General features: G+C 39.1%; 1 protein-coding gene across 3 annotated transcripts; it reads left to right on the plus strand.

Annotated features, from left to right (window-relative positions):
* Positions 1-13,200: 13,200 nt before the first annotated feature.
* On the plus strand, positions 13,201-35,538 carry CSTF2 (cleavage stimulation factor subunit 2). 3 transcript variants are annotated; one of them, XM_037060180.1, is made up of 16 exons: positions 13,201-13,343; positions 14,423-14,501; positions 15,254-15,423; positions 16,109-16,245; positions 16,927-17,046; positions 17,162-17,299; positions 19,570-19,693; positions 23,579-23,641; positions 26,280-26,339; positions 26,513-26,614; positions 26,978-27,119; positions 27,879-28,054; positions 28,339-28,646; positions 32,295-32,405; positions 33,146-33,271; positions 35,318-35,538. In XM_037060180.1, exons 1-15 carry the CDS (start codon positions 13,286-13,288, stop codon positions 33,266-33,268), a joined length of 1,911 nt encoding a protein of 636 aa, XP_036916075.1. In that variant the 5' UTR covers positions 13,201-13,285; the 3' UTR covers positions 33,269-33,271; positions 35,318-35,538. The 3 variants fall into 3 exon arrangements, with proteins under 3 accessions (XP_036916075.1, XP_036916077.1, XP_036916078.1); XM_037060182.1 differs by lacking the exon at positions 26,513-26,614; XM_037060183.1 differs by lacking the exons at positions 26,280-26,339; positions 26,513-26,614 and having other exon boundaries at positions 13,202-13,343.
* The last annotated feature ends 25,229 nt before the right edge of the window (positions 35,539-60,767 follow it).

Genomic DNA, 60,767 nt, shown 5'->3' on the forward strand with positions numbered 1-60,767 from the left:
GTAAGATGTGCGGAGTCTGGCTACTGGGGTGAAGAGGACTCACAGCAAAGAGGTGGCTGGTGGACCCCAGATGCACAGGGTGGTGGCTGGCAGACTTAGCGAGGCAGCAGATTGTGGAGCGAGGCGCAGTATGCAAGGCAGCTGGTGGACCCAGTGGTCCCACATTTGCATACAGATAAATGAGGTAAAACAGGGGAGCGAGACGGGCTGCACAACCCAGGGCCCCAGTGCAAGAAAATAAAGCCTCAAAACAACAATTGAAAACACTTGTGCAGTGTTAGGTGCCAGGAGAAACTCCCAGCATCACAGGAGAGTTTGCTGGAGAGAGCCACAGGGTCCTGGGATGTACACAAACCCACTCACATGGGAACCAGCACCAGAAGGGCCCAATTTGGTTGGGGGAAGCAGCAGGAATGACTGAAATCTGGCAGAGAGCAGAGCAAGCACCATTGTTCCCTCTCAGACCACTGCCCCACATACAGCATCACAACTCAGCAACATGGGTTACCCCACCCTGGTGAACACCTAAGCCTCCACCACTCACTACGTAACAGGTGTGTCAAGACCAAAAAAATGGCCCAAACAGAAAAAACAGATCAAAGCTCCAGAAAAAAATACAGCTAAGCAAAGAAAAGATAGCCAATCTATCAGATGCACAGTTCAAAACACTGGTAATCAGGATGCTCACAGAATTGGTTGAATTTGGTGCAAGTTAGATGAAAAAATGAAGGCCACACTAAGTGAAATAAAGGAAAATGTACAGGGAGCCAATAGTGATGGGAAGGAAACTGGGACTCAGATCAATGGAGTGGACCAGCAGGAAGAAAGAAACATTCAACCAGAAAATAATGAAGAAACAAGAATTCAAAAAAATGAGGAGAGACTTAGGAACCTCCAGGACATCTTTAAACATTTCAACATCTAAATTATAGGGGTACCAGAAGGAGAAGAAGAAAAGCAACAAGTAGAAAAGTTATTTGAACAAATAGTAAAGGGGAACTTCCCCAATCTGGTAAAGAAAATAGACTTCCAGGAAGTCTAGGAAGCTCAGAGAGTCCCAAAGAAGCTGGACCCAAAGAGGAACACACCAAGGCACATCATAATTACATTAGCCCAGATTAAAAATAAGGAGAGAATCTTAGAAGCAGTAAGAGAAGACAGTTAACTACAAAGGAGTACCCATAAGACTGTCAGCTGATTTTTTAAAACAGACCTACAGGCAAGAAGGGGCTGGAAAGAAGTATTCCAAGTCATGAAAGGCAAGAAGCAAGGGCCTACATCCAAGGTTGCTCTATCCAGCAAAGCTTTCATTTAGAATGGAAGGCCAGATAAAGTGCTTCTCAGAGAAGGTCAAGTTCAAGGAGTTCATCACCACCAAGCCCTTATTATATGAAATGTTAAAGGGACTTACCTAAGAAAAAGAAGATAAAAAAACATGTACAGTAAAATGACAGCAAGCTCACAATTATTAAAGACCACACCTAAAACAAAAACAAAAACAAACTAAGCAAACAACTAGAACAGGAAAAGAACCACAGAAATGGAGATCACATGGAGGGTTATCAACAGGAGAGTGGGAGGGGGAGAGAGGGGGAAAAGATACAGAGAATAAGTAGCATGGATGGTAGGTATAAAGTAGACAGGGGGAGGGTAAGAATAGTAAAAGAAATGTAGAAGCCAAGGAACTTATAAGTATGACACATGGGCATGAACCAAAGGGGAGAAATGTGGGTGGGAGGGGGTGTCCAGTGTGGAGGGGAGTGAAGGGGGGAAATGGGACCACTAATGGCATAATCAATAAAATCTATTAAAAATAAATAAAATATATTGAGAGGTTAAAAATAAATAAATAACAGTAAATAAAATCTTAAACAAACAAAAAGAGCATGTGACAAAGTTGTTGGGGAAGGTCATCAAGAATATATGAGTGCTGATTTGACACACAATCTGGATCCAGGCAATTGGAAGCTCCTCACTCTCACCCCTGTGCTTCAGAATGTGTACTCTGCTAGCTTTCCCTACTTTGAGAAGCTGCCTAAGGATGCAACTTTGAGATAGAAATGTGGTGTTTGACTACAGGAAGTGCATGCATAATTGACCCATTAAGGTCCCTAAAGGGAGTCAAATTTCAAGATTTGTCAGACAGGTGCAGAAAACTGCTCATCATGCAGAGACCCAAAACAGGTCTCATATTGACTCTTGCTTATTAAACCTGCTCATCTACCAATCTGGAGTGGTCTGCCTTTTTCTTTGTCCTCTCCTGCCTTTTGAACATGGGGACCAATTTCACACTACACCTGGGAGGCTCCCAAAAAGGTTGCAACTCAACAATCTGAGGGCCAGCCAGAGGACTGAAGAAATAAACCCTGGGAAAGAGGCATCCACAGAGGAAAATCTCAAGATGGAGAACCAAATGGCTGATGCCCAACAAGAGGCTGAAACTCAATTTAGAGGATTGGAGGAGAAATTGTGATTAGAGTAGGACATCCGGTTTTCAACTACTATGCTACCTTTGGGGGCTGGCAGAATGGTGGGATAGCAGAATAATAAGTTGGAGAACTTAGTGTGCTGTTTTTCAAAGCTAGGAGGGTACAAGCTAGGTGGATTAAGGTCAGAGCTCTTGTCTCAAAGCCTGATTGAATGCTAAAAGTTGGAATTCCCTGAGAAAGTGATTAGAGCAAAGGGAAGAATATTATGGTGATTGACAATGAAAGGGAAAGTGTATGCCATGCTGCCCAATACAAAAGAAAATTTTAAGTAGCAAGACTTCTGATAATAAGTAAATATACAACAAAACTCCTAGAAGAAAATTTGCATTCTTTCTCTCTCTTGAAGTTATAAACCTTATCATGCCTTTGAAATATAAATGCCACAGGAACCAAAGCATTGCCCACAAATACTGAAGAAAAAAGGGGGCTTTTAAAAATACAGACTCTGATTTTCTTAGCTTGCAAGTCTCCAGGCTCAAACACAAATACCTAAAATAAATAAAGTACAAATTATATGAAAAGTGAAAAATATCTTACTTATCCTATTTTTCCTCCTGTTGCATTTATAGAATTCATCCACACTATAGGGCCGATAGCAAGAGGCCATATTAATGGTTTCCACAAGGAAGACCTTTCAAATTGCTATAAATTGTCTCTGAAGCTGGTGGAAAAAATAATATCTGATCAGTTGCTATATCAATCAATGCAGTCCTTTCTGTAAAAAGATTTCTGCATTTTTTAAAATTCCCACAAGTTAGTCAATAAAATCTGGAGCTGTGAAAGGACCAGAGATAGACCCAAAAGAGGGGTCATCCCAACAAATGAGACAAGTAGGTGTGAGCTATGAATAGCAGTGTATCTTCTGGAAGAGGAAACCATCAACAAATGAACCACCAACAGCTAATATGGAAGAAGGTGAAGAAGTGAGTGGAAGCCACACTAACCTCCACCCAGGATCAATCTGGAAATACAACTAAAGGGTAGAAAAATTACCCAGAACAAACAACTGAACAAGAGCAAGAGAGAAGCCTCAAAACCTCGTACACACAGAAGAATCAGCTTCAACACAACATGTCCACACCTGCACAACAGAATATAAGATGTGGTGGACAGAGTGACCCTCAGTTAACCAGCTGGAGGGAAGGACTGACAAAAGAAAGATCTAACAACAATTAAAACCAAAAGACATATAGAGAGCAAACATAAGTGACAGCCCAAGACCAGTGAGCTCAGAAGATCAAGGAGATTGTGCTACTGAATCTCACAGGTCTTCTACCATAGAAGTTCATGCCAGAAACATAAGGAGTCAGAACAGAACAATTTAAGAAGCAGAAGCTAACAAGAAGAGTCTCACAAAACATGGGAAGACAAAGAAACAGTCCCCAAATGAAAGGAAAGGAGGAGGCCTCAGAAAGAATGCTAAATGAAATAGAGGCAACTCAACTGTCAGATATTGACTTCAAAGCAATGGTTATCAGGAAGCTCAACGAGCTCACGGAAAATTACCAAAAACTACAGGATAACTACAATGAACTCATTGCAAATTATATCAACATGAAAAAAGGAAATAGAAATGATTGACAAATGCCAAGAGGAAATGAAGAATACAATCAGTGAACTGAAGAATATAGCAGAGGAAATCAAAAGCGGGCTCAATGAAGCAAAGGATCAAATCAGTGAACTGAAGGACAAGGTACATAAAAACACCCAGAAAGAGCAAGAAAAGGAAAAGGAACTCAGAAAGAAGGAAGAGGTAGTAAGAGAAATGCAAGACAACATGAAACAGAATATCTGTATACTAGGGATAACAGAAGGAGAAGAAGAGCAAGGGGTAGAAAACCTATTTGAAAAAGTAATGATGGAAAACTTCCCTAAATTGTAGAGAGAAAAAGTCACACGAATCCAGGAATCACAGAGAGTCCCAATCAAGAGGAACCCAAAGAGGCTCACTACAAGACACATCATAATTAAAATGGCAAAATTACAAGTTAAGGAGAGAATCTTTAAGGCAGTAAGGAAGAAACAGGAAGTAACATACAAGAGAGCCCCAATAAGACTAGCAGCTGACTTCTCAGTGGAAAGGCTCCTAGCCAGAAGGGAATGGCAAGAAATATCCCAAGTAATTAAAAACATAGGCCTGCAACCAAGACTACTACTCTGTCTACCAAGGGTCTCAATTAACATGGAAGGGAAATAAGGACTTCCCCAGACAAAAGTAGGTTAAAAGATACACATCCACCAAACTGGCTCTGCAAGAGATGCTTAAGAACAAAGTCTGCTTTAAGAACAGTAAGAAAAAAAGTGAAAGAGAGAGGAACACAGGTACAAAGAAATGGCAGTGAATAAGTATCTATCGATAATAGCCTTAAACAAAATGGATTAAATGCTCCAATCAAAAGACACAGAATAGCTGAATGGATAAGAAATCATGACCTACACATATGCTGCCTATAGGAGACTCACCTCAAAACAAAAGACCTACACAAACTAAAAGCGAAGATCTGGAAACAAATATTCCAAGTAAATGGACAGAAAAAAAAGCAATACTCATATCAAACAAAATAGAGACCCAGAAGGTTACTACATAATACTCAAGGGAAGAATTCATCAAGAAGACATAAACATTGTAAATATATATGCACCCAAAATAGGAACACCCAAGTACATAAAGAAAATCTTGGAGGATGTCAAGAAAGATATTGACAGCAATACAATTATACTAAGGGATTTTAACACACCACTATAAAAAATGGATAGATCTTTCAAACAAAATATCAAGAAAGATATTTTGACCTTCAACAATGCCCTCGATGAAATACACTTCACTGATATATATATACAACCTTTCATCCCAAAGAAGATAAATACACATTCTTTTCAAATGCACCTGGAACATTTTCAAAGATAAACCACATGAAAGGACACAAAACAAGCCTTCAACAAATTCAAGAAACTTGAAATCATATTAAGAATTTTCTCTCCCTGGCTGGTGTAGCTCAGTGGATTGAGCGGGGGCCTGCGACTCAGACGATCGCGGTTAGATTCTCAGTCAGGGCACATGCCTGGGTTGCAGGCCAGTTCCCTGCAGGCCAACTCCCAGCAGGGGACACACAAAAGGCAACTATACATTGATGTTTCTCTCCCTCTCTCCTTCCCTTCCCCTCTGAAGATAAATAAACAAAATCTTAAAAAAAAAGAACTTTCTCTGACCACAAGGGACTGAAACTGGAAACCAACATCAAGAAAAAAATCCCCAAAACACTCAAATTCATGGAGGTTGAATAACATTCCACTAAACAATGAATGAATGGGTCAAGAATGAGATCAAGGAAGAAATAAAAAAGTTTCTGGAAACAAATGAAAATGAACTCACAACAATCCAAAACTTATGGGAAACAGAGAAAACAATCCTGAAAGTTCATAGCAATACAAGCCTACATTAAAAAATCAGAAACATTTCAAATAAGCAACCTAACCCTTCACCCACAAGAACTCTAGGAACAACAACAAAGACAGCCCAGGGCAATTAGAAAGAAGGAAATAACCAACATAAGACTAGAATTACACAACATAGAGACTAAAAGCACAATTCTAGGAATCAATAAATCCAGAAGCTGGTTCCTTGAAAAGATAAACCAGCTCTCAATTGACAAGCTTTTAAGCACACTCATCAAGAAAAAAAAAAAAGAGAGAGGATCCAAATAAACACAATGAGAAATGATAGAGGAGATATTACAACTGATAACACAGAAATAGAAAGGATTGTAAGAAATTACTAAGAAGAACTATACACCAAGCAATTTGAAAACCTAGGTGAAATGGACAAATTTCTAGAAAAATTTAATCTTCCAAAACTCAGTGAAAAAGCAGAAAGCCTGAACAGACCAATAACAGCAGGTGAAATTGAAGTAGTAATCAAAAAAACTTGTAACACAAAAAAACCCTGGACCAGAGAGTTTCATAGGAAAATTTTACAAAGCATTTAAAGATGAGCTAAAGATGAGCTATACTTCATAGATTATTCCAAAAAATTGAAGAAGATGGAAGACTGCCAAAATCTTTTTATGAAGCCAGCATCATCCTAATCCCATAACCAGATAAAAACATAACCAAGAAACAAAGCTTCAAGCCAATATCACTGATGAACATAGATGCTAAAGTCCTCAATAAAATATTGGCAAACTGCATCCAGCAATACCTTAAAAAGATCATACACCACGATCAAGTGGGATTCATCAAGTGGGAATTCTGGGTAAAATCATTCAATGTGAGAATAGTACTTTGTATATTGAGGTGATGAAGGCCAGCGATACTGTTGGCCATGTTTTGTTTTTGGAGAAACAGATATTTTATGAAAGTCACTGCAGGGTAGTATGTGTGGAAAGTCAGTCTGAATTGTCAAGTCATACTTCCCCTGCACTCACCTCCGTTACCCTCAAAGTGTATTTGGCACTCATCTGCTACTCCATTTACATCTAGATTTTTGTCTCAGAGCAGCCAAAACATGAAGATGCTGGTCACAAGTATGGATGAAGGCTATGCCAACAGAACTAGAAATTACAATGTTAAACAGTCAATTCCTACAGAAATATTAGACACTGTTTGAGATAATGGGCCCCAAGTGGCCAACTGTAAAGGTTCCAAGCTCTGAGACTCAGAAATAGCAATCTCTTTTGAGAGACATCTAGCTTTCGACCAGTTGGGAGTTAATTCTTATCATAATAGCCAATGGATTAAGGCAAGTACAGGGAAAATGATCACCTCAGGCATAAGAAGTCCCCTTATTCAGACCAGTTAAGGGAATACCCTTATTTCGGTTTTGCATGAGGAACCTTAAGAGTAAGCTAATTGAGGACCTCTAATTTAATAAAAATCATGAAGAGAGTTTTATGAAAACTTCCCACAAGTTTTTTTAATACTTTACTCAATTATTTTTAGAGAAGGGAAGGAAAAAGAGAGGGAGAGAAACATCAATGCGTGGTTGCCTCTTAGAATGCCCCCTATTGGGGACATGGCCCACAACCCAGGCACATGCCCTGACTAAGAATTGAACCAGCAACCTTTTTGGTTCATATATGGCCCACACTCAATCCACTGAGCTACACCAGCCAGGGGTTATTACAAGTTTTACTAGGGATATTAGCAGCTTATTTTGGTTGCAGTTTCCAATTTTTTAAAGACTTTATTTATTTATTTATCTTTAGAGGGGAAGGAGAGAGGGAGAGAAACATTAGTGTATGGTTGCCTTTCGTGCATCCCCTGTTGAGAACTGGCCTGCAGGGAACCGGCCTGCAACCCAGGCATGTGCCCTGACTGGGAATCAAACCACGATCCTCTGGTTCACAGGCCTGTGCTCAATCCATTGAGCTACACCAACCAGGGTGCAGTTTCCAATTCTTAAAAATGTTTAGGTAATCATCTTCACCTTCCCCAAACCCTAATTCTTGGATACATTAGCATTGAACCAATTTTTTCTCACGTCTCAATTTTTGTATATCCATTGTTTTAAGATGTATTAAACAACAATCGTAAAAAAACACTTCGCAAGCCCAAAAATCTGTTTATTAAAATTTGTAATTACTATACTCCAGTGCTATTAGAGAGTCTTTATCTCCCTCCTCATTATCAATGAGCAGATACTTAGTACTGTCTTGACTGGGGTACTTATATACATGTATTCTTTAGGGAGAATACAATATTAATACAAATATTTAGAAGATACATAACCAAATATTGAACACTTTGAATATTTACATCATACACATGTCAAGGGCCAGTTTGTTCTAGGAGATAATTGAATGATAGTGTTCAAGAGACAGTGGACAGAGAGGTGTTAGCAACTCCTTAAATTACTCCAAGTAGAGTTTTGAAAGTTATTTAAATGATAGGCTAGTGAAAGAAATGATAAGAAATATATCAGGCATGGGTGTCATGAGAGAAGCTTCACGGGTATAAAAAATGTGGTAATCTAATAGGAGGAGCTGACATTCAGGAGGGACATTTTAGAATTCATCCACAGTGAAACAGGATGGGGTCTGTGGGAGGATAATCACATGATCAAAAAGAAGACAATTTCTTCTCAATGGAATCACTTTTAAGAGCTCTCCTGACAAGGCACCACTAAATTTACTAAGAGGGCAGTAAAGAATTTTTGTTCAGTTAACAAACAAAAAGAGATTTGGTGTTTAGTGTACTTTAATATGACTATATAATATTCAAACAACACAATTTTCTCCAGGAAGTGGAGCTTCATCTTCTGAACAGGAGTCTGGGGAAGAGGCAGCTTCCCCAGAGGGAAGCCTGTAAGGTCTCTTTTGAGAAATCCGCTGACAGTCTGATGGGCACCCCTTTGTAGGTGACTGTCCCCTTATCTCCTGCTGCTTCTAGGATTCTCTCCTTCATTTTCATCTTGGCTAATGTAATTATGATGTGCCTTGGTGTGTTCCTTCTTGGGTCCAACTTCTTTGGGACTCTCTGAGCTGCCTGGATTTCCTGGAAGTCTATTTCTTTTGCCAGACTGGGGAAGTTCTCCTTTACTATTTGTTCAAATAAGTTTTCCACTCATGGCTGTTTCTTTCCTCCTTCTGGTACCCCTATAATTTGGATGTTGGAACGTTTAAAGATGTCCTGGAGGTTCCTAAGCCTCTCCTCATTTTTTTTTTTGAATTCTCATTTCTTCATTCTTTTCTGGTTGGATGTTTTGTTCTTCCTTCTGGTCCATTCCATTGATTTGAGTTCCAGTTTCTTTTCCATCACCATTGGTTTCCTGTGCATTTCCCTTCATTTCAATTAGTTTAGCCTTCATATGTTCCTCTGATTTGTGACTATAATCAACCAGTTCTGTGAGCATCCTGATGACCAGTGTTTTGAACTGTGCATCCGAGTGGCTGGCTATTTCCTGGTCGCTTAGAGTTATCAGCTCTGGGGCTTTGAGTTCTTGAGCCATCTTTTGGACTGTTCGTGCCTGTTACGTATCAGGATCGGAGCCCTAGGTGTTCACCAGAGCAGGGCAACTCAGTCACTCAGTTGTGGCACTGTATGTGGGGGCGGGGTCAAAGAGGAGCAATGGCGGTCTCATCTGCTGCCTCCCGCCGCTGTGGCCGCAGCTGCCACCATCCAGGACATCTTTAAACATTCCAACATCTGAATTATAGGGGTACCAGAAGGGGAAGAGAAACAGCAACAAGTGCAAAACTTATTTGAACAAATAATAAAGAAGAACTTCCACAATCTGGCAAAGGCAATAAACTTCCAGGAAGTCTAGGAAGCTCGGAGGGTCCCAAAGAAGTTGGACCCAAGGAGGAACACACCAAGGCACATCATAATTACGTTAGACAAGATGAAAATGAAGGAGAGAATCCCCGAAGCAGCAAGAGATAAGGAGACAGTCACCTACAAAGGGGTGCCCATCAGACTGTCAGTGGATTTCTCAAAAGAGACCTTACAGGCAAGAATGGGCTGGGAAGATGTATTCCAAGTCATGAAATCCAAAGACCTACATCCAAGATTGCTCTATCTAGCAAAGCTTTCATTTAGAATGGAAGGCCAAATAAAGTGCTTCTCAGATAGGTTCAAATTCAAGGAGTTCCTCATCACCAAGCCCTTATTATATGAAATGTTAAAGGGACTTACTTAAGAAAAAGAAGATAAAAAATGTGAACAGTGAAAGGATAGCAAACTCACAGTTACTAACAATCACACCTAAAACAAAAGCAAACCAAGAGGACAGCTAGATCAGGAGTGGAACCATAGAAATACAGATCAGATGGAGGGATAGCAACAGGGGAGTGGGAGGAGGAGAGGGGGAAAAGGTACCGAGAATAAGTAGCATAGATGGTAGGCAGAAAATAGACAGGGGGAGGGCAAGAATAGTTTGGGAAATGTAGAAGCTAAAGAACTTAAGGCACATGGACATGAACTAAAGGGGGGAGAATGTAGGTGGGAAAGGTTGTGCAGGTTAGAGGGCAATGAAAGGGGGTAAATGGGACAACTGTAATAGCATAATCAATAAACTATATTTTTTAAAAAACAATCCACAGGCAGCATTATTCACAATAAGGCAGTTGGTGATCTCACATTTCCTGATTTCAAACCTACTACAAAGCTATGATAAACAAAATGGTGTGGTACTGACATAAAGAACGACATATAGATCAGTACAACAGAATAGAAAGCCCAGAAATAAACCCTCACACTTTTGGTCAAATGACTTTTGATAAGCACACCAAAACTACTCAGGGCTAGAAAGGACAGTCTTTTCACCAAATGGTGCTGGGAAAACTGGATATTCACATGCAAAAGGAAGAAGTTGGATCCTTTTATTAAAGCATACAGAAAAATGAGCTCATACTTGATCAAAGACCTACATGTAAGAGCTGAACCTATAAAGCTCTTAGAAGAAAACATAGGGGAAAAGTTTCATGCCACTGAATTTGGCTGGATATAACACCAGATGTACAAGCAACAAATAAAATAATAAGTAAGTTGGACTCTAACAAAATTAAAAACTTTTATGCATCAAAGAACACTATCAACAGAGTAAAAAGGCAAGTCTCAGGATAGAAAACATATGTGCAAATTATTCATAAGGGATTGGTATCCAGAATCTATTAAAAAAACAACTCAACAACAAAAAACAAACAACCTGACTTAAACTTGGGGAAATGACTTCAGCAGACATTTCTCCAAAGAAGATATACAAATGAGCAGTAAGACATAAAAAGATGTCCAACCTCACTAATCATTAGGTATGGGATAACAGAAATACGTATATTAGTCTCTGTCTTCAGTTTCTGGCACTAAGCTCTAAAATCCTTGTAATTTCCTTAGTGATAGGACAGTAGGAGCATTTCTTGTTCTAATATTTGGTCTTTGACGTCATCCCTGATACAGAGCTTCTAAAACTCTTGTAAGTTCTTAAGTGATGAGAACATTAGGGGCATCTTTTGCTCCAATGAGGCAACTCAGGGTGTGCTCCTAGATGGGGGCTAATCACCAATGACCAAGCCATGATTAGAAGCTTGGAATTTTCAGCCCAAATGCCCCAGTCCTCCAGAGAGGAAAGAGGAGCAAGAAATGGAGTTAATAATTAATCACGCCTACCTGATGAAACCTCCCTAAATGTCCCAAAAGAGTTCAAAAAACTTTCAGATGGGTAAACACATCTACCTATCAGGAGGGCATGAAACTCCACAGGGATAGAAGTGCCTGCAGTCATGACACTCCTAGACCTCGCCCTATGTATCTCTGCATTTGGCTGTTCATCTGTATCCTTTATCATAAATTGTACTTTAGTAAACTGGTAAGTGTAATTAACCATTTTCCTGGATTCTGTGAGCCACTCTAGCAAATTAATTGAACCCAAGGAGGGGGGTCATTGGGAACAGATTCATAGTTGGTCAGAAGCACAAGTGACAATAGATTTGATATTGGCATCCAAAGAGAAATGGGGGCTGTCTTGTACCACTGAGCCCTTAACCTACGGGGATCTGACAGTATCAAAATTGAGTTAAGTTATAGGATACATATTTGATACATATTTGCAGAGAAATGCTTGTTGTGGGAAAACACAACCAACATTTGGTTACCAGAATTATCAGACACCAAGGGTTCTGAATGAAATAAAGGAAACACACAGGAAAGGAAAGCATTAGGTTCTTCCAATATAGTAGGGAACTCCAAGTCAAATCCCAATGAAATACCATTTCACACCCATTTAGGGTAGCTATTATAAAAAAAAAAAAAACAGAAAATACCAAGTGTTGGTTAGGGTCGAAATGAGAACCTTTGGCATCGCTGGTAGGGATGAAAAGTGATGCTGAAGCTGCAGCAAATGCTATGGTGGCTTCTCAAAAAAGTAAACATAGAATTATCATATGATCTAGCAATTCTACTTCTCAGTATTTACCTAAAGAAACTAAAATCAGGGACTCAGATATTCTTACAGCTAGGTTCATAGCAGCATTATTCACAATAGCCAAAATGTAGTAACAATCCAAGTGTCCATCAATGGATGAATAAACAAAATGCGGTATTCAGGCTTAAAAAGGAAATTCTGACACATGTCATAATATGGATGAACCTTGAATGAACTTATTATGCTAAGCGAAATAAGCCAGTCACAAAAAGAAAAATAGCACGTCCTGTTCTAATGTCCTGTGCTGTCCAGCCCCATCACCACCGCCAAGCACATGGAGCCCAGGGCCTATACAAGAGCAGACATAGGTCCGTTCTCCCTTTACCTCCCCATCTCCTCATCTATTCAATGTCTAACATTGAATGCCCCTCATTCGCTCATTCTTCTAGGCTCCCGCGGCTCTCTTTCCCCATCTCCATACACTCCCAGCTTTCACAAAATAATAATTTGCACGCCGCTGGGGCGGGGCCAATCACTTCCCTCCCCTAACAGCACGAAATTAAAATCAAAGTGCCAGTTGTTAGCAAATGACTTCCCTGTTACCATGGTAAAGCCACTGCTGCCATCTGTGCTGTGGTCAAGGATTACTCACATTAGTTTAAGAAAAAAAAAACGATTAATAAACGATGCTATTCGCCCGGGGAAGCCTGAATCCACCTTACAAGTAAGTTATTGCCACGCCGCAGCTCGGCCTGGATGAGTTACTGCTCTAGTAAATGTAAGGCACGCCTCCTGTGACGCCATGACGCCAGGGGAGCGGCCCTGCGTCCTCCTGGCCCTGCCGTTACCGGTTCTGGAGCCAAACGAGGGTGTGTGGGTCTCTGGGCTCTCCCGCAGTACGGAAGTGTGCCCTAGCATACCGGAAGCCACAAAAAGAACGATGGCGGGTTTGAATGTAAGAGACCCTGCGGTAGATCGTTCACTACGTTCGGTGTTCGGTAAGAGGAATTTATTGTTGCCAACCACTGGGGAGGGACAGACAGAGTCCGTGAGCGGCGAGTAGCGTCCCCAGCACCTCTTGAATAGCTTTGGGAGCGTTTGCTCCCTCATTCGTGCAGCTCTACCTGCCTCACTTGTGGGGAGCCCAAGCTGGTGGACTCATGGGCAAAGTGATGTTCCCCTTTTCCCATGGTTTGACAGCCTTTCCACGATGTGGCTGAGGAAGTGAAACTAGCGTTCAGCTTCTATGCGTTTCTCCCTTCATTCATTTTCTAGCTTCAATTATTTTCTAGAAGCGAGGGCGCTTGGCAGGTGTCCCATACTACTTCTCACCCCCTATTTCAAAATATAGTTTATGTGGTGAGGGAATAGATACTTGTGTCCACTTCCCGCCCTCGTACAAGGACTTTCATTCTGTGCTTAGAGAGCCCGTTACATTTTATCCAATAGTTTGTTGATAGTGGTAGCAGGTATCTGGCGTTTCAGGGTGGGTTGTAAATAAATGAATGAACGATTAAGACCTTGCAAAAGAAATTTTAAAAGGATCAGATCTCTTCTAAGTAATCTTTTCAGCCAAAATAAGTTATTTCTTTTTAAGTACGTGTTAGGATTTTAAAGCACATTTTTAAAGGGGTATGACAAAACGGGATAATTTTTAAACATCTTCCACTACATGCATGGTCATTTTCCTTTGAGACTGTGTGTATGTAAATGTGGACTTATGAGCTGGTTACAATGTTGATATTTTTAGTGTTGTTGAGACTTGCAGACTTTTAGGTTCATAACAGTGCCTAAGTGTTTTCACCAAAGTTAAGGAAAATGTAACTCTAGGTCAGTCTGAGAACTGGTATTTACAACTGTACACTTTTTGTATTTAGTCTCAGTGGTTTGTTTTTCTTGCAGTTAAAGTCAGCAAAGATTGAAATTCTAAGGGAGTATCATGTAACTGGGATTGGAGGAGCACGGTATTTCAAGCCTGTTGTTACATTTTCCCTGGTAACATAGAAACTGTTTACTTTCATACTAAAGATCTAGGCTACAGACTCAGAATTTTAATGTTACTTATTTTCTTCTTTAGTGGGGAACATTCCATATGAGGCTACTGAAGAGCAATTAAAGGACATCTTTTCTGAGGTTGGACCTGTTGTTAGTTTCAGGTGCGATTCCTTTTCGCTACTTGGTGGGAGTTTCTTTAAAAATCACCATAAATGTGGCCCTTAGTAATAATGGCAAGGTTTTTACTGGTAGCTTTTCACATGCATTCTTCTTTTTTTGTAACAACTTTATTGAGATATAATTCATATACCATACAATTTACATTCATTTTTACTGAAAGATTCATTTTTTTTTTGATGCAGGCGGCATTCAAAGTTCATGCCGTTTTCAAGTATGCCCAGGCTTTTCCTCTCCTGGGCCTTTTATGTTTTCTATGCACACGTGTCCAGCTTCAGGGTCGGCCAGGTATGTGTGTAACTGGTTTGAGTTTTCTCCAGAATCTGCTGCATATGCACACAGTCAAGCAAAAAAATCTGCCTTCTCCAATAATGACTACAATCTCAAGCCAGTGAAGGTGTAAGCATTCTTTACTCAACCACCCCTTGTTATTGTCACTTCTACCAACAACACTGTTGAGTATGGGCTCTTCCCACCACCCTGAACTGAGCAAGACCTGTCACTAGTCACAGAGAAGCTGTTGATCCTTATTAGCATCCCATTCTTATCACCTGAGCTGGGAGAAGAACTGTAATTAAAAAGTAAAGTTTTTTAAATGTTTAAAAAATGTTTCAATGAGGCAGGCAGAGTGGTAAAGTTATTTGCCTTACAGTTCACCAAATTAGAACATGGCAGTGCTTGCAAGAACCCTGTGTGTATGTAACATTTGTGCCTGATACTTGATTCTGCTCTTCAGGTTGGTATATGATAGGGAGACAGGAAAGCCAAAGGGTTATGGCTTCTGTGAATACCAAGACCAAGAGACAGCACTTAGTGCCATGAGAAACCTGAATGGGCGTGAATTCAGTGGGAGAGCACTTCGAGTGGACAATGCTGCTAGTGAGAAGAACAAAGAAGAGCTGAAGAGTGAGTATAAACCCAAGTTGTATGCAGCATGAGGTAGCAAAGATGTAAAAAATGAAGATTTTCCATTTATGGTATGTTTTAGCATCTGCTTAAATGGTTACCCACACAACTTCTTTACTTGACCCATCTGAGGTGCCCTACATCAGGGAAGTGTTTATCTTTGAGAAACAAGGTAAAGCTGACTAGAAATCCTTCAGTTCCCAAGGAGTTAATTCCAGTTGAAGATGAATTCAGGCTTACTAAGTGATTAGTAGCACTGATTATGTTATTGGTGTTTGCCATTCCTGTAACTGTGTTGCCAGATCTGTAATTGGTAGGGATACTAAGGCATTCTTAAGGTTTTTTTTTTTTTAGGTTATAGATCCAGGAATTCCATTTAGAAATTAGCATCTTTTTCTATTTAAACCTTTTGTTTCAGAAAGTGCTTGTCAAAGGAAATTGATATGCCCAATCCCTAATTTCGGTCCACCTATGTTATCATGGTCCAAGCTTTACTCTGAGAGCAGAAAATATACTCTGTCACTTCTTCCACAGAAATAAAAGACTTGCAAGTCACCTATTTCTCAGCTCCAGGGAATTTAAAGTTATCAACAGGTCCTTACAGCAGCTTTGGAAAGTAGATACCTAAAATGATTTACCTCTTTATTTTGCCTTCTTAATATTTTTGTACTTTCTTCCCAATTAGGCCTTGGCACTGGTGCCCCTGTCATTGAGTCACCTTATGGAGAGACCATCAGTCCTGAGGATGCCCCTGAGTCCATTAGCAAAGCTGTTGCCAGTCTTCCACCAGAGCAGATGTTTGAGCTGATGAAACAGATGAAGGTGGGAGGAAGCATTAAGTTATGAATAAATCCAATCACATCAAATTTTCCATAGTTAATTGATAAAGTTAATGGAAATGATTCCCTGCACTCAAGTAGAAGGTGTACTTATTGACCACCATGTCTTTCACTTTCGCTAATCCATGTGTCCATAGTATACTTTACATTTTGTGCAAAGAGTTTCCATTAGTACACAAACACACCAATACAACCTGTCTGGGTTTTTGTAGCCCATAGATATCAGATATAGATATTAAAATGTGGATTTTTCCCTGACTGGTGTAGCTCAGTGGATTGAGCGTGGGCCTGTGAACCAAAGGATCGTGGTGTGATTCCCAGTCAGGGCACATGCTTGGGTTGCAGGCCAGTTCCCAGGAGGGAACATATGAGAGGCAACCATACATTGATGTTTCTCTCCCTCTCTCCTTCCCTTCCCCTCTAAAGATAGATAAATAAAATATTTTGAAAAATAAAAATGTGGATTTTTCCTTAAATGATGGTATTATGGTATTTGAAATGCCTCTTCCTTCTCTTGCCTGCCATGACCAATATTTTGAGGTCTTACCTTGTTTCCCAAAAATCACTACATTATTACATTTCTCAGATGAGGATGCCTGTAAATCACTATTGATTTTTAAGTAATAAGTGTTGAACTTGATGATTTTTCTGTTTATTTCCTCAGCTGTGTGTCCAGAATAGTCCCCAGGAAGCACGGAACATGTTGCTCCAGAATCCTCAACTGGCATATGCTTTGCTACAGGCTCAGGTAGTGATGAGAATTGTGGATCCAGAAATTGCCCTGGTGAGTGCCTCTGGTTCTTTTATGGAAATGCTGGGGTAAACCTTGAGTGAGGGTAGGAACTACCTAATTGCTTTGTTAAGAAGACAGCTAATAGATTTATCTTTTTACCTTTTAGAAAATTCTGCATCGCCAGACAAATATCCCAACACTGATTGCAGGCAACCCTCAGCCAGTCCACAGTGCTGGGCCTGCCTCAGGATCCAATGTGTCAATGAACCAGCAGAATCCTCAGGCCCCTGGGGCCCAGTCTTTGGTAGGGTTTTACCCCTTAATGTTTTTTTTTAATCTGTCTTAGAATGCCATTTTCATTTTAGGAGGGTATATTGAAAGAAGAATGGTCAGGAGCCATATGGTAATTTCAATTTCCAGGCATAGAAACAGTTTCTAGTTTGCAGAATATGTGACATCTGAATGAATATAGATTTAGTGCCCAGTTTGTGAAACAAAGAGATCCTTACTGTAAGCCTTTTTTGATAAGCTAATTTTGTGTGTCTGTGCATTTATAGCACTGGGATTGGCACTTTGTTATTTTTACACACAATGTTTCATTTCATACAGCGATCATATTATCTCCATTCTTTCCAATGAAAAAAGTAAAAACCTAGCTTTCTAAGTGTGGCACAAAACTGAAACCATAAAAACTCAATACATGTGAAAACTGATAAATGTCTATATGGAGAAAAAGAAATAAACACCAAAGACAGATGACAACTTGGGCAAAACTTGTATTTGCCATACATGTGAACAGCAGGTTTATTACTTAAGAGCCCTTACTCATGTTTAAGAATGTTCGTTGCCACCTTATAGTAGTGAAAAATTAGAAACATCCTAAATATACATCAGCAGAATGGAATTTTAAATAAACTACGTATGTCACCATGACTGACTTTCAAAAACATAATTCCATATAGCAATTAAGTTGAACTAGGATTCGTGGTATCAACACAGATAACTTAAAAACATAATACCATACAGAAGTGAAAACAAGTGACTGTGGAAGCATTCCCAAAATATGGGATATATGTGTCTGCATATATCCCCAAAACATGTTAAGTGAATTGGAAAGAATGTCTTTAGTATATAATGATTTACATAAAATTTCAAAACATCTGTAAGAATTCTTAAGTGGTTGTCTAAAAAGGGGATATAGGGTACAATTGGAGAAGACCATGTGGGAGATTTCAATTGTGTATATAATTTATTTCCTAAGCTGCATGGTTAATTTTCTATACATTTTATATAACTGGAATTTTTCATAAGTAGCTAAAAAGACCTGTAAATCATTAAGAAAATTATCAATAATGCAGTAGAAAAGTTTGCAATGAACATAAACAGTTTTCAAAAGTGGAAATACAAATGTACATTAAATATATGAAAAAGTGTTCAACCTCAAAAAGATACAAACAGCTACCATTTTTCACCTATCAGATTGGCAGAGGCAAACAACTTGGATGGATCATATAAAGGTTTAGGGTGGGAGTTGGCAAACATCTTCTGTAAATGGCCCAGTACTAAGTATTTTTTGGCTTGGCAGACTGTGGAATCTGTCCTGACTACTCAACTCTGCCCTTGGAGTTGTGAAATCAGCCACAGACAATACATAAATGAATGTGTGTGGTTGTGTTACAATAAAACTATGAAATGAGGCAGTAAGCCAGATTTGCCCCCTGGGCCATAGTTTGCTAACCCCTGCTCTAACTCAATAAATATTTTTTTCAGAAATAGAATGAAATGAATTAAGACCCAGAGTGGTTAACCAATCCAAAAACAGCATAATTGTAAGTGGAATATCCAGGATCTAAACCTGGTTTTGTGTGACCTCTTAGCCTATTTTCTCTAACCACCTCACTATACAACTTTCTGTTTTAGAGTTTGTTTGTGTTTTCTGAAAGTATTTGTGATTTTTTGTAACAGCTGTTATTCTTTTTTTATTGAGCTTTTTCTATTCCAAGGAACTGCGCAGTTCTCTGGGGAATACACCGGTGAAAACATAACAGTCGGTTTCCCTCCAGGAGCCTTCATATAGCGTTAAAAAATTAACATTCTCCCTAAACCAAAATTATATCTCAGGACAGGGATGAGAAAAGATTGGTCAAAATTTTTCTTTAAATCTTAAAAATGAAGACTGCCCTCAATTTCTTTATAAAAATGTCCCAGTTTCTTCTTTTTCTCTTTGGGTTCAAGGCACTTATTTTTTTTTTTTTTTTACTCTTATTGCCAGGCCCCGATCATGAAGTCAATGATAGGTACTACTTGTAGCCTCTGCACACAAATAAGAACTTCTCAATCTCAGCTTTCAGAATGTGGTCCACCTTAACTGTGTTACAAGCAGGCTTTTCATGTGTATTGCATCTTCTGTTCAAAAGTTGTTATAAACTTAAGTCTGCCTCAGACATGCTATAGAAAACGGATATTTGGTAGAATATTTGGGGATATCAATTTGAAGAGTTCTTTAAGGTCATAAACTTTGTATGTTGCGTCTTCACAGAAACATCTACATACTCTGGTTTTTCTCTTGCTCAGGGTGGCATGCATGTCAATGGTGCACCTCCTTTGATGCAAGCTTCTATGCAGGCTGGAGTTCCAGCACCAGGGCAAATACCAACAGCTGTAACAGGACCTGTCCCTGGTTCCTTAGCTCCTGGAGGTACGTTTCATTTAGAGTCTTCACCATTTTGGTATTTTGCTGAAGTTTTTTATTGCAAATGGGATAGATCTTGATATAAGATTAATATACAACTAGGAAATATATATCCTAGGGGAGGAAATAGTTGATTTTATATATACAAATCCTATATGTGTGATTTTATGACAACAGGGAAAAGGACAATAAAGTGGAAAGGTACAGTAACATAGAATTAGAATGAGTGGAAACTAGACCAAGGCAGCAAAGACAGAGAAAAGAAAATTATATTTGTGAAGTAAGTAATAATAAATGTAGGGGAAGGGGGAAGGAATAAAATCTTGTATAGTCATTATTCTACTAAGTGTGAAAGACTGAATTCTTCCATTAAAAGCCAGAGACAAATTAGGGTAAAAGCACATGAAAAAAAAACAGATGCAGAATACATGGACACATTTCTTCATATTAACAGCTATAAAATTACATTTCATTAATTCAGGCCAAAAACAGGAAGAAAACAGAATTTTGAAAATTGCATGTGTTCATTGAAAGTACACATGGTAATTAATAGAATATTACATTTTTAGCTTTTTGTCATTCAACAGTTGTAACTGAAATTATGCATGAAATAGTGATTCCCCATATGAAACACCTGTATGAATACACAATGTATATCAATATTAAGTTTTTATACAGCAAACTTGCTTCTTGTTAATTTATCTAATCTGGGTTAGATTGACTGTAACACTACTCATGGGGGAATTCAAATCTAAATTGTTCTGTTTTGTACAGAGATAAGTTAACAAGTAATGGAAGAAGGGATTTTTACAGAAATTTTGGCAACTCACAGTTTTCATTTATCCTATAGTGTTATAGTTAAACTTAAATTATCTTTCAGTGAAAGAAATAGATCCTGTATTTTATACATTTATGAAATATAGGTGCATAATTTACCTTAAAATAGTTGTAATGTGGTCCTACTATACATGACAAGTATGCAAGCCATGACATACACAGCTGATTACATGAATTGAAAAACATCCAAATTTCCTGTTCAGTGAGACAAGCACACTGACCATGCAGTTGGACGTCACAGCAATGTCAAATAGCTATAAAGGTTTCTAAATGGACTGCTCTCCATTTCTGGACTTACATTGTCATGAACTGTTAACACAGAGTTCACAAAGTGTGGCTCAGCATTGTCTGGGGACCACACTTTGAGTAGCACTGTATTAGTCCACGAAAAATAAATAAGGACATTAAAAAATAAAATAATGGAATCAGTAAGCTTGGTTTAATACATAGAGGGTGCCTTACATCTTTTGACTGGAAGAGTCACTCCCCTGCCCCCAAGTGACCATGGCCCATTAAAACAAACAAACAAACAAAAAACTTGACCATGTATTTAGCCATAAAATAACAAATTTTAAAACATTAAGGTTGTATAGGCTGCATTCTCTGATTATGAGCCAATAAAATTAGAAATAAATAAAAGGTACCTAGTAAAAGCTTTACTGGAAAAATATTCTAGGTAATTTTAGAATTAAAGCAAAGTAGAAAATTTCAAATTATCTAAAAGACAATGAAAAGTATTACACTTCGTATAAAAAAGTATGGGAAATAGTGAAAGTAGTACTTAAAGGAAAATGAATATCATTAAATGCCTATATTATTGAAGAATAAGGAACTCTAAATTCTAGGTTTAAAGAATTGCAAAAATAATTTTTTTAAATATGTAAAAGTTGATGTTAAGTGTAAATGAATTTTCAAGTGATATTTTTTGTGAATTTGTAGCATTCATACTTCTGAAATTATTAAAACTTCAAACTTCACTAAGAGTTTCAAGATACTCTAGACAAAGCTGTTTGACAGTTGATAAATGAGAAGGCAAAGAAAATGAGTACCTACTTCATAGAACACCAAATCCAAATGGCAACAAGAACAAATTCATTGTAAATTAACTTATAAAATTAAGATTGTAAATTAAATAGCAAAATTTTGTTTTACTTAAACCCATCCAACTAGCAAAAATTTCAAAGAGAGATGACACTATTGATGGAAAATGTGGTATCGTGAACAACATTGCTGGTGGAAATGTAAAGTTTTTCAGCTGTTTGAGAAAGTAGCCTCACAGTAAAGATTCATATACATTTTGACCCACCAATTTCATTTCTGGGAAGCTAGTGCATACAATAAAAGTGCCATTATGTGATAGTTTATAATATGAGAAATCATGCCCATAATTCCTTCTGCCACCACATTCTTCAGATCCTAAATCTTTATATTGTTTTGGTGAGCAGTCCAAATAAATCAAAATCTTATGGCTAGAAGAAAACTTTGAAATCAGTTAGACCTGCAGTTATCAAACATTAGTGTGCATTAGAATCACCAACAGAGCTTATTAAAATACAAATTGCTGGTCCCTACCCCCAGATTCTCTTAATTCAGCAGGTCTGAGGTAGGGCCCTGGGAATTTGCAGTTCTGACAGGTCCTTTGTGATGCTGAATCCACTAATCTGAGGACCATATTATAAGAACCAATGGTTTAGGCCAGTTCCTTCATATCACATACCAGAATGCCTGGAAATAGGTAATTTGATCAAATTACTTGTTTGAAATCGCATTTAGTAGCAGGACTTGGGCTAGCACAGGTTCAGGATTTTTTATCCAGGGCTCTTTGATACCTGGTGTGTTAAATGGAATAAGAGAATGTGAAGTGTACTTGGTAATATAGGTAAGTATTGATATTAATGACTGCAAACAGTTGAGCTTGTCTCTTTTCCCCACTCATAGCATATACTGTTCCCTTGAGGAAAATAGAAGTATTTCTATGTGCAAAGGACCAGACAGCGACTTAGAGTACATGAGTATTCTTCACATAGCAGTCATCACACCCTGACTGGCTAGAATAGACCAGTAGTTCTCCACTATTAGACCCAGTGCTCCCTCTTCATAACAGATACTTTGCAGTGACTCTTTACTATCCTGAAATGAAATGCACACATAATATAACCTACTTAACCTGATTTCCCAAAAGACAATCAGCACAATTCCCTACCTGTACTATAAAGGATAAATTAAAAGAAGTTAATTTATAACAAAAAATAATTGTAATATGCAAGTATTCAGGCAAAACTACACTAGAAAACAAAAGGTAGCAATCAGATGCTTGCACATATACCGTGAATGTAAAAGTTACAAAAGTAGACAGATACAGGTATTTTTTTTTTTTGCAAGTCAGATACCACAAGGACTATTGACGTTGGTGATGTGATTTTCTGAAATGGTGAAAACTCCTGGTAAAGTTCATAACAGAAAAAAATATAGTACCCATAATTTACTCAGTCACTTCAAAAGGCCATTTTGTTTACAAATGAAACAGACCTAGGTTTTAAGTTCAGATGACTATAAACAGATTTTCATTTGTGTGAATGTTCAATGGGACATCTGAAAATTTTGCAAGATGAGATAATTCTTGATTTTGTGGAACTATCTCATACATTGAAGTATCCCTGTTAGCTTCTCATTAAATGCCAGCAATGCCCCCACAAATCTTTGTTATAGCTAAACAGTATACCCGCACATTTACAAAATACCCCAGAAATAACACAGTCTCCTATGGAAGGAGTTACATGGTTGTGTGCCATTGTTCTGCATTACAGAACCTGCCTGCCAAGGTACTGGTAACCAGTGAGATAAAATATTCTTATTTAATTCACTTTTATGTCACTGAAACTTAAGGTATAATAGCAAATTTCCGTCTTCTATGTAGCTACATTGTTTGGTGGTACTTATCTTCCTTTGTAGGTTTCTGCTTGTGTGGCAGAGAGAAAATGTGTTAACTCAGCCACTGTGTTAATTTTTCCCACTGTTTTAATGTGTATTTTCTTTCCTGCCCTTTTATTCTAGGAGGAATGCAGACGCAGGTTGGAATGCCAGGAAGTGGACCGGTGTCCATGGAGAGAGCACAAGGTAAATAAATAGTAATACCTGATTAATGTGAACTGGACTTGAAAATGTTCTTTATCTTCGTGCACTGTCTAAGATGGCAATATAGAAACCACTAACCTCATACAGATATTTCCATGTCGAAGTAATTAAAATTAAATTTAAATTAGGTAAAATCTAAAATTTAATTCCACATTACAACTGCTCAGTGGCCAAAGTGGGCTCGTGGATACCCTGCTGGATATTACAGATATAGAACATTTCTATCATTGTAGGAAATTCAGTTGGACACCTCTAGTCTAGACTTTCCATCTAGTGATTCAGAGCCTAGGTCTATAAGAATTGATGATGAAGCAAATGAATCCTTTGTTGCCGTTTAGTTTATTTCACCTTTTCCTGATAATCTGATGATTCTGCTGACATGTTTGTTCTCTCTGTATAAATATTTGTTGATTTAGTAAGAAATTTTAATAATGAGTTTATAATATGCAGCTGAATATGTAGAATACTAAATTGAAACCCAGGAGGAAACTGGGAGGGACCAAAGGTCTGTGAAGCTTACTTGGTAGGTGTATATTGTGCTGTGGCAGTAACACTGGATACCACAACAGTAGAAGCTCCAAAATCTCCATGTTATTTCTCTATGTTATTTGAATTTAAAGAAAAGAAAATACAGTGGTTCAGTTGAAAACAACATTAGGAGGAGAGACAGTGAGAAAACATAAAGAACTAACTAGTAAAACTGAATGCATATTGTAGTCCAGGTCATTTAATTTTTATAAACAACCTGTGAGTTAGGGGCAGCACCTCAGTTTTCAGGTAAAGACATGGAAGCTCAGAGTACTGAGTTATTTACTGAAGGGGACGTGGTAAGTAAATGCTGATATCTGAGTAACATGGACTGGACTTGGTACACTAATCCTTTCTCCCAGCTAGTAAGTGACAGCTGATTCTGAAGTCTCTAATTCTAGAATCTAGCCTCTTGTTCAATCCATACCACCTCTATTAACTTCCAAATGTATTTTCTTTGGATAGTCGTAGAGAAGCTTAAGTTACTTCTTAGCATATGGCCTATAAGTGAAATCTATTTTTAAGCAAAATATTAAGATATAGGACTGTATACTTACTTCTTGTCTGTGTACACTGGGGTTGGTTACTGAAGTGACAGAACTAATAATCTTGTCAGACAGTTGATAGTAGGACAAGCTACTGACTAAATATCTCATCTTAGCATCCCATGTTTTTGTGCAGTTGTGCCCTACCCCCATTGGCTACTCAATACATTGTGTATGTATCCCAAAGTATGTAATCATGGGAAGGAATTGGGGTTTCAGTCATACTTTTACCTCTCCCCCAAGCCACTGTTCAAGCTAGAGCTTTTTAATGTATACTTCCATAAGGCATCTTCCTTCCTGCTACAGTTATCTTCATATTTTTCTGGTCAAAACTTAGCAAAGGGAAATGGGTCAAGTTCTGAAGGTATATTAGGGCTACTTTCATAAAGAGACAGAGTGAGATGAGTTTCCTTTTATTGTTTTCCTTCAATACCAGCAGAGAAAGCAAGAATCTTTCCATTTGTACCTAGTTTGTCTTTCTTTTCTTGGAATCTTTGTTTCTTTTGCACATTTGTAATGGTGAAAGGAGACAGTGAGATGTTTAAGAAGATACTTCCTCTTGCCTTCTGCCACTTTTGTTTATAGTGTTAGTGCCCTTGTCATCTCATTAGTCTTTGTTTGCTCTTATCCTGATGTCTGTTTATTATCAAAGACTAGCAGTGGCATAGTATTTTTTTATTTAATTCTGATTCAAGTACAGTTTTCTGTTTTATATTCCCTGCCCTGCCCCCCCAGTGCTCCCCACCTCCCTCCCATTTCCACCCCCACCCTAATCATTGTCCATGTGTCCTTTATACTTATTCATGTGAGTCCCTCCCCTTTTCCCCTATGATTCTCTCCCCTCTCCTCTCTGGACCTTGTCAGCATGTTCTGTATTTGAGTGTCATTGGTCGTATTTTGCTTGCTTGTTTGTTTTGTTGTTTAGATTCCTGTTAAAGGTGAGATCATATGGTACTTGTCTTTCACCACCTGGCTTATTTCGCTCAACATAATGTTCTCCAGTTCTGGCATAGTATTTCTTGAAGAGTGATATTCTCTTTCCTTGTCTAAAGTTCATTCACTGCCCTTTCCCCATTTGGTACTTCTGCTATGGGAGTCTCCAGAATAAATCTTGACTTTCACATTCAATGTAATTTCTTTCATTTTTACATATGAAATATATTTGTGTTCTTTATCTAAGTTAGAGATTAAGAACCATCCTTTTTTATATTTTGTTTCTTTTTTTAAATGAAATCATAAGGTGATTTAGAGGACTCATAGTAGCAGAGGTGAAAATTGAAAGTGGCTGGTTATTCCTGCCCAAATAAAATCAGTGGCCCAGAGGTGTCAGCTTCAGAAGCAAGCTGATCAAAGCAGAACAGTTTCAGATTCCAAAGGCACTAAAATAGTTTAGGAAGATTTTGTAGCCTGGAGCAAACTAATGAAGTCTTGGCTTTTTAATGTAACATGTGTAAATCTCCAGTGTCTGTACGCGTATGTTTCTGCATGGGTATGCAAGCTCTTTTAAGTGTCTGCTCTCTCTCCTTTTGAACTGAATGCTCGCCTAGGAACCCTACAGCACTCGCCCGTGGGACCTGCCGGGCCTGCATCAATTGAGCGAGTTCAAGGTACCCATTGTATCTGTGGGTTTCCTTTTGCTTGTGGTGTTCAGGGTGGGACGTTGAGAGGACAAGGGCTGCTTGGCAGTCATCCTCATGTTCAGAATCCAAAAGGGTAGTGTTATGGGTTTTTAATTTACTCCTGTTGGGGCCACAAGCCTAAGATTGACCTCTTCACACAGGGCAGAGAACATGGATGATATGGGCATCTGTCCGAGGCTGTACTCCCTCCCTACTGGTGTCAGGAGGCTTGGATGGAATAGCAGTCTGCAAGGAGACAGCAGGTTCTTGCAGAGCCATGGCAGTGTTCACATATGCCAAGACCCTACCTCTCTTTTGTGACTCTGGTCCTTGACCTAAGATTGATTATAAGGAAAACCAGGAGCATAAGTCTCTTCAGGTTGCAGTGCTAGTCCTTGGCAGGTTGCTCCCCAGTTTGTTCTTTATATAATTCCATCCATACCTCTGACATGGTACAGATTCTGCCTACACCCTGCTTCTGTTCTTGAGCTGCAAGAGGAGTCTGCTGTGGTGAGGTTTCACCCACTCTAAGGTGTCTGAATTATGTTGTCAGTGGTATATAGAGTCATTTCTTGTTTCCTTGTGTGTCCTTCACAGCAGTAACTCCTCGTTTATTTTCCTGTCAGTGCCGATGCAAGACCCCAGAGCAGCTATGCAGCGTGGGCCCTTGCCTGCCAACATCCCAACTCCTCGAGGTCTCTTAGGAGATGCTCCAAATGACCCACGTGGGGGCACTTTACTTTCTGTAACTGGAGAGGTAGAGCCTAGGTAAGCAATGACACAGCAGTAAAATCTTAGACAAATCAGAATTTTCCCTTACTTTGAGAACAAAGTCTTTCCATATACAGTTGTACCTGTTGGTTGCTGTCTAAGACTAAGTACTTCCCCTTGGGCAGAGGTGTGTAGTTGTGTATGTCATTTTGAACTAACCATGGCTACTCCCATCTTCAGAAATTAGAAATTCTAGCATACATACCTGAATAGGAAAAACTTATATTACTTCTTGGTAGTAGTAATTTTAATAATGGCAATAATAATAAAATAGTTGATATTAATGGGGATTATGCCTCCGGCTCTGCTGAGTACTTTTAGATGATCTCATTAAATATACACAAACCTATGATATTGATACTAATAGCAGTCCCATTTTGCAAATGAAGAAACTGAGGCATAGAGAAGTTAAGTAAATGTACCCGAGATCACACACTAATAAGTGGTGGAGCTTAGATTTTAACTCATATGGTAACGATGTTCTTCAGCACTATACTGCCTACTTACTATATATAATGAATATGCATTAATTTCTCCTTAATTATGAGTGCCCTGACCAAATATGAATTTTTGGAATATGTTGATTTATATCTCCATAGCTTTTCTTCAGCTTGTTTGGTGTTACTCTCTTGGCACTCAATATACTGATATTTCCATCAGTTCTTGTCTGATTTTTACTCAGTGATCTTCTGGTTGACAATTTTGTCTTAGTTTTTTGGCTCTGTTTTAAAATATAACGTTTTTTTCCATCTGTAGAGGTTACCTGGGACCACCTCATCAGGGTCCACCCATGCACCACGTCCCTGGCCATGACAGCCGTGGCCCGCCCCCACATGAGATGAGGGGAGGGCCATTAGCCGAGCCCAGACCTCTAATGGCAGAGCCAAGAGGACCCATGCTAGATCAGAGGGGTCCACCCTTGGATGGCAGAGGTAAGGGTAGACCATGGCACAGCACTGCCTGGCAGTTGTGGGTTGGTGATAAACCCAGCTGTCTTAGGCTCTAATCTGGAATAAAGAATGCTGGAGTGGTAGGGTTGGCAAGCATTTTTAAGATTTATCTGCACATCTGAGAAACTGGGAAGGAGAAAGCGGTGTCCTGTGGTTGGAGGTAAATGTGACTGAAGGAATTGGTTTTTTTCTTTCCTGGATTGTTCATTCTTCTTGTAGTAAAGGTGAATAACTACACAGTGGTTTTCTTGTACCTTGCTTCATAGGCGGAAGAGATCCCCGAGGCATAGACACACGAGGGATGGAGGCACGAGCCATGGAGGCGAGAGGATTAGATGCCAGAGGATTGGAGGCCCGTGCAATGGAAGCACGTGCAATGGAGGCCCGCGCAATGGAGGCCCGTGCGATGGAGGCCCGCGCAATGGAAGCCCGTGCAATGGAAGTCAGAGGGATGGAGGCCAGGAGCATGGATACGAGGGGCCCAGTCCCTGGCCCTAGAGGACCTATACCTAGTGGAATCCAGGGTCCCAATCCAATTAACTTGGGGGCAGTTGGCCCCCAGGGATCTAGACAGGTGTGTATGGCATTCACTTCTAGCTTCTATGTGAGATCTTGATCTGTTCAGGAACTACTTATTGAGCCTGATTATTACTATTTTCTGATTTGGGCTATTTGTCAGCTTATTGGAAAGGGAAGATTAGAATCTCCCTTCCTGTAGTTTCTCTGTCCCTTAGGGTGGTGATTTTTTTTGTGGGGGTGGTGATTTTTTGATTACCGAGATAATAGTCCAAAAGAGCAACCTTGTGCAACAATTTCAGGAGCTTTTCCATTTAGAGCAGAGGCCCTGGAAATCTAGAGATAGAGAGTATATCCGTAGAATCTAGGCATGGGTCATTTGTAAAACCTCTCCCAGATGATTCTAATGTACAACCCTAAAAGTCACTGTGTTAGAGCCTATAAAGAGCGTGTAAAGATAATCTTAGGTGTACAGAAACCTGTTTTAATTTTAATTTGCTTTCATTGCATACCCTAAATAAACAGTGAGCGTGAAAGGCAGTTTACTAATGCTCACCTGAAACCCATGTAACTGAATTCTGATCTTTGCTTTCTTCTTATTTGTATGTCTCCAGCAGTGAGAGTATATGGTTGTCTGTGATTGTCTATGTGTTGTCATCTCCTCCCTCTTCATCCCCAGTTGGTTATGGGGAGGTGTGTATCTTCCCTGAGTTTTTATATGCCAGACCCTTCAGCTCCCTCCCAGGAGTGTCCAACCTTTTGGCATCTCTGAGCCACACTGGAAGAAAAAGTTGTCTTAAGCCACACATTAAATACACAAACACTAATGGAAATTTTAAAATCTCATAGTATTTTAAGTAAATTTACAATTTTGTGTTTGGCTGCATTCATAGGCATCCTGGGCTATGGGTTGGACACCCCTGCATCTGGCCCCTCCACTTTCCTTTTACCTATATATGTTTTCCTCCTTCCTCTGCGTAGTTCTGTCTTTCTTCTATGCTTCTATGCCTTCCTTCTTTTGTGGGGGGGGGGAGGGGAGAGAGAGAGGAGAGAATGTCAGAGCTGAAGTAGAACATGTCAATCATCCACTTCTCTCATTTTGTAGGTTTGGAAACTGAGACCCAAGTATTCAGGTGGCTTGTCTAAATTAACACAAGTAAAAAGTGGCAGAGCAAGGAGTAGCACCCACTCTTATTTCCAGTGTACCACTCTGTTCTATTACCACTCTGTCCTATTACATTGGTACATGTGTGCCTACATCCCCCTCTTTAAAATGAAACATGATTATCTTGTTTCTGGTATATGTAGAAGAAAACTGTTCTTAATTGTTTTTCAAGTTGTGCTTCTAAAAAATGTGTTCATGGACCTCTGTGTTTCTTGTGTGCACACTCTATGGTCAGTAGCCTCAAATGAAAAATGGTCTCTAGGTGTTCACTCAGTCATTAAACAAATGTTTATCTAACAGCTACTATGTACCAGACAGAGCCATAGGTAGTATGGAAATAGCAGTGTGAACTAAAGAAGTCCCTGCCCCTATGGGCCTGCATTCTAGTTGGAGAGAAAAACAACAAATAACTACTTGACGTGCTTATATAATTCTGTCGATAATTCTGTGGAGAAAGACATTGAAAATAGTGCTTGGAAGACTATTTCTGGATGTCTTGCTCCTTTGTCTCTGCTAATGCTTGAAGTAATTACCCTGTGATATTAGACATATAGTTCTCATTAGTCAGTTCTATAAAGCTAATTAGATCTGAGGTAGAGAAAGAAATTTACATTCAAACCATTTAAAATGGTTTAAGTTAGTGTGTATACTTATAAATAAATATGTAAAATATATTCACCCATATATAATAGATACACAATAAGAACCTCACTTCTTCCCCTGTACCTGTCTCCCCTGTAACCCCAGCTCCTAAAGATAACTGTTTTTATTAGATTGTTTGTTTCTTTCTAACAAATAAGAATATATACTCATACTTTTTCAAATGTGAATATACATATATTTTTATGTTTCACTCCTCTCACTATTCTGTGCCTTATTTTTCACTTAACAGTATATTCCTAATTGATAATTTCAAATCAGATTTTAAAACTCACTCCAGTACACATAAGTTGGAAAGTCATCAGTAAAAGGATTATTGTTACTAGGGTTATTGTGTAACTTACTGAACAGGGACACATTTGAGAGTGAGTGACAGGTCTGTTAGTATTTAATCTGGGACTGTTTTAGGCAAACCTAGATGTGTGATTACATATATCATTAGTTATCTGCCTAGAATAGGCACTCTAGAAACTTTAAATGGCAGTTAGTGAATGGTTACATCACATTACGGTACTTCAAGTTACAAAGTTATGAAGTTACTTGTGAAGTTACAAAGTTCCAAAGTTCCAAAGCTTCAGGAAGGTTATTCTTAGAGATGTTTCAGATCCGTAACAGATCATATCTGTCTCTGGATTCAGCATTGCTAAAAGAACAGAAAGTGATAGTGCAGCAGGCTGTACAAAGCCATACTAATACTTCATCTCTCTAGTGTCTTTAGGAAATTAATCCATGCATGTAAGTGAATATTTTGGATAATAAAACTATTCTATCAAATTTATTAAACTACTTAGATGAGAAATAACTTGTGAAGTGCATTATGCTTTCTTCCCTTAAACAGGTTACAAAAAATGGTTTTAATCATTTTGCTTATACAAGGTCATCATTGATTGTATCCATTATTATATATGCTATAGTAGAGGAGTTATTTCCTGTTTGGTTCCTAGTTTCTGTCACTGTCAGGCTGTCATCTGGCTCCTCACATTGCTGTCATGGTATCTGCTCCTAACAGTCTATCCACATTTCTTTTATGCTTTGCTGCTTCTAATCTGCCGGGGAAGCAGGTAACAAGTTTATTAATGATGTGTCTTTAATAAGAGCACCTAAGCTCTGGGTGATGCCTGAATATGAATATAACTACATAAGGACATTTTCACAGATTCTGGAGGGTCTGAGGCCTTTCTTTGGGTTATGGTAGTCTTCTTAAAGATTGAACTCACCAAAGATCTGAAATACTAATAAGTATAATATAACTACACTTTGTTCTTTTAATTCGGGTCAGTCATATTTCTTGGTCTGTATTCAGCATCTGCTGCATATTCTCTTTGGAAAGTTACCAAATGTTGGGCTAATAGCAATCTTTTCCCCAGTGGCCTTCCCATCTCCTTTCTGCCTCTGCCATTAGGAGCGTCTCTGCCTTGCTTGTGGGATAGGGCCCTTTGGGATGAACAACTTATATCTGATTGAACTAGAGGTAGGCGATGTCCCTGTGAATGTAGCTTCCCAGTGGACCAGCATACATTGTCTCTAGAACCTGTCAGCTTTCATTTCTGTTTCCACTGAACACTAGTTTTCAGGATGCTCCGTGTTCTGTGTGCTTATATGGCTGAATTTTGCTTGATTTAATGATATCCAGTTGTGCGGTGTGATATTTGTTGATGATGCTGGAGCCGTTGTAAGCAAACGCGTCTAACTTGCTAGTTGATCTCTGCCTAAACTCTGCCTTCTGCCATTGCTAGCAATCGGAAATGATCTTCAGAATCATTAATTTGCTTTTCTTACTCATATTCATAGTCAGATCCTATTTTTAACATTGCTGTTGCTGAATTCTGGCTACCTATATGAGATGTTCCAAAAATCTCTCATCTCTCTTTATGCACACAGGTTCCAGTCATGCAGGGAGCAGGCATGCAGGGAGCAAATATCCAGGGTGGGGGCCAGCCTGGTGGCTTTAGTCCTGGCCAGAACCAAGTCACTCCACAGGACCACGAGAAGGTAAGCAACACAGAAGGTAAGCAACGCTGCGTGACTGCCTCTATGTGCACAAATCCTTTGGAATCCTCTTTTTAGTAGTTACTGTGTGCCCTGCACTGGGTTTTCAGAGTCGCTTTAGCAGTGATGTTTACTTTTAGAACTCTGATCTTGTTAACCTGAAAATTTGTGAGCCATTCCTGAAATCCTTAAATGGATGTATGTAAATGGCAGCTAATCTTACATTTTAGGTTTATCTGCCAATCGCAGTTCTTTTGTATAGGCCAAATTGACCTGAAAATCCAAATCCTTTTGTTCATCCCCTTCCAAGCTTATCCCTAAAAACAGTAGCAGATTCCCCACAAGTGTCCTTCTGTTTCTCTATTTGACCATTATGAGGAGCTCATGTCTGATGTAAAGGCCTAAAACTTGTGAAAAGGAGAGACGTTCAAAAGGATTGAAAACCAAAAACTTCCTAGGGCTCACAGATATCAATTTACTCTGCAAGAAGTTTGGGTTCATAAAGGTGTCTGTTTTAAATCTTATAATCTTAGATGTTGTTATACTTTTGCTTTTCATTATGCCTTTTCTCACCAGCTGGTTTTGGTTTCTTGTTTGCTTTGGGTTGATTTTCCGGGAGGCTGTTGTCAACGTGTGAAATATCCTTCCTTTTGGACACAAGCTGGTATTGTTTTGTGTTTTTTTTTAGCTGCCATCATTAATGTTCCTTCATTAACACTCACTATTCTTTTTTCTCTTCGCAGGCTGCTTTGATCATGCAGGTTCTTCAGCTGACTGCAGACCAGATCGCCATGCTGCCTCCTGAACAGAGGCAGAGTATCCTGATCTTAAAGGAGCAAATACAGAAATCCACTGGAGCACCTTGAAAGGTAAGGATACTTATCTGGCCTGAATCAGACAAACTCCTTGTTCATTTGGGGTATATACTTCCAACCTTAAGTAACAAGACTTGCCTGATCTCAAGACTCCCTGAGGCCTGCACTCCTCTCAGCTAGACTCTTCACCCTTCAGTAGGTCAGCCCCTATCAGAATAACAGGAGGCTACAGAGCATTTGTTAAGCTCTTGAATTAGTAGCAATGTTTTTAAACCTTTTTTTCCTAATGGCAAAGGTAATATACAATCAAATGTAACAAAATTAATCAAATACAGAAATGTAAAAAATTGGGGGTAATAAAGCTCTGCTTCCTCAATCCCAATTCCCAGACATAACCTCTAAATATAGTTTGTTGTATATCCTTCCACAGTCAATTATGTTATTTTATAGCAGGCTGTCCTATCAAAATGGCAAGAATACAAAGCACTTCAATGAAATGTTTTAGTTTCCAGAATTTATGTTATATTGAATATTTTGAGGTTTTAAACTGTACTGCAGCATATAATTAAGCTAGTGAATGTCTACTGTCACCAGCAGTCCTTATACACTTGAGAGGTTTCTATACACTGCTGCCTTTATTTTTCTTGCTCATCAGTTAGATAAAAAGAATCTTAACCATGTCACCTAACTTGATTACATGTATTGGTGTTTCCTTTAAAACAATTTCCCCCAATAGCTTGTATTTCATAAACAATTCTGTTTTGTAAAAACAATTTAAAATTCACATTATCCCAATATCACCTAAAATATCACATTTTAAATGTATACTTTTTACCCTATTCATATTATAATTTGCATCCATATATCATCATATAATAGTGGACTCATTTACAATGATTAACAGTCTTTACTAAATGCATTATATTTTAATCCACATTTATAATATCATTACAACATCCCTACTGGAAATAAATATATCTGTCTTAGATGAATGCTTAGCTAGACTTTTGGTATGACTAGTACTTTAACTTTTCAGTTCACATACCACGGGCATTCTATTTTCTTTCAGTAATGGTATAGAGTACCTATTATATTCAAAAGAACAGATAAAAAACACTTCCTCTTTTTTACTTTTTCTAATTAATTTATGCCAGAGAAGGCATTCCCTACAATGTGAGGAAATGGTTTTTGGGTAGTGGAGGTAGAAATGTTTCTAAAACTTCTTTCATTATGTATTGTTGCTTATGAAATGCCTCATTTCAAAGCCTTGTACGTAAATCACAGGGCAAGATTTTTTGTTTGCTTTAATCTTATTTTGAAATAATTGTAAATTCACAGGAAGTTGGAAAAATAGTACCTCATGTACCCTCCTTACAACTTCCCCCATCTTGAGAAGGTGTCGTACAATAAATACCATTTTGGCCTATAATTCAAAATCAAGAAGTCAACATTGACGCATTACTGCTAACTAGACTACAGACCTTACTCAGTTTTTACTATTTTTTAAGCCTACATTAGTGTGTGTGTGTATGTATGTGTGGTGTGCATGTAGTTCTATGCAATTTACATAGGTGAGGTTTTAATGTTTAATAGCTGATATCTGCATACAGTAGCCAAAATATTGGCTCTCTCCATCATATACCTCGCTTGCTGTCATCCATCTCAGCTATCACTGACAGGCTTATATACCATTATCATTAGGACACTGGTTATCAACCAGAGGCAGTTTGGACTGCCTACAGGACATTTGGAAATGTCTGGAGACATTTTGGTTTTCACAACTTTAGGGGGATGGTGTGCTGCTGGCATTCAGTGGTAGAGATCAAAGATGCTTCTAAACATTCTATAATGTACAGGATACACTCTCCCATAAAAAGAGTTATCTGGTCACAAATGTCAGTAATGCTGAGGTTGAGAAACCCTGCTGTAAAGGATGATTACTTTTGAGAGGCAAGAGGCAGACACATTAGGAATCTGCCCCTGGTGTTTTGCTCTTCTGTGTGGCCTCCCTCCTCCACCTTTTCAATGTTTTTTCCTGATGTTTGGGGTAAAGAACATTGTGTCAACTTCTAATGGCTTTCTCCTAACTTTTCCTTACAGGTTTTCAAAACTACCTGGCAACAAATCTGGAAATTAATTCTATAACTTTGTTTAAATGTTGCAAAAAGATGGCTTCTACATCCTAACCCTTGAATGATTCAAATTGGTGCCAGGTGGAGGACTCCCATCATCTTCTCTCAGAACAAAAACAGACCATTCTGCTGTCTTAGTTTGTATATTTTCTGTGACTTGAAATAAACTTTGAACACAATTTTACTGTACTGCAAATTGATATACATGACCTTTTTGTTTTGAAAAAGTGGAATACCAAGGGTGAAACCTTATCTATATTGTCTTCCCTTACCACAATTGTACTTCAATGTTATGTTGTCGTACCTGTTTTTCCTTTTAAATTAACCATTTATTCTTCTTCATGATATTTGATAATTTCTCAGAAACACTGTTTTCTGAAACTTAGTTTTTACTGAGTTTACTTCCACTGGGAATAATAAGAGTTACCCTTTGAGAACTTGTTAAAAGTTCTGAGTTTATTAGAAGACAAGAGCACATACTTAGAACTATAAAATGGTTCAAAGGCCAACAATGCGAAGATCCAGGCAGAGTAGTATAGTTAGTTTAGAAAAATCCAATATCAAAATACATTTTTTGGTCAATAGCAGGTCTATTCACATACATAGTTCAGAGTTAAGACAAAGATGTATTAGCCACTGATTCTAGTCAACAGTACAAGAGACCATTGCCATTTTTGTCTGTTCTAAAATTCTTTTTCTTTTAATAAAAATAACTTTATTTTTTGGTTCTTTTAAAAAGAGTTTATTGATTATACTATTATAGTAGTCCCATTTTCCCCCTCCTTCCTGCACCTCCCTCCCACCTGCATTCCCCTGGCCCTTAGTTCCTGTCCATGGGTCATACATATAAGTTCTGTGGCTTCTACATTTTCTATACTATTCTTAACCTCCCCCTGTCTATTTTGTACCTACCATTTATGCTTCTTATTCCCTGTACCTTTCCCCCATTGTCTCATTCTCACTCCCCACTGATAACCCCCCATGTGATCTCCATTTCTGTGATTCTGTTCCTGTTCTAGTTGCTTAGTTTGTTTCAGGGTTTGTTTGGGTTTTTTTTTAGGTTCAGTTGTTGATAGCTGTGAGTTTGTTGTCATTTAACTGTTCATATTTTTTATCTTCTTTTTCTTAGATAAGTCCCTTTAACATTTCATATAATAAGGGCTTGGTGATGATGAACTCCTTGAACTTGACCTTATCTGGGAAGCACTTTATCTGCCCTTCCATGCTAAATGAAAGTTTTGCTGGATAAAGCAATCTTGGCTGTAGGTCTTTGGATTTCATGACTTGGAATACTTCTTTCCAGCTCCTTCTTGCCTATAAGGTCTCTTTTGAGAAATCAGCTGATAGCCTTATGGGAACTACTTTGTAGGTAACTGTCTCCTTTTCTCTTGCTGCTTTGAAGATTCTCTCTCCCTGGGTATCTTGGGTAACGTCATGATGTGCCTTGGTGGGTTCCTCCTTGGGTCAAACTTCTTTGGAACTCTGAGCTTCCTGGACTTCCTGGAAGTCTATTTCCTTTGCCAGATTGGGAGAGTTCATTATGTATTCAAATACGTTTTCAACATCATGCTCTTCCTCTTCTCCTGGCACCCCTGTGATTCAGATGTTGGAATGTTTAGAGTTGTCCCAGTAGCTCGTAAGTCTCTCCTGATTTTTTAAATTCTTATTTCTTCATTCTGTTCTGGTTAGATGTTTCTTTCTTCCTTCTGCTCCAAATCATTTATTTGAGTCCCAGTTTCCTTCTTATCACTGCTGGTTCCCTGTGCATTTTCGTTTATTTCATTTCACAGCCTGCACTTTTTCCTCTATTTTGCTACCATACTCAACCAGTTCTGTGAGCATCCTGATTACCAGTGTTTTGAACTGTGCATCTGATAAGTTTGCTGTCTCTTCATTGCTTGCTTGTATTTTTTCTGGAGATTTGATCTGTTCTTTCATTTGGGCCATATTTTTTGGTCTCAGTGTGCCTGTTACATAGTATGGGGCAGAGCCTTAGATGTTCACCATGGTGGGACAGCCCACATCCCTGTGTTGTCTCACTGTATGTGGGGGAGGGATCTAAGAGAGAACAATACCACTTGCTGGGTTCTCAGCCAGCTTTCACCCACTTTACCCACTACCCACAAGTGAATTGGGCTCTTCTGGTGCTGATTCCTGAGTGGGTGCTTTTTAATACATTCTAGGACCCTGTGGGTCTCCCCAAGGAACTCTCCTGTGAGGCTAGGAGTTTCTCCTGCTGCTGCAACACCCACAAGTTTTTTCAGTCAGAAGTTTTGAGGCTTTATTTCCCGACACTAGAACCCTGGGTTGCGCAGGCTGTCTTGCTTACCAGCTGTTCCTCCAGGTTTTCCGCACTCAAATGTTGGACCAGCTGCCATCCCCTACCCCTGTGTTCCAGCTGCTGCCTTGCTGAGAGTCCTCCCTGCCCCAGCTACCCATCTCCACTGCTCCTACAGGTCTAGATGAATGTTTCTTCTTTAACTCCTTGTTTGTCAGACTTCCCATACAGTTCTATTTTTCTGGCAGTTCTGGTTGTTTTTCATTTTTAAATTTGTCCATTTGGTTGTGTGAGGAGGCACAGTGTATGCCTCCATCTTAGCTGAAAGCTCTCGTTCTAAAACTCTATTCTGGGTAGTCAACCTTAAAAGTTAAAAAAGCCACTACTTTTTCATATGTTCAAGATAGAATAAAAACAACATAAATGTACAAAATACATTTCATCCTATGTTTCAGATAGTCACTAACCTATAGACCTACCCTGTAACCAAATGTATTCTGGGGAATTGAAACAGGAAACCCTAAAACTTTTATGTTCACACTTGTTTTCAATGGACTAAATTTAGAGTACAAGCAGTCACATTGCCCATTTGGCCCTCTTCTACCTGTTTCCTTGTAGATTCATATGAACATACTTAATGTCCTATCTCTAACCTATGCCTCTTTTGCCTAGTTGCATTAAGGAAAGACATGACTTCTCTCCATCAGGCCAACCTCAAGAGGTTATGAGGCGCCTTAATAATTAACAAAGTTCCACGAGAACTACTTGCACCTATTTATACTCTCTGAATTCTACCCCCAGATTAGGATTATGGTCAAGTGAATTAAAGGCCTGTAATAGGTTTAGAGAATGTAACAGCATATTGCTTACATGTCAAGCAAATTATGCAAAGATAAGTTTATGAGAGACATTAAAACATGGATTCTCTACTCTGTTATATAAACAAGAATTTTTTGCATAAGATACTTCATATTACAGCCTAGGAAGAAAAACTTGCTCAAAATAGCTTGGGAACTTCCTGGGTGTCCTGCACATCCCCAAATTCAGGTTGCATATTGATTATATGTAGGATTTATTATCATTACCTTTTCTGCCTACTTCCATGAATATTCTAGACATTGATATGTTGATTTTAATAGCAGTAATATCTTGAAGTATCAATATAAATTAGACATTGGGATCAAGAGTAAAGCCTTTCTCATATTCAAAAAATGCTAAGAATCCAAACCAAAGTCATTGGAAACAAAATGCTCATTTGGTTCACAGTATTCTAATGGGAACCATATTGTCATATTGTCAAGGTTCCAATGTGCATTTTCTTTTTTAAAAATATTTTTATTGATTATGCTATTACAGTTTTCCCATTTTTCTCCCCTTTATTCCCTTCCATCCAGCACCCACCTCCCACCTTCATTCCCCCACTTAGTTCATGTCCATGGGTAATACATGTAAGTTCTTTGACCTCTCTGTTTCCCATACTATTCTTAACCTGTCTACTTCATACCCACCATTTGTGCTTCTTATTCCCTGTACATTTTACCCCACTCTCCCCCTGCCCCTTCCCTATGATAACCTTCCATGTGATCTCTATTTCTGTGAATCTATTCCTGTTCTATTTGCTTATTCATTTTTGTCTTTGTTATTTTTAGGTTCCATTGTTGATAGCTCTCAATTCTACTCTTTGTATTTTTGATGTTCTTTTTCTTAGATAGGTCTGTTTAATAATTTATATACTATGAGTTTGTTGATGATGAACTTCTTTAACTTGTCCTCATCTGAGAAGCACTTTATCTGCCCCCCCATTTGAAATGAAAGCTTTGCTACATAGAGTAATCTTGGATGTACATCCTTGCTTTTCATGACTTTAAATACTTTTTTCCACCATCCCCTTCTTGCCTTCAGGACTTATTTTAAGAGAGCAGCTGGTAGTCTTATGGGAACTCCTTTTTAGGTAACTGTCTCCTTTTCTCTCACTGCTTTGAAGATTCTATTTAATATTAGGTAATGTAATTAAAATGTACCTTGGTGTGTGCTTCCTTGGGTCCAGCTTTTTTGGAACTCTTTGTGCTTCCTGGGCTTCCTGAAAGTGTATTTCTTTTGCAAGATTGGGAAAATTCTCCTCATCATATTTTCAAATAAGTTTTTAATTTCTTGCTCTTCCTCTTCTCTTGGCACCCCTATGATTCAGATGTTGGAATGTTTACAGTTGTTCCAGTGGTTCCTAAGCCTCTCCTCATTTTTAAAAAAATTCTTGTTTCTTCATTCTGTTCTGGTCAAATGTTTATTTCCTCCTTTTCCAAATCATTATTTTTTTCTTTTTATTTAACTCTTATTCAAGTACAGTTTTCTTTCTTGTATTCCCAGCCCTGCCCCCCCCAGTGCTCCCCACCTCCCTCCCATCTTCCAAATCATTATTTTGAGTCCCAGTTTCCTTACCTTCACTGTTGGTTCCCTTTATTTCACTTTTCATAGCCTTCACTTTTTCCTCTATTTTGCTACCATACTCAACCAGTTATGCGAGCATCCTGATTACCAGTGTTTTGAACCATGCATCTGATAGGTTGGCTATCTCTCCATCACTTGGTTGTATTTTTTCTGGAGCTTTGATTTGTTCTTTCATTTGGGCCATATTTTTTGGTCTCAGTGTACCTGTTACATAGTATGGGGCAGAGCCTTAGGTATTCGCCTGGGTGGGACAACCCACATCCCTATGTTGTGGCACTGTCTGTGGGGGAGGGGCCTGAAAGGGCACAGTGCCACTTGCTGGGATCTCAGGTGGCTTTCAGCCACTTTCCCTGCTAACCACAAGTGAATTGGACTCTTCTGGTGCTGATTCCCCAGTGTGTGGGTTTGTGTGCATGATAGAAACCTGTGGATCTCTCCAAGGAACTCTCCTGTAAGGCTGAGAGTTTCTCCTGCTGCCTCAACCCACATGGGTTTTTTCACTCAGGTTTTGAGGCTTTATTTCTTCATACCTGAACCCTGGGTTGTGTGGGCTGTCTTGCTCCCGAGTTGTTCCTCCCAGTTTATTCGCATGCAAATGTGGGACTGGGTGTCTGCCATCCACCACCTTGCTGCAAGTCCTCTCCACCCCTGCTGCCCATCTCAGCCCCTCCTACCAGTCTGAATGAATCTTCTTTAACTCCTTAGTTTTCAGACTTCCATACAGTTCAATTTTCTGACAGTTCTGATTGTTTTTTGTTTTTAAATTTGTTGCTGTCCATCTTTTGGTTGTGCAAGGGGGCAAAGTGTATCTACCTATGCATCCATCTTGGCCAGAAGTCACTGATCCATTGTGCATTTTTCTCAGGTCTTACTAAGTTTGGATAGCTGAAATCCAGGAAATTGGCAACAGTAGGGGTGCTGCAATCTATTCCTACAGAAACATCGACTAGTACTTTTCATTGATGTTCAATTAATAAATAAAACAAATCATTACCATGAGTTCCTGACTTTATTTTGTTTAGACTAGTGACTGAAAAAAATCAATCTTACTAATCCTCCAAGTCATATAGATTGCTGGATAATTACAAACAATCATTTATTCAGTTTGGTCACTTAATGGTAGAGAAATAAATATGTGCTATAATGCTAATTCAACCAAAGCATTCTTATAAATCTGATGGATTGAATTTTCTTAGGACACAATGAAGTGTGAGGTTTTCCCCCCTCTTTTGAAGGACCTGCTCTTCTTTTCTTCTACTGATTCATTGTGACTACTAACAATCCATAGCCAGGTTGATGGGAGAAATAAAAGGCATTTTAATAGGAGAAAGAAAGGGCATTTTGCTTATGTCTTTAGGTGAATGGTTTGTTCATGAATAAGGTAGGACCAAAAAAAAGTTATCAAGATTCTAAATTATCTTTTTTTTAAACTAGAAATTATCCCTGGCTGGTGTGTCTTACTGAATTGAGCACCAGTCTATGTACCAAAGGGTTGCTGGTTCAATCCCCAGTCAGGGGACATACCTGGGTTGTGGGCCAGATCTCCAGTAGGGGACACATGTGAGGCAGCCACACATTGATGTTTCTCTCCCTCTCTTTCTTCATCCCTTCCACTCTATCTAAAAATAAATAAAATCTTTCTTAAAAAATAAAGATTGATAAACCCCCTTAATAAAAATGGTGATAAGAGCCCCTATTGACTGAAGTTGTCCTAGGACTGAATTCAAGCTTTCACAATTATTTCCAACAGAGCAATGCAAGCTAATGACAGTATAGCCTACTTGCAATTATACAATTTCAATTATGACTAGGATACATTCAAGATTTTCTTTCCCAAATGGAGAGCCTAGATAAAGTAAAAAAAAAAAAAAAAAGATTTAGTTATTAAACAAAAAAGAAAATCCTTCATTTTTTGACAAGGAAAAGTAATTAAAGCATATCTAACTGTTCATACTGGAGAAGACTATGTCTAAAAATAATAGTAAGAGAAAGGGAAGATGGCAGTTTGATAGGTGGGAGCGGAGTCCACAACCCCCTGCACACCATGAAACACTTAGCCAATCTACTGAGGAACAAAGTGAACAGCCAACAGCATACAAGCATATAAGAAGATTGGAGACCAAAAATTGTATAGGACATTGAAAAATCAGATGGTAAGGAGATTGCTTCAGGACAATAATGTCCCAGGGACCATAGCAGAGACCGGGGTGGCTGCAGCCCCAGTACCGGTGCCTGCTGGGTCTGCCACAGGGTTCTTGGGAGAGAGCTGGGTAAAGTGCTCCCTCCCTGGCCAAACAAGGTTTGAGCAGCACCAGTAGAAACCTAGTTGCCTGAAGTTGCAGAGAGGGTAATAAGGACTAAGTGGCAAACACACAGGGGCTGTGAGCACCCAAGGAGTCTGTGGACACTGTTTGGGGAGAGTTGAGAGTCATGCTGTGACAGGCCCTAACCCCAATGGTCCCTGGTCCAGCTGGAGAATTGGGCTGTGTGAGGGGCCAGACGGCTGTATGGAGCAACAAGCTTGAGTAGGAGGAATTTCTGAAAAAGAAAAAGTGAAAAAAGAGACACTGGGGAATTCTCCTGCAGCAGCAGCTTCGGCCTCCTCCCCACCCAGCTATACATTGCTCCCATGGTGGTGGCGTGGAAGATCCGTACTCACACTGGAAGCCCTGGGGAAGAGTGTGAACCAAGGAATGCCTCGTGCACACACCCATACCCCTGGGGAGAGTGCATGCCCAAACATGAAGAGAGTGTTCACCTGAACCTGCAGGACCAGAGGCTGCTGGGGAACTGGTCTGGAGGCTGGCTGAGTGTGGATCATGAAGGGAGAAAAGTGATACAAATAACCCCCTCAGCCTGCTGCAGCCAGGAAGACCAGCAGAACTGGCTTTGCCAAATTGAAGCCAGCAGGAGGCCCTTTTTCCCCAATTAATTATTTATTTTTTTAAAATGTTTTCTTTTAATTCCTTCTTCCTCTCTTTCCTACTTTCTTTTTCATTCCTTCTTCCTTTCTATCCCTTTTTATCTCTTCTTTCTTCTTTTTTAATTCCCACAAGTGACACAATAAAACCTGTCACTGTGAAAAGACCAGAATTGGACCCAAACAGGGGGCGTCCCAACAGCTGAGACAGTGAGACAAATTTCACTCTGCTACTCCAGAGAAGTTGCAGGTTATTGTATATTTCTATTATTATTTTTTCATTATTCTTTGATCTTTCATTAATTAGCATTTTTTAAAAATATTTAATTATTTTTCAAGTACAGTTTTCTATTACTCCCATCCCATCAATTAGCATTTTTGTATTTCTCTTCTCTCTTTTTAGTCTTCTTCACTTGGCTGGTTAAATTGCATTGTTTGACTGGCTTCCCATCTCTCTTTCATAGCGTATGGTTAATTTACTGTCTTTTACTTCACTTGTGTTCCATTAGCACACTACTCTAGGTCCTATACTTCCTATTCTGGTTATCCAGATCACATAGATTCTGTCATATGATTGTTGCTCCATTATTATTGTAATTAATAGTGATTCCATACAATTGTTGTTGTGGACTCTGGTCAGCAGAATCCACCTCTGTGGCTGGTGATGAGAATGAATGCACAGGCAACAACAATCCTGTGGAGAAAAAGGGAATGGCACAGATACTCTCTCAAGGGGAGTGCCTATGGATGCCTCAGTCACTCCCTCAAGAGGAGAGCACCTTGAGCCTTGCCTAGACAAGCTTTTATTGTTTTCCTCAGGTCTTACATCAGAGAAAGACTTATTACCTATTACATAGAATATTATTGTCTACATTTTAGGTACAATCAAGAAAATGAAAGTAACATATAGAGAGGAATGGCTATGAGGTGATTAGGTCTGACCTTGGCCATATTCACACAAGTTTTGGAAATTAACTTGAAGATAGACAATACATATTTTTTTCTATTTTAAAAAATAAATTTTATTGAGTATGGTATTATAGTTGTCCCATTCCCCCCCTCATTCACTCCCCTCCACCCTGCACACCCCTCCCCCACCATTCCCTTTTGTTCATGTCCATGTGTCCCAAGTCCTTTAGATTCTGTATTTCCCATAGTATTCCTGCCCTTCCCCTGTTTATTTTCTACCTACCATCTATGCTACTTATTCTCTGTACCTTCTTCCCCTTCTCCTCCTCCCACTCCCCTGTTGCTAACCCTCCATGTGATCTCCATTTCTATGTTTCCACTCCCGATCTAGCTGTCCTCTTAGTTTGCTTTCGTTTTGGGTGTGGTTGTTAGTAACTGTGAGTTTCCTGTCCTTTCGCTGTTCATATTTTTATCTTCTTTTTCTTAGATAAGTCCCTTTAACATTTCATATAATAAGGGCTTGGTGATGATGAACTCCTTGAACTTGACCTTATCTGAGAAACACTTAATCTGCCCTTCCATTCTAAATGAAAACTTTGTTGGATAGAGCAATCTTGGATGTAGGTCTTTGGATTTCATGACTTGGAATACTTCTTTCCAGCCCCTCCTTGCCTGTAAAGACTCTTTTGAGAAATCCGCTAACAGTCTGATGGGTACTCCTTTATAGGTGACTGTCCCCTTATCTCTTGCTGCTTCTAGGATTCTCTCCTTCATTTTCATCTTGGCTAATGTAATTATGATGTGCCTTGGTGTGTTCCTTCCTGGGTCCAACTTCTTTAAGACTCTCTGAGCTTCCTGGATTTCCTGGAAGTCTATTTCCTTTGCCAGACTGGGGAAGTTCTCCTTTATTATTTGTTCAAAAACGTTTTCTACTCATGGCTGTTTCTTTTCCCCTTCTGGTACCCTTATAATTTGGATGTTGTAATGTTTAAAGATGTCCTGGAGGTTCCTAAGCCTCTCCTCATTTTTTGAATTCTTGTTTCTTCCTTCTTTTCTGTTTGGTTGTTTCTTTCTTCCTTGTGGTCCACTCCCTTGATTTGAGTCCCAGTTTCCTTTCCATCACTATTGGTTTCCTGTGCATTTCCCTTCATTTCAATTAGTTTAGCTTTCATATGTTCCTCTAATTTGTGACTATAATCAACCAATTCTGTAAGCATCCTGATCACCAGTGTTTTGAACTGTGCATCTGAAAGGTTGGCTATTTCTTGGTCACTTAGAATTATAGGCTCTGGGGCTTTGAGCTGTTCTTGAGTCATAATGTTTGGTCTATTTGCACCTGTTATGTATGGCGGGCGGAGCCTTAGGTGTTCACCAGAGCAGGGCAACTCAGTTGCTGGGTTACGATGCTGTATGTGGGGGCGGGGTCAGAGACGGTGAAAAAAATGGCACTTTGCTCCGCTCTGCTCTCTCTCAGATTTCTGTCCCCTCTGCGGCTTCCCACAAGAGGAATGTTTTCTAGGATAGAGCACATGCTAGGAGACAAAACAAGTCTCAATAAATTTAAGAAGATTAAAATCATATCAATCATCTTCTCTGACCACAATGCTATGAAACTAGAATTCAATCACAAGAAGAACACTGAAAAACATGGCAAGACATGAAGGCTAAATAATATATTATTAAACAATGAATGGGAGGAGCTGGAAGAAGGCGATGTGGTAGGAGGGAACAGATTCCACTTCCCCTACACACAGGAGAAAAACCTGGCCAATGTACAGAGGAACAGAGCAAACAGCCAACAGTACCCCAGCATATATGAAAACAAGAGACCAGAAATTGTAGCGGACAGTGAAAAACCAGAAGGTAAGGGTACTACTCCAGGACAAACTGTTTTACTTTTTGAGGAATTCCTCCTACTCAAGCCTGCTGATCAGTACAGCACAATTCTCCAGCCAGGCCGGTGACTATCCGGGTCAGCGCTCATCACTGCAGGACTCTCAACTCTCCCAAGCCAGTGACCACAGACTCCGCGAGTGATCATGGCCCTTGTGTATTTGCCTCCTTGTCCTTATTCCCCTCTCTGCAACTTCAAGCAACAAGGTCTCTCCTGCTGCTGCTCAAACCTGGCTTGACCAGGGAGGGAGGGATCAGTTGACCCAGTTCTCTCCCAAAAACTCTGTAGCAGGCCCATGGCTCCCAAAGAGTCTGTGGTAGACCCAGCACTGGGCACCAAGTGAGCACCAAGTGCTGGGCACCTGGTGCTGGGTACTTGGCACCGGGCCCAGGGAACTGGGCCTGGGGCTACAGCTGCATCTCTGTGCCAGTCCCTGGGACCTTATTGTCTTGGAGTAGTATCCTTACCTTCTGGTTTTTCAGTGTCCGCTACAATTTCTGGTCTCTTGTTTTCATATATGCTGGGGTACTGTTGGCTGTTTGCTCTGTTCCTCTGTACATTGGCCAGGTTTTTCTCCTGTGTGTAGGGGAAGTGGAATCTGCTCCCTCCTACCACATCGCCTTCTTCCAACTCCTCCCATTCATTGTTTAATAATATATTATTTAGCCTTCATGTCTTGCCATGTTTTTCGGTGTTCTTTTGTGATTGAATTCTAGTTTCATAGCATTGTGGTCAGAGAAGATGATTGATATGATTTTAATCTTCTTAAATTTATTGAGACTTGTTTTGTCTCCTAGCATGTGGTCTATCCTAGAAAACATTCCATGTGTACTTGAAAAGTATGTATATTATGATGCTTTGGGGTAAAAAGTTCTTAAAATATAAATTAAATCCATTTTATCTAGTGTGTCATATGGCCGCTATCTCCTTGTTAATTTTTTTCCTGGAAGATCTATCCATTGAAGTCAATGGGGTGTTAAAATTTCCAGCTATGACTGTCTATCTCTCCTTAAAATCTATCAAGATTTGCTTTACATGTTTAGATGTTCCTATATTGGGTGCATAAATGTTTACTAGGGTTATATCCTCTTCTTGGAATGTTCCCTTTATCATTATGTATTGCCCTTTTTTTGTCTCTTACAATAGCCCTTTTTTTCTTTTTCTTTTTTTAATTGTTGTTCAAGTACAATTGTCTGCATATAGCCTTGGTTTTAAAGTATAATTTGTCTGATATAAGTATTGGTACCTAAGCTTTTTACCTTTTCCATTTGCATGAAAGAGCTTTTTCCAATCCTTTACTTTTGGTCTGTGTGTATCTTTTGATCTGAAATGTGTGTCTTGGAGATAGTGTATGTATGGGTCTTGTTTTCTTATCTATTCAGCTACCCTCTGTCCTTTGGATAGAGCATTTAAGCCATTTACATTTAAGGTGGTTATTGATAGCCATATATGTACTACCATTTTATTGTTAGACCCTTTCCCTCTGTTTTTTTTTCTTTCTTCTCTTCCTCCTCCTCCTCCTTCTTCTTCTTGAAATTTTTTAATATCTGTTGCAGTATTGGTTTTGTGTTAACAAACTTCATTAGATTTTTCTTGTCTGGGAAGCTTTATTTCTTCTATTATTTTATTATTTTTCCTTTTTAAAAAAATTTCTTTAGTACAGTTTTCTGTGTATTACGCCCAGCTCATCCCACCCCCCCCGCTCCACCCTACCTCCCATTTCCACCCTTCTAAGTTGTTGTCCATGTATCCTCTATATATGTTCCTCTAAATCCCTCCCCTATTTCCCTAAAAGTCCCTCCCCTCTCCCTCTGGTCATTGTCAGCCTGTTCTCTATTTCAGTGTCTTTGGTTATATTTTGCTTGCTTTGTTTGTTTTGTTGTTTAGCTTCCTGTTAAAGGTGAGATCATATGGTATTTGTCTTTCAACACCTGGCTTATTTCACTCAGCATAATGTTTTCCAGTTCCATCCATGATGTTGCAAAGGGTAAGAGCTCCTTCTTTGTTTCTGCTGCATAGAATTCCATCGTGTATATGTACCATAGTTTTTTGATCCATTAATTTACTGATGGGCACGTAGGTTGCTTCCAGCTCTTGGCTATTGTAAATTGTGCTGCTATGAACATTGGGGTGCTTATGTTCTTTGGGATTGGTGTTTTAGGGTTCTTAGGATACAGTCCTAGCACTGGAATTGCTGGGTTAAAAGGCAGATTCAAATTTAGTTTTCTGAGAAAATTCCATACTGTTTTCCATAATGGTTGTGCCAGTCTGCAATCACACCAACAGTGGACCAGAGTCCCCTTTTCCCCACACCCTCTCCAACATTTTTTGTTTATTGCTTTGTTTATGATAGCCATTCTCACCGGTGTAAAGTGGTATCTCATTGTGGGTTTAATTTGCATCTCTCTGATAGCAAGTGATATTGAGCATCTCTTCATGTCTCTCTGGATTCTCTGTATGTCCTCCTTGGAGAAGTGTCTATACAAGTCCTTTCCCCATTTTTTAATTGGGTTAGTTGTCTTCTTAGAGTGAAGTTGTGTGAGTTCTTTGTATGTTTTGGAGATTAAACCTCTGTCTGAGGTATCACTGGCAAATATGTTTTCCCATACATTTGGTTGTCTTTTTATTTTAATGCTGTTTTCCTTAGCCACACAGAAGCTTTTTATTTTGCTGAGATCCCATTTGTTTGTTATTTCCTTTATATTCCTTGCTCTAGGGGACATATCAGTAAAAATGTTCCTGTGTGAAATATCTGATATTTTCCTGCTAATGTTCTCCTCTAGGGCTTTAATGGTGTCACAGCTTATATTTAAGTCTTTTATCCCCCTTGAATTAATTTTGGTGTATGGTGTAAGTTGGTGCTCGAGTTTCATTCTTTTGCATGCAGCTGTCCACTTCTTCCAACACCATTTGTTGAAGAGGCTATCTTTACCCCATTTTATGTTACTGCCCAGTTTGTCGAATATTAATTAATTGTAGAGATTTGGGTTCATTTCTGGGTTCTCTGTTCTGTTCCATTGCTCTATGTGCCTGTTTTTTATGCCAGTACCAGGCTGTTTTGATTACAGTGGCCTTGTAATACAGTTTGATATCAGGTATTGTGATCCCTCTGACTTTGTTCTTTTTTCTCAACATTGCAACTACTATTTGGGGTTGTTTATGGTTCCATATAAATGTTTGAAGTGTTTGTTCTATGTCTGGGAAATATGCCATTAGTACTTTAATAGGTATTGTATTGAATCTGTCAGTTGCTTTGGGTAGTATGGACATTTTGATGATATTAATTCTTCCAATCCATGAACACTATATGTTTCCATTTGTTTGTGTCTTCCTTGATTTCTTTCTTCAGTGTTGTGTAGTTTTCTGCATACAGGTCTTTTACCCCCTTGGTTAGATTTATTCCCAGATATTTTATTTTTCTTTTTGCTATATTGAATGAGATATTTTTCTTGATTTCTGCTTCTGCTGTTTCATTGATAGTATACAAAAATGCCTTTAATTTCTGGATATTGACTTTGTAACCCGCTGTTTTGCCAAATTCATTTATTAGTTCCAGCAGTTTTTTGGTAGAAGCTATAGGATTTTCCATCTACACTATCATGTTATCTGCAAACAATGACAGTTCTGTTTCCTCCTTTCCAATTTGAATGCCTTTTATTTTCTCTTCTTGCCTGATCGCCGAGGCTAAAACTTCCAATATTATATTAAATAGAAGTGGTGACAGTCACAACCTTCTCTTGTTCCTGATCTTAGTGGAAAAGATTTTAGTTTTTGCCCATTGGGTATGATGTTGGCTGTAGGTCTTTCATATATGGCCTTTATTATATTGAGGAATGCTCCCTCTATTCCCACTTTGCTGAGTACCTTTGTCATAAATGGGTGTTGTACCTTATCAAAAGCTTTTTCCGCATCTATTGATATGACCATGTGGTTTTCGTCTTTGCTTTTGTTTATGTGGTGTATTACACTTACTGATTTGCGGATATTGAATCATCCTTGCATCCCTGGGAGTAATCCCACTTGGTCGTGGTGTATGATCTTTTTGATGTATTGTTGGATGCAATTTGCCAATATTTTGTTGAGGATTTTAGTGTCTATGTTCATCAGCGATATTGGCCTGAAGTTTTCTTTCTTTGTTGTGTCTCTATCTGGCTTTGGAATTAGGATGATGCAGGCTTCATAAAAAGAGGTGTGGAGTTTTGCATCATTTTGGATATTTTGGAATAGTCTGTAAAGAATAGGGGTTAGCTCTTCTTTAAATGCTTTGTAGAATTCTCCTGTGAAACCATCTGGTCCAGGGCTTTTGTGTGATGGGAGTTTTTTGATTACTGCTTCAATTTCATCTGCTGTTATTGGTCTGTTCAGGCTTTCTACTTCTTCTTCATTGAGTTTTGGAAGATTATACTTTTCTAGAAATTTGTCCATTTCACCTAGGTTTTCAAATTTCTTGCCATACAGTTCTTCATAGTAATTCCTTACAATCCCTTCGATTTCTGTGGTATCAGTTGTAATTTCTCCTCTTTCATTTCTGATTGTGTTTATTTGTGTCCTCTCCTTTTCTTAATGAGCCTACTTCAAGGCTTCTCTATTTTGTTTATTTTTTCAAAAAAAAAACAAGTGTTGGGCCCTGGCTGGTGTGGCTCAGTGGACTGAGTGTGGGCCTGCAAACAAAAGGATCGCAGTTCGATTCCCAGTCAGGGCACATGCCTGGGTTGCAGGCCAGTTACCAGCAGGGGACATACAAGAGACAACCATACATTGATATTTCTCTCCCTCTCTCCTTCCCTTACCCTCTAAAGATAAATAAATAAAGTCTTTAAAAAAAAAACAAGTATTGGGTTCATTGATCCTTAGAATTGTGCTTTTAGTTTGTATATCATTTAATTATGCTCTGATCTTGGTTTTTTCCTTCCTTCTACTTGCTCTGGGCTGTCTTTGTTGTTGTTCTTCTAGTTCTTGTAGGCGTTGGGTTAGGTTGTTTGTTTGAAATGTTTCTATCTTTGTTAGGTAAGCCTCTATTGCTATGAACTTCCCTCTCAGGACTGCCTTGGCTGTGTCCCATAAGTTTCAGGTTGTTGTGAGTTCATTTTCATTTGTTTCCAGAAACTTTTTGATTTCTTCTCTAATTTCAATCTTGACCCATTCGCTGTTTAATAGCATACCATTCGGGCTCCATGATTTTGGGTGTTTTGCTTTTTTTTTCAGTGGGGTTGGTTTCTAATTTCAGTCCCTTGTGGTCAGAGAAAATGCTTGGTATGATTTCAATTTTCTTCAATTTGTTGAGGCTCATTTTGTGTCCTATCATGTGGTCTATGTTTCAAAGTGTTCCATGTGCATTTGAAAAGAATGTGTAGTTAGCTTCTTTGGGATGGAGGGCTCTATATATATCAGTCAAGTCCATTTCATCTAGTGTGCTGTTTAGTGCAGCTATATATTTGTTGATATTTTGTTTGGAAGATCTGTCCATTTTTGACAGTGGGGTGTTAAAAATCCCCTACTATAATTGTGTTGCTGTCAATATCTTTCTTGAAGTCTTCTAGGATTTTTCTTATATATTTGGGTGCTCCTATGTTGGGTGCATATATATTTACGATGTTAATGTCTTCTTGGTGGATTCTTCCCTTGAGTATTATGAAGTGACCTTCTGGGTCTCTCTTTATGGCCCTTTTTTTGAAGTCTATTTTGTTTGATATTAGAATTGCTACCCTGGCTTTTTTTTCTTGTCCATTTTCTTGGAAAATTTGTTTCCATCCTTTCATTTTTAGTCTGTAATGGTCTTTTGACATGAGGTGGGTCTCTTGTAGGCAGCATATGTGTGGGTCATGGTTTCTTATCCATTCAGCTATTCTATGTCTTTTGATTGGAGCTTTTAATCCATTTACATTTAAGGTTATTATTGAAAGGTACTTATTCATTGCCATTTGTGTACCAGGGTCCCTCTCTATCTCTCTCTTTTCCTTCCTTTCCTTAAAGCAGTCCTTTTAGTATTTCTTGTAGAGCTGGCATATTGTTTTAGAGTTCTTTTCTCTTGGAAGCTCTTTATTTGGCCTTCTATCTCGATTGAGAGCCTTGCTGGGAGAAGTAGCCTTGGTTGCAGGCCTCTGGTTCTCATCACTTGAAATATTTCTTGCCATTCTCTTCTCGCTTGGAGTGTTTCCAATGAGAAGTCAGTAGCTAACCTGATTGGGGTTCCCTTGTATGTTACTTCCTTTTTCTCCCTTTCTGACTTTAAGATTCTCTCTTTGTCTTGGGATTTTGCCATTTTAATGATGATGTGTTTTGGAGTGGGACTCTTTGGGTTCCTCTTGAATGGGACTTTCTGTGATTCCTGGATTCATGTAACTTTTTCTCTCATCAAATTAGGAAAATTTCCATCATTACTGTTTCAAATAGGTTTTCTCTCCCTTGTTCTTATTCTTCTCCTTCTGGTATTCCTATTATTTTGATATTATTACGTTTCATATTGTCTTGCATTTCTCTTAATCCCCCTTCATTCTTTTTGAGCCTCTTTTCCCTTTCTTGCTCTTTCTGGGAGATTCTTTCTACTGTGTCCTCCAACTTACTGATCCAATCTTCTGCGTCATTAGTCCTGCTTTTCATTCCTTCTACTGTGTTCTTCAGTTCTGAAATTGTATTCTTCATTTCCTCTTGGCCTTTGCTGATATTTTCTATTTCCTTTTTCATATCGATATAATTTCTGGAGAGCTCATTGTAGCTCCCCTCTAGTTTCTGGTAGTTCCCCTCTAGTTTCTGGTGCTCATTGTGAGCTCTTTGAATTTCCTGAAAACTAGTGCTTTGAATTCAATATCTGATAGCTGACTTCCTCTCTTTCATCTGTCATTATTTCTGAGACTTCCACCTTTTCTTTCATTTGTGCAGTTTTTTTGTTTTCCCATTGTTTGTGAAACTCTTCTTGTTAGCCTCAGCTTCTTAAATTGATCTGTTCTGACTCCCTGTGTTTATAGTGTGAACTTCTGTGGTAGAACTCCTGTGAAATTCAGTGGTGCAGTCTCCTGCAGGTATCTTGATGTTCTCCGCTTCCACCTACTCCGTTTTTGTGTTTGTGTGATCAGTTGGAGAGGGAGGCAAAATGGTTTATAGCAGGAGAGTACTATATGATATTTACAGTCATAGCCGGTAGAAAAGAGGTAGAAGATATCTTTCTCTTCTCATTAACAGCAGGAGAGTACTATATGATATTTACAGTCATAGCCAGTAGAGAAGAGATAGAAGATCTTTAGGCTGTATATAGTGTTAACTGTGATCTTCAACCCAATTTGCCACTTTTAAGAATGTATAGACCAAAGATAATTCTCTTATTGGGGACGGAAGGCTTGTGCGTTGCATCTAGAAAGCAGTAAGGTTGCGGCTGGTCAGAGTTTTAAGTAAGGTGAGAGTAAAGAATAGTAAATAAGTGTAGCATGTGAGCAAGTAGAGTTAATCACTACAGTAATAGAATTCAGGAACCTGTAAAGTGGGCTAAGACCCGAGAGATCTGTTGTGAATTATTTACAGTGGTATAGAAAGCAGCAAACAAACAAGCAAACAAACAAATGCAAAAAAAAAGGGCAGAAGAAGTGAGGAAAAAGCAATAAGTTTAGAGTGAAAGGAAGAAAGACTAAAACAGGAAAAAGGAAAGGAGAGGAACAAAGTACTGAAAGATACAGCAACAATAAAATTTAAAAAATATACGATTACTGAAATAAAAGTTTAAAAAAGTAAAAAAAAAAAAACCCTCCCTTGTTGGTTTCAAACTGTCCACTATGGCTTTTCTGGTTTCGGCAGGAACCCCTCTGTTGTCTGGGTTGTAGGCCCAGGTGCACACCCCCTCACCAGCCAGGCTACCAGACTGGGATGTGGGCACCCACCCACCCGACAGGCTGCCTGGGTCCCATGGGATCTGGTACTGGTCCTTCCTAGTCCTGTGGCTGAGTGAGAAGCAAGTCAAGCTGCCTTCGCAGGAGAACACCTCAGTCCACTTTCCAATAAAAACTTCTCCAGAAAGCCTGCCTTTCAGCCCAGCCCAATCCCCAACCCAACTCATTAGGACAATGCTCCTCTCAAATTTCCTGGGCTGGCATCTGGTGGGCTGGCAACCACAGAGATCACAACTGAACAAGGCCCCCTGTCCTTGGCACCCTCCCTGCAAACCTAGGCTGGCAGGTCTCTGTCACCCAGTCCTGCCTAGATGGGGAGGGAGGGAACCAACTCTCTTCCAAGGTCCTCGCAGCTGGCCAAGGCTCCACTGGGTGCCGGGCTCCCGATGAGTCCTCTGTGGCAGACGCCCCTGTTGCTGGGCACAGGTGGAAGCCTCTGGGCCACGACCACTGTGGCAGCCATGGCTCAGGGCCATTATGCGCCGACCCAGGGCTGCCGCCAGCCTGGCCCTCTCCATCCTTACTCACCTCCCTGAGACCCCACCGACCTGTAGCTGTTTGGTCCGTCACTATCTCTGATGTCTTATTTTCATAAATGCTGGGGAAGTTTTGGTGGGGAATTGATTGAGCTGTTCCTCAGTAGATCTGCCAGGATTTTCTCCCAGGGGTACAAGAACTGGAGTCCCTCCGTCCTACTCCACCGCCATTTTCCAAAATACATTCTCTCCTTTTATTTTAAATAATAGCCTCACTGTGTAAATTAGCCATAGTTGTAGGTCCTTGTTTTAATCACTTTGAATATTTCATGCCACTTTCTTTTGGCCTGAACGGTTTCTGATGTGTACTCAGATGATAATCTAATCCAGACGTGTCGAAACCATGTCCCACAGGCTGCATGCAGCCAGGATGGCTATGAATGTATCCCAACACAAAATTGTGCATTTACTTAAAACATTATGAGTTTTTTGTTTGTGTTTACATATTACAGCGTCACATAAAATAAACATACATATGTTCTCACTATTCGTACACATGTGTGGCTTCAGTTTTACACAGGTGTGTGGCTTCCAGTGTGCTATCTTCCAAGTGCAGACCATAGAATTGACAGCATCAGACATTACATGTGCTCGTGGAGACTTAGCAAGGCAGTGATTATTAATATTTCAACCTACCACCGCAACACTAGACTTTTAATGTTATTTAGAAGTCAGGTAAGAACTCTTATTTGATTATTAAATGTACTTCTGCACCTTAGAGTCATGTCACACATCACCTGTGCTATGCTTTATAATTGACCCTCACCCTCACCGTGAATTGGCAGCTGGGAGTGCTTATGGAAGGGCCCAGACCTTGCTTTCTGTTTTTTCATTAATTAATTTTCAAAAAGAATTAAGTAAAGTCCCTTTATGTACTATTATTTTTAATCCCAGTATGATTTCTCCAATGTCTCAAAAGAAAAAAGAACCAAAACAATCAAACGAAGGAAGACAGTTCAATGAAAACTGGACAGTTGAGTACTTTTTTTTTGTCGTGGCAAATAGTAGGGCACTCTGCTTAATTTGTAGAAAATTTGTAAAAACTTTCAAATACTATAGTTTGAAAAGGCATTATATTAAAAGCATGCTGCCAAGTTCAATGTGTGTGAAGGATTGTGTCATAAGTACAAAATAGCAGAACCAAAAAAAAATCTGTCTTCTCAACAAAAATGTTTTCAAAAAGTTACAACTTTGGTGGATATCATTGTAGAAGCTAGTTATTTGGTAGCATATTTAATAGCAAATAAACCAAAACCATCTGCTGATGGTGGGTTTATTAAGCAATATATAGAAAGCATGGCAGATATAATTTGCTTTGGAAAAAAGGGGGATATTTCTAATATCAGTTTGTCTCACCATACTGTAGCAAGGTGAATTGAAGAAATTGGAAAAGTCTATTGAAAGAAGTATGAGGAGTAAAGCTGCTAAGTTTAAATTTTATGCTTTGGTGATCTTTGGTGATGAATGATAGCATGGATACTACAGATATGGCTCAACTTGCCATTTTTATTAGAGGCATTGATGACAAATATAATGTCTCTTCAGAAATGGCTTCTTTAGTGCCATTAAAAGACACAAATAAATTAAGAGATTTATACAAAGCAATAAAAATATGTTAAAGTGATTTTCTTCATCCACTGTCAACACATCTGGTATAGTTACTGACGGTGACCTAGTGATGACAGGTAAAAAAGAAGCACTTGTGAAATTAATAGAAGATGATGCAATTGCCACACAAAACCAATTGTGTTACAACTGTTCAATGCCTGACAGGTTCATGGTATTCTGGCAGATGAAAGAAAATGCATGGAACCATGGAGTTGCTTGGCATGGCTTTATTCATGGGTGGGCAAGCCACTCACACTGCAAGCTGCATGTCTCCCTGAATGTGTCTTCATGGAAAACTGCATGTCACCTGTCCCTTGTGTGGTACATGTCATGGTACCCAGTGTGTGTCATGCTTAAGTACTAGAGACAAACAAAGCCAGCAATAAGCCAAAACAACTTACACAGCATAGCATAATTCTCTGCATGTGAACTCACTTCATGTTATGGGAACCATTTATTGAACCCAGTCTCAAGGCTATGAGAACACTACTTATCAGGCCCATTCAAGATTATGGGAAAATTTCCCCCTTAGTTACCCAGACACCTCGGTGAGGAAGCCAGACTTCCTCTATTTACCGTATATCGCTGTTTGATGAAGTGTCATTGAAGAGTACATCAAGAAAATTCATGCACAAAAGCTTTAAAAATGGATAACATCATGCAAATCATGATCAAAACTGAATTATTTACAAGAATGAAACACACTAAGAGTAAAATTAGAACCAAAATATCTGATGAGCAACTTGACAACTCATTGAGAATTGCAACTACTTCTGTCAAACTAGATATTGATGCACTAGTTTCTCAAATGCAATGTCTAACATCCCACTAGTTTTATGTTGTCCTTTTTTCTTTTACTTTTATAATAAAATATAAAACAATGCCAATGATGTTTTATTACTTAGATATGTACACTTTTTACATTAGTGATCACAAACCTGGGACCTGTTCAATGATTTTAAAAGATTATTAAAAGGGCCACTGCATAATTAGGGTTATTATGTGAGGAATTTTTGGCTCATCTGTGGTGGTGGATATCATGAAAATTATGCATGGACCTTTTTTTTTAGACATCGGTTTTCATTAACATTTGTGTATTTAATGTGTAGTCCAAGGAAACTGTTCCTGTGTGGCCCGGAGATACCAAAAGTTTGGACACTTCTGATCTAATTGGAGCTCCCTTGCAGGTAATTACCTGCTTTTCTCTTTGGGCTTTTAAGATTGTCTCTTTATCTTTAAGCCTTGTCATTTAGATTATGATGTGTCTTGGTGTAGGCCTCTCTGGGTCCAACTTGTTTGGGCTTATCTGAGATTCCTGGACTTGTGCAACTTTTTCTTTCACTGATTAGGGAAGTTTTTAGTCACTATTTCTTCAAATAGGTTCTCAATATCTTACTCTCTTCTCCTTCTGGTATTCCCATGATGCAGATGTTGATACACTTCATGGTGTGCTAAAGTCTTTTTAAGCTCTCCTCATTCTTAAAATTCTTTTTATTTTTGCTGCTCTGCTTGAGTGTTCTTTTCTAACTTGTCTTCAAATCACTGATTTCATCTTCTGCTTTATCTAACCTACTGTGTATTCTTTCCAGTGTATTATTTAGTCCAGATATTGTATTCTTTATTTATGACTTATCATTTCTTATGGTTTCTATGTCTTTTTTTTTCATGCTGTTGAGTTATCCTTACTATCATTACTCTGAACTCTCTATCTGATAAATTGTTTACCTCCATTTTATCTAGTTCTGAAAAGTTCTCTTGTTTTTTCATTTGGGATCTGTTTCTTTGTCTTCCCATTTTGGCTGCTTATTTGTATTATCCTGCCTTAGATGTTAAACTAAGCACTTGTTAAACTGATCAGTTGATCTAATCAATCTGTGATCAGCAGGGCCAAATGTAATTTCAACTCCTTAACAGTTAAGGAGAAGTTGTATTTATACAGTCCTAAAATTACATTTGGCCCCTTGAAGGCAACTGAGAGGTTGATGTGGCCCCTGGTGAAAATGAGTTTGACACCCCTGTCCTATACTATTCTTGATCTCCACCTGTCTATTTTATACCTACCAATTATGTTTCTTGTTCCCTATACTTTTTTTCCCAATCTCCCTCACCCCCATCCTGCCGATAACACTCCATGTGATCTCCGGTTCCATTATTCTGTTCCTGTTTAAGTATGCTTAGTTTGTTTTTCTTTTTTAGGTTCAGTTGTTGATAGTTGTGAGTTTGTTTTCATTGTACTGTTCATAGTTTTGATCTTCTTTTTCTTAGATAAGTCCCTTTAACATTTCATATAATAAGGGCTTGGTGATGATGAACTCCTTTAAGTTTATCTCATCTGGGAAGCACTTTATTTCACCTTCCATTCTAAATAATAGCTTTGGGGGATAGAATAATCTAGATTGTAGGTCTTTGTCTTTCATGACTTAGAATACTTCTTTTCAGCCCATTCTTGCCTGCAAGGTTTCTTATGAGAAAGCACCTGATAGAGTTATAGGAACTCCTTTGTAGATAATGATCACCCTTTCTCGTGCTCCTTTTAAGATTCTATCCTTATCGTTAATCTTTGGTAATTTAATTATGATGTGTTACTCCTTGGGTCCAACTTCTTTGGGATTCTCTGAGCTTCCTGGACTTGTCTGTCTATTTCCCTCACCAGATTAGGAAATTTTTCTTTCATTATTTTTTTAAGATTTTATTTATTTTAGAGAGGGGAAGGGAGTGAGAAAGACAAGGAGAGAAATATTGCTATGTGAGAGATATACCAATAGATCAATTGCCTCTCACATGACCCAAGTGGGGACCTGGCCTGCAACCTAGGCATGTGCCATGACTGGGAATTGAACCACTGGCCACTGGATTCACAGGCCAGTGATCAATGCACTAAGCCACACCAGCCAGAGGTCATTATTTTTTGAAATAACCTAGTTTTCAATTTCTTGCTCTTCCTTTTCCCCTTCTGGCACTGTTTTGATTTAGATGTTGAAACTTTTAAAGTTATCCCAGAGTTTCCTAAACCTCTAATTTTTTTGAATTCTTATTTCTTCATTCTGTTCTGGTTGAAAGTTTATTTCTTCCTTCTGCTCCAAATCTTTGATCTGAGTCCCCATTCCTTCAACCCCATCCCTTTTGGGTTTTCTCTATATTTTTCTTTATTTCACTTTGGATAGCCTTCACTTGTTCTTTTCATGTTTTGCACTTTATTTTTATTTTTTCACACTATTTTATTGTTGTTCAAGTATGGTTGTCTCCATTTTCCCCCACCCCCAGCCATCCTAACTTCCCACCCTTGATCCTACCCCTCTTCAGCTTTGTCCATGTATCCTTTTTTTTATATAATGCAAACATTTCTTTTTATAGAAAAATTTATATAAATTTTTCTATAAAAAAATTTTCACACTCCCTCCCCCACCATTCTCCCCCCCTTGGTTTATAACCATGTGTCTCAAGTTCTTTAGATTCTATATTTCCCCCAATATTCTTGCCCTCCCCCCATCTACTTTCTACCTACCATCTATGCTATTTTCTGTGCCCTCTGCCCCCTTCTCCTCCTCCCACTCCCCTGTTGCTAACCCTCCATGCGCTCTTCATTTCTATGGCTCCACTCCTGATCTAGCTGTCCTCTTGGTTTGCTTTTGTTTTAGGTGTGGTTGTTAATAACTGTGAGTTTGCTGTCCTTTCATTGTTCATATTTTTCATCTTCTTTTTCTTATATAAGTCCCTTTAGCATTTCATATAATAAGGGCTTGGTGATGATGAACTCCTTGAACTTGACCTTATCTGAGAAGCACTTTATCTGTCCTTCCTTTCTAAATGAAAGCTTTGCTGGATAAAGCAATCTTAGATGTAGGTCTTTGGATTTCATGACTTGGAATACTTCTTTCCAGCCCCTCCTTGCCTGTAAGGTCTCTTTTGAGAAATCCGCTGACAGTTTGATGGGCACTCCTTTGTAGGTGACTGTCCCCTTATCTCTTGCTGCTTCTAGGATTCTCTCCTTCATTTTAATCTTGGCTAATGTAATTATGATGTGCCTTGGTGCGTTCCTTCTTGGGTCCAACTTCTTTGGGACTCTCTGAGCTTCCTGGATTTCCTGGAAGTCTATTTCCTTTGCCAGACTGGGGAAACTCTCCTTTATTATTTGTTCAAATAAGGTTTCCACTCATTGCTCTTTCTTTCCCCCTTCTGGTACCCCTATAATTGGGATGTTGGAACATTTAAAGATGTCCTGGAGGTTCCTAAGCCTCCCCTCATTTTTTTGAATTCTCATTTCTTCATTCCTTTCTGGTTGGATGTTTCTTTCTTCCTTCTGGTCCATTCCATTGATTTGAGTCCCAGTTTCCTTTCCATCACTATTGGTTTCCTGTGCATTTCCCTTCATTTCAATTAGTTTAGCCTTCATATGTTCTTCTAATTTGTGACTATAATCAACCAGTTCTGTGAGCATCCTGATAAACAGTGTCTTGGATTGAGCTTCTGAGAGGCTGGCAATTTTGGGGTCGCTGAGAGTTATCGGCTCTGGGACTTTGAGTTCTTCTTGCGCCATCTTTTGGGCTGTTCGTGCCTGTTCCCTAGCAGGATCGGAGCCCTAAGGTGTTCACTAGTGCAGGGCAACTAAGTCGCTGGGTTATGATGCTGTATGTGGGGGCGGGGTCAACAAGGAGCAATGGCGTCCCGTCTGCCGCCTCCCGCCATGGCCCCCACAGGTGCGGCAGTTGCCACTGTTACCGGGGCCCGTGCATTTCAGCCCACTGCACGCGAGTGTGCCACCGCCATCAGCCCTCTCCCCCTGGGGCCTGCGTGGTCCATCTCACTGTGCGCGAATGTGCTACTGCGGTCAGTCTGCCCCACACCCTGACTGGGTCCGGGACACTTGCCCACCTAGGTCTGGGGAATCTTCCCTGCCCGACCCTGCTCCACTGCTGGTTCCGCCCCTCTTACTGTCCCAGTTGAACAGTTA

This window comes from Sturnira hondurensis, unplaced genomic scaffold, assembly GCF_014824575.4.
Source record: "Sturnira hondurensis isolate 20B ecotype Veracruz unplaced genomic scaffold, ASM1482457v3 Scaffold0011472, whole genome shotgun sequence".
In the NCBI taxonomy this organism is placed as follows: Eukaryota; Metazoa; Chordata; class Mammalia; order Chiroptera; family Phyllostomidae; genus Sturnira; species Sturnira hondurensis.

What these genes read in the sequence shown, in the direction of transcription:
- CSTF2 (XM_037060180.1), top strand. Translation starts at nt 13,286, where the DNA reads ATGGCGGGTTTGAATGTAAGAGACCCTGCGGTAGATCGTTCACTACGT. An exon ending in TTCACTACGTTCGGTGTTCG is followed by an intron (nt 13,344 to 14,422) that starts GTAAGAGGAATT and finishes TTTCTTCTTTAG; the next exon opens with TGGGGAACATTCCATATGAG. An exon ending in TGGATCCAGAAATTGCCCTG is followed by an intron (nt 17,047 to 17,161) that starts GTGAGTGCCTCT and finishes TTTACCTTTTAG; the next exon opens with AAAATTCTGCATCGCCAGAC.